The following is a 72,089-nucleotide window of genomic DNA, read 5'->3' as shown; positions in this document are numbered from 1 at the left end:
TATTTGATGATGATTAGGAAGTTGCTGACTATGTGACATTTCGGCCAAAAGCGTTGTTCCCATACCTACCCTTGTGTACCAAAAATCAGACTTCTTACTCTATTTGCAAGCCCATAATGAGATATGTGCAGATTGAAAGACCTTTCGGACGATGCTAAGGTCAAAGGTCAAGTACATCCCCAAAATTTTGGTGTGCAAATCGGTCCCCTACCGGTCATTGTTCAATAGATACAAGGCCTCTCTGACTCTTACATACATGCATAGGCCAGCCATTGCCATAGCTTAGTTGCAGGGAGGAGGGAGGAGGAGGTCAAAGGTCATTGAAAAATCGGGAAAATAATATTCTAACAATCTGTGGTCTCGAAACCGCAATTACATGCAACTGGCTGCCTGACCTAGCAGCTTGCTCAGAGCAGAGTAACTGCACATAATGAGCCCCAGCTTGCCCATTTTAAAATCGAGATTTTCGCATTGATCAAATGCATTTTATCACCCAAACATCATATGAGATTGAGTCTAGGGTGATCAGTTTTCATAATCAAGCCTTATGAGAAAATATTTATTGTTTTTTATTTAAAAACACGCAAAAAAGTACGAATTTTATCCCCATTTCCATCATTCTTGGCCTGTTTTTAGGTTAAACCCCTCCAAATATAGCTTACCTACCCGTCGTTATTTTCCGTAATGGTACAGCCAAAAAAGTGACGTGACAAGGCAGAAAACGGTCGACAAAATACACCAAAAATTATTTAAAAATCTATAATTCCGCTTAGATACATCAGATCAACTTGATTTGAACAAATCCCTGTCTTCATACTTCGAGCCAAACCATCTACCTATGCCTACTCTACAGACATGACACGACGCCAATTATGCACTTGCCTGAGGCAGTCATGGTAAAAACTAATGAAACACTATCCGATCAATTCGAGTTTGCAAAGGAACACCATTATAACTCTACAATTCTACAACACTTGAGTCAACGTCTTATCGTATTATTAGAATGTCTTAGACAATACTATAAAACACTAAAAATTGCATTGTGAAGTATATTTCGTACAATTTAAAAATAAATCCAAATCGGTTTAAATAGAAGCGGCGATTATTCTTCCCGACTTAAGAGGAAAACATAACGTCTTTACCGTATTGTTAGATTGTCTTAGACTATACTATCAGGTTTTGTTACTTATCGTTTTGGAATTTTTACTCATGTATCGCAATTTTCAACTGATATGCAAGTCTGTTTGAAGATAAATTCACATCGCAAAATGTAAAATATCTGATAGTGATAACTACACAAATGCAGCCACTGACTTTGTAGTTTTGGACATCTACGTACTTCTACCTTTGTGAAACCCCTGACTGAGCGACCGTTTCCTCGGCTGTTTTTCAGCCATTGCGCTTGTATTACGTGTATTACGCACGTTTTCACTGGCGGATAAAGAGGTCGTCACATACGAGCCGACAATTGCGCAATCCATCACTATTATCTTTATTCGGGCAAAACAAACTGGACTATTGTAGGCGGCCGTTCATAGAAAACCAATAGAATACTTTGGTTGCCCAATTTGTAAACATATTTCCACAACTTTCAAGAAGGTAACAAAACATTTAGGCTATCGAAAAGTCGCGTGAGATACCGGTCATTTTCGTCGGCTGCCAGCTACGATGGTAGTGACCCTCAAACAGTGACTTTAAAATTAATTATGCATATAGCATCAGCTGCATAACACTTTTGAGTTTGTGAATAAGAAGGAGTTCAACACGCGTTGAGCGGAAATTTGGATTTAACATCCTTTCTCGTACTTTATGTTGGCGTATCTGTTAAAATCATCAAAATTCTTGTCTCCATGTCTGGTTTTTATCGGACATTGATCAGAATTGGACCAATTTTTATCTTTTAAATTTATATGCAAGTACGAGGAGTAAAAGTTTGGTTATTTTTGTATATTGGCAATTTCACAACCTAAGTCCCCCATTTTACGATGACCTCTGATGACCTTTGGCTGGCTTTGATGTATCTAGGCAAATGCATTCGCTAGATGTTTGTTTTCGTTAGATATTGAGCATTATAGGACCAAATTTGGACCTACCTTGGGACGTTGACTTTCTATCGTGATTCTCAACAACTATAGGGGATAGAATTTTGGTTTTTCTATGATAATGATCAGCATGATAGTATCCAATTTTTCAAGGAAAATTCGAGATACCATCTGATCTACCTTCATGTATCTCAGCAGCTATGAAGACGTAAAGTTTGGTTGTCTTTGTGTACTGACCAGTATGCGTTAAACTATAGCTATTTTTCAATTGTTTGACCTCAGATTACCTTTCACCTACTTTTACATATCTCGAGCTGGCCTTCGCAGCTATGGCAGCGACTTGGGTCCCGGCAACACCGCTTCCAGCGTTAATTGCATCACTCTTTTCTGTTTACCACAATTTAGTCCGAACGCGTGATTGTTACAAATATGCAAAATAAGCATTTATCTACATTGCATATATGAATGTTCGTATTTTGCATGATAATTAAAAACTTTATCAATCTTAGGTCTTGGATGTAATTTTGCCTTAAAATGATTAATAAACATGTTATAAAGATATCTAAAAATTACGGTGGTCTGTTTGAAATCTTCTTATGACAGGGTCAGGTTGACGTCCGATGGAATGAACATTCTCAATGAAGGACGACATTGATTTAAAGGGTATGCATCCATGTCACACAACTTTTGTTCAGTACGATTGCGCATGCGCAAAATGGAGACTTTTTACCTGTCCTAGAAACCAGACAGCCAACGTGCTCCGACACCTACCAGAAACCAGACATTCAAATTTCTTTCATCAGACCCGATTGAAAATTCACAGGCATGTCTTCGTTGGCAAAAGACAGTGTGACAGTTTACATCAAATACGAGGAAGGACGGAATGAGAAACCAATACCATGCAACAGGGATGATACTGTGCATGAGCTTGCTGAAGCTGTGAAGAAAAATGCTGACACGTTCCTTGGTGCTTTTGACGGTGTGTGTGCCAAAAAGGTTGATCTTGAAATATATCGCCTGGAAAACGGGGAAAAAGTCGTCTTGAAGCCGAGAGAAAAGATAGAACAATACGTCGATACAGAGCTGCTCTTCAATATTGGTAGGTTTAGAGCAATTTGCGTGCAATTGCCAACTTGAAGTTATTCACAGTAATCATGATCAATAAGGAAGATTACAACATGGGCAAATTAAACATCATTTGAGTTAGTATAGATACATCGTCTCGTCTTTAAAATAAATGAAAAAGTAAGACCTTTATAAAGTATTATGTGAGAAGCCGAGGGCATTGCAATCAAGCTGGTCTTGCAATGATCGTCTGACTGTTAAACTTAAAAATAGACGTTCATGTAAGGAGGTTTCGATACGTGATGTTTGTCTTAAATTGCACTATGCGCGTTTGTTTTCTTTTTTACTTTCGTTTGTCTCATTGTTCTTCGTTGTAATTTTCTCACATATATTGTGAGTGAAATCAGCAAATGGAGATTGCAGTTCAGTTATTTTACGATAGGCTTTGAACTAAAAAACTACGGTGCCTGAATCAATCAAGTCAAACTTTACAACTGACACCGTGGGCTGTGATAACTACCTGTATTTACTTTAGCTTCATATGACTAAGTTCTGCTTGACCCTGTTTGATCTTTAAAAAGCGGTCATATGGCCTTCTCTTACCATAACTGCTTTTCAACTGTTTATGGGAGTTTACAGATTCTACTACTGATAACATTGTAGGGCTTTTTATTTCAGTCAGTTTGCTGCAGGACTTGGTAAGCTCATGGTGCAATCGCACTGTGTATGGTTTTGCCCGACTGGGTATACCGTCCGCATCTTCCAACGTCATGAAATTTTTACAAATTTTTCAGTAGCTTTAAAGTTATTTTACTTTTTACCCATACCTGTTTGTGTCATGAAGAGTTGAGGTAACCATTTTTACGCGTTTTGTGTTATACCACAGACAAAAATAGAGACAGACTAGCAATGGGTATTGTTCAAGGTGGGAAGCGCTTACGTGAGCCCTCCATGTTCGCCTCGCCTCGATAGCTCTCGCCTCTCTTTTACGAAGAGTGCCGACCATGCATCCTTCGGTAATTTCCGGATTTTCGCCAATTTTTAAGCGAAAGTGTGTTCGGCAAAGTTTGTACTGTTGTTGTCGTGTGGTGCTGAGCGGAATTGGCGTGCTGGCGAAAACGGGAAAGTTTTGAGCTTCGGGAAAGAGAGTTTTACCATTCTAAAAATTCCTCTCATATTTTTATGAATATATAATGAGTGTGTTTGAACCAAATTTGAAAGTCTTTTATCAATACTGTCTGGTTTTACTCAATGGTTTACGGTCAGTCATATCGTCTTTTAAAAGTTGGTCATGGAAGGACGTGTTTATGAAACTGCTGGCGTGTTATGTTTTGATTAGCGTGAAGCAGAGCTCACAAAGTAAGTATGGTTGCTACGAGACTAGCAGCACGATGCCATCTTGTCGTACCTTTTCGCATAATCTCGTGCAATTATCAACCACGAACAAACTCTTCAAAAATCGAACACCTTTGAAGCTCATTTTAATATGAAAAGGCCATAGTCTACCGAGACGACCATGAAACAAAAGGCATGCCGCGTTGCTAGTCTATCTTTCTATTTGTCTGTGGTTATAGTGTGTAATTACTTCGACTTGCAGGACACTGTATCTATCTGGAACGTTTGGATAAACAGATAACAGCAAAATTAGTTAAACTGGATTATCACATGAAAACACTTGACCTTGTCAATCGAATATCCCATGGAGATCCGGAGTTTGGTTTGTCGAGCACGGAAAAGGAATCTGTAAGGAATAATGAAAAACTAATTAAAGTATATGAGAAAGCACAACAACCTGGTGACTTAAACATTCCACTGGAGAACAACAAAAAACTAATGGACTTCCATGGAAGAACACTTGCGTATGAGTTGACTGATCCTAGTAAGTAATTGTTTAATATTCCACCATTCATAGAAGGCACGGTCTTGAACTAGGTGAAGAACTTGTGGTAAAACACTTGTGAAGTCGAAAAAGTGATATTGCTATCGTAACTTTTGTATTCTGATGCGTTGTTACTTGCAGGTAAACTCTGTTGATTTGCAAGACTTGTAAGAAACATTTTGTCGATAAGTCATACAGATTTATATTGATAAGACATGGTTGATTTGCTAGTGACGTAGTTTCAGTTGTGCTCTCTCCTTAATGTTGCTCTCTTTCTCAATATATAGGCATAAGTAAAATACTTCAGACATGTGGATAACTACTGTTAACATAGGATTAATATTTTGATTCAATCTCTTCTCAGAGGACCGCATGCCTTTAAGTTCAATAAGTGAATTTATTGAAGTGTGCAATGGACAGAATATCGCGTTGTTTGGTGAACCTGGGCATGGGAAATCGGCTACTATAAACTCGCTTGTTAGGGTATGTACTTGACTTGTTTAACTCTGACAAATACATTAGAATTTTTAAAACGGGATAATCTTTTCCTCAAACAATACAATTTATCTTTATTTTTATCTTTTTCTTTTTGCCTTTTGTTTTTTGAGGGGGGGATTTGATTGCAATTCAATTTCAAAAGTATTATTCCTCAAATTTGCTTAATGTTCAGCAGATGTAGACGAATGAGCCTATATGACCCGCACAGTTCATTACAAACACAACTGAGTTATGAATTTTGATACAGGTTTGAGTTGGTATAGCTAGAACGCTGTCCTTGGCTACACATGTTCGTCGTATGAGATAACTGACCCATTTCCGGTCTGTTTTGCAAGCTACACATGTGCCCTCCTTTTGTTTCTGGCTATGCCACATGAGAAGGGTGGTCACACTTCAAAATGAATATTCATGTCTCGCTAAAATATAAATCATCTGTCACTTAGCCTTTTCAATGTTCAATATTCCTTTCGGGGTTCAGTAAAAATAGGACTTGCATTGGCCTTTTCACAAAGCAAAACGTCGTCAGTTGTGACCGTGGGGCTTACTCTCAAACTCTGTATTTGGCAAATCGTAAATCGAATGCTGTGGTTTGCGTTACCTCGTAAGTTTTCTTGAACTTTTGTGAGGATTTGTAATATCCTTCTGTTTTTCCAATGACCTTCATTTTGACATGATTTTTTACCAAAATTGAACTCCTGTAAACGCTAATGCTAAAGAAAATCTATAACCAGTTGCGGCAGCTGCATGTTTAAAAGTCCTATTTAAAGATGGGTTTTTCTAGGTTTCAAATCTGTATTGTTGAGACGCTATAGCAAAGATTTTAGGGTCTTCCTAGGATGACAGGTAAACTCAGCTACACAGGGTAAAGACATGAAGTGACAAAGACAGAGAAAGTCGAGCCCACAGGATACGGAACCAGCTTTGAGAAGACGAAAACAGATTATTCGAGCCAAGATGATCATATGTAACGTACTCCCTTGCGGAGATTTTATCTCGAAGCGTCCCTCAAGTGGCCAAGGCGTGTGAAGGTTGGTTCAAGATCGTACGAGAAGGAGATAGGTGATAACGTCAGATTTCAATGAGAACAATCGAGAACAGTATATTTCATTGTGTGATCTTGTTTAATCTTAAGGAACAATAAAAAATTCCTCGCGATGAACATTGTATAATGTTGGTTATTTTGTAGTTATGTAAGTTTCGAAAAGTATGTCACCACAGGCGGCCCTGACACTATTAATAAGCTTATTATTGAGTTTTTCTCAATTTTCTCTATCAGTTCCTCTCCTTTTCTTCATTCGCTGACTGATCATAGTAAATAAAACAAATGACTATTAACCTAACCTAGCCTCTTGAATCTTTATTTATTTTACGCCTCATTACTAGGAAGTTTATCTCTCATATACACACACATCTTGTAATTAATTAGTCAACACAACTACTTATGCTAACCCGTGGACTTATCAGGGATTTTACAGCTTGGTCAATATCGCGAAAGATAGGAAAGGTTACTAAACCTCTCTATCTTTCCAATGTTGACCAACCCTTGATAAGTCCACAGATTAGCATAATTGGTTGTGTTGACTAATTAATTACAAGACGTGTATATGAGAGATAAACGTCCTTGTAATGAGGTGTAAAATGAATAAAGAATCGAGAGGCTAGGTTAGGTTATATAACAATTTAGTTTATTTACTCCGATCAGTCAGAGCATGAAGACACAGTCACTCAATCTATAGAGGGACTGTGATGAAGAAAGGAGAAGAAATGATAGAGAAAACAGTGAGAAAAACTCAATAATAAGCTTGTTAATAGTTTCTTGGCCGCCTGTGATGTAACTTTGCAGTAAATGCAGCTACAGTCACCCTATATGGGGTCCGTATACATCAAGTTTACTTTTTTAACGTCGCTCACAAGTTTTGTAGATAACATTTGTAGATAAAAAGAACGGACTCATTTGAGTGTTCGGATAAAACACACAACAGAGGTGCTGAAATACTTATCATGTTGACGATATCTAATCAGTCTGCTATCCGTTAATATGTCAACACACGGGTTAGACTTCCAGGTAGACGAAACATGATACAACGAATGTAGACACATACTGATCAATTTTTTTTGGCGAGGCACATGGTTATACAGTGAGTGGAATGAATAAAGCAGCTACTAGCACATTTGTGCCAGACAGAAGTGTCTATCGAATACTAGTTTTTATTCAGTCCTAAGCAAGTTTTAATGAAAACGTCGAGCCATGGATACAACGCAACTTATTCGCAACGCTTCGAGATAAAGTCTAGACTTGAGACGTGGAATGTCAATTTGCCATCTTTTAATCAAGATCTAATGCGGTCCATACAATCAACATCTTGGTGTGTCAGCTTGAGTTTTACGATCATTACGATCCAGACTGGTACCTCAACTCGTACTCCCCTTACTAAGAGCGCAACACACAAGCATACAATGATAAGAAGCTGTGGAGTTATGTAAGGACAGATCGACTCTGCGAGCACGGAGGGAGACAGACAGGTTAGACTTGAGCTCACGGATCAAAAATATTATGATGCGATCCAGCGGTAGGGCTTCTAGGAGACTGTCGCAGACCAAAGAATGACAACTGAATAAATGAGAAATTGCAGAACAAAGGCTGACTGAGGTTGTGTCTTGTGTTCTGTGTGCGAAAGCAGGAGCTGATAGGCAGAGAATAAACTGTTAGGAGCAATGTTTACAACTGCTACTCACATGTAGAAGCAGGACGGAAGAGATGTAAAGAGTACACAAAACACATTTATGCCCAAGTCCCAGATTAAACGTAGTTTAAAATACACTAGTCATATGCAGCTCCTTTTTATATTGAATATCGAAAGTTGCAAGGAAATTAATTTACACAAGGAAAGGAAGTGTAGGTTCTAAACAATTTGATATACAATTCAAAGTAATATGTAAATATTATGGGGATGGCATGGATATAAAAATTGTTTATGTGACATTCTTGTAATAGCTATATCATATAATTCAAATGGCGGTATCTTCATTATATTATACATTCTCTTACGATTTAAAAGAGCAGGACGTTGTGTTGTGTCGACAGTGGTAATTTTACTACATATTCAGAACAATTTATTTAAAGTCTTAACAGAAAAAATCGTTGGGAATTTTAGAGCTTTTGTGCGTGCATTAAGTCATGAATATTTTAGGAAAATGATATGGTCTAATGAAACCATCGGGTAGTCATAAGGTGTCGTTGGTCATTATTTTTAGCACTTTTTAAGCATCGTTACATCACCTGTGTTGTTAATACCAATATTCCTTAGTGGTTATAATAAATGTAATAATAATTGACGAAGACATCGACAGTAACTTACAAATATTAGGGATTTTAAACTGATTATTTCTTTCAATTCAGGTGACACAGGGTGTCAGTCTACAAATATCACAGACAGCCGGCGGCTCAGCGAAGGGAACAGTGGCTTGTACATCAAAAAGGTTTGAGGTAACTACAGGCTAACATTGTGTTTGAATGTTTATAAAACGTTATGATACATATCTGTATCATATTCCATCACATTGCTGAAAACGTAGATTTTTGTTTGAAAGCCTACGTGCATTGCTCTGTCACTCATTAGCTCTGTTCATCGACTCTTTTTGACTGTTTGTCACATAACAGTGCTACTGGAAGAATTGTATCATAGTCTCTTCTAAGACGAAGAGATATTTGTAGAGCAGAGATTTTTATATCGCAAGGTTCAGCAAACGGTTTCAGCTCGTACGTGTGCGATTAATTTGTCCGTATATGCTAAACAATCATCGAATTGAGAATACAGTCTGTTGCTTACATTTAAATGGTTCACAAAATCTCGTTTATAAATGCTGGATCGTCAACTTCCTTTCGATGGCAAATTGCCGACTTAAACAAATCACAAAATTCACAGATTCGGTCTTCAATATCAAGTCCTTCGTAACGGACTGTTTCGATACGGAACAGGACAGAGCGATACGGAACAGGAGAGAGCCCGATTTAATTTAGCAAGAAAAGATAATTGACTACGACTGAAATTAACTTTCAAATACTGTTCAACCCCATAACTCTACTTGAATGTGTGAAGCTCAACCTTGTTTTGAATAATGTTTTCCAATCATTTTTGATGGAGTTATGCAATAGATCCTTTGCTACAGATAAATTGCGCTGTGAAACTGAATAGAAATAATTTGTCCATCCTACTTCCTCGAAAATTTGATATATTTCAATTACCAGTTATTACTTTTTAACCCTATGCACCCTGACCCCCATTCGATTTGAAACCTAGGAAACCCCATCTTTAAATAGGACTCCCATTCGAATCGTTTGTCATCCTGTCGCTTGACATTAGAACTAACCTACCACAATCAGATCACACGAGGTTTCCGCCTTTCTCTTTTTGAGGCCCACCCTATATCTCCATGAGTTGAAGCGAACTTGAGTAGAGCTGTGAATAAAGCAAGTCAACGATGTCAATATACCATAGAAAGTGTTGGGCATACAGGAAACAGCAACAAATTCTCTATCATGTTGAAGTTAGGGTTCAAGAGGCTACTCGTCTATATTATGCAAAGGAGATAAACGGGCTCCACATATTTATAACTCTATAATATCACCCTTGGCGGTAGAGTTATCCGTTAGTAACCTCTTTATGATATGAAACCATGGCTGTAAATACCGGTATCCTATGTGCCTGTCAAACAGGAAAAGTTGTAAAGGAAAAGTCTACAATAAAGTACCGATGCTTTAGATGTACACACCACATACATGGACAGCCATCAATATGTTTGATAATGTCGCTCTGAATACACAACATCACATCTCGAAAGACGCGACACTGCTAAAGCAATGCCAAATAATACATTAAGTATGTTTGCTCCACGTGATTGAAGTCATTCTGAACGTGAAATCGACAAGGTCGGTATCCCTACTAATAATCTTAATATCGAAGAACTAAATAATGCTCGAATGGCTAATACTGAACAATAACCATTTCTACAGAACTCAAAATAAACAAAACGAAATATTCTACCACATCCACAGTACATTGGATTAAAAACAATCCAATTTTATATATCAGTAGCAGGTGGAATTGTGTAGGTAAATCTCTCCTATTCACAAGACAAGGTAATTTTTTAAAGACATCTTTCAAGACCCCGGGTGATATTTCCTTAGAATATAGGCTTAATACAACACTAGAACAAGCTCAAAGCCCCAAGCTCTCGCAGGATGTAATTTCAATAAAGTGATAGTTCGCTATTCGTATAGTAGATGGATTTTGGATGAAGATATTTTAGGACACAATTCCTTTTTGTCATAAGTGTTGACAGCCTCACCTGCTGCGCATGCGACAGCTCGCCAAACCAGACCGCTCATGCAGCGTACTTTGTGCCACATCGGTGATCGCACAATGACCCTTGACACAAAACGGTTGCTGGGTGATGCACGAGCATGGGCCGGCTAAATGGTGTGTGGCAAATGTCCGGGGACTAAATGTCTGAGGGGTAACTGTCCTGTTACCCCGACTGGATGCTATCGAACAGTGTGATATGTTATATCCTAAACGAAATATGTCGATATTTTAATTTAAATATAATTGATTATGTTAATTTAGTGATTTTAAAACTTTATTGCCGGAAATTTTGCTCTAAGCAAAACGTAATGAAGCTTGGCTGTGACGTAAGATGATGCAATCAGAAGAGTCATGGGATAGCAATGGCGGCGAACATACCCTAAGAATTGTTTTCATACGTCAGTGCAATTGTATCAGTGAACTGCTTTTTGCCGCCTTCGGTAGCCCCGCTCGCGACTATTAGACAAGGTGCTCATAATATAAAGTGGCACTCCCACTTGGTAATATTTTAAAACACATTGTTAATGCCAACGGTCGATATTTGACGTGGCGACTGCGCGCGGATCGCGAGATATCGATAAAAAGATTTCATTTCCCGAGCGTATTTTTCACATCCCGAAGTTTTACGATCGTTTCTAATTATAACCCAAAATCCCACGAAGGTTTGTTGTTGTGCTGATTGACGATATTCTAGGGACTCCATAATAATTCGAACGACGCAATTAATGTACCTCCCACTGCAAAGACTTTTTATACAGCATTATGCCTTTATCTCAGGTAATTTATTTTTAAACTTCTCCTTAGTTTTTGTCGTTTTCATTATTCTCAATCAGTTGTATTACTATATTTTTAACCAACGCCACATAGATATCAGTTTTTTTAAGTATAAAATATTAGCCGCCTTTGATGAGTACATTTTGTCGTCTGCCAGTGCTGAGACAGCCTGGTGACAAATTATTATCATGTTCAAACATTCCTTTCAGATATCCCCCAAAATTTTCATCAAAAAGTGCTGCCTATGAAAAATGTTTACTGTTTTGAGCCAAAACTATTGAAAGAATTACAAAATCATAAGAACATGTTGCACACAATTCGGTAAGAGTAATTACAGCACCCAAATGGTTAAAGCGAGAGTCCTGTTTTTAGGACCGTCAGAGGGAAAAAAAACCAGCCTGAGGGATGACATCCCGACCTCCACCTAAGTTAGTCTGGTACAGACAACGATTGCAGTCAGATAAAATTACTTACTCGTAACCTCTTCTAACAGAGATGTGTACGTTGCTATTCATGATTATTTGTGTTGCCAAAGTTTTCATTACAATTCACAAACACTGAAAGAGTCAGCCATATTCTGGATATATATGTCAACTTTGCTTTTATGTCTATAACTTCAATGCATAATGAAACTAGGGAGTATTTTCAGTTTGAATCTGATACGTTTGAAATTCCTTTCACATGCTGGTACGTGGTTTTGCTCTTTTTTCCATACAGTTCTCGTCAAGTAATACCGGTAACTCGTATTTCACCGTATGGGACGTTCCCGGCTTAACTAAAAAACAAGGTGGGGGTGATAGTAATTTAAATGACAACATCATCAACATCCTGAATGGTAATTTTACAGAAGAGAAATGGCCAGACGACATGAAGGTACCAGTACCGGAATCACCAAAGCATAATGAAAAAAGGAGATCCACGCTGTTATTTGCGTTGTAAACGGAATAGCCCCAGACACATTACAATTGTCGACCGCTGTCCGTCATGTTTGTACTCATGAAGGTAAAACATTCATTTTTATTGGTCGGAATTCATTCATTTTTCTTTAAAATGATAGGGGCAGCACGTCAATCAACTCTGCGCGAGGAAACACCAGCTATACTTTCCAAATACTGCCTTCGGATGAGTAGTTTGACTTCCGCACCATCATCTAATGTTAACATGCTGGGCTATCAGCTGTTACAGCGTTTTTGTCCACTGTGAGGTGAAAGTACCGACATTTCGGGCTCTTCTCAATATGTGATAAAAGAGTCAAAGCCCTCTGTGTTTTTAGAAAAGACATAGATTAAAAACTCGCTGTTTGTAAGTCCATTTCTTTGTTCTGTACAATTATTAACGCTCTGGTGCAGAGCTCTCAAAAACGGCCTTCAGCGCTTTGAAAACGGCCTTCTTAGGTCCGAGAGCCTTATAATTTTTCGTGTGTCATACCCTATAAGCTTTACTTTAAGGGAGTCATTATAGTGGACATTGTATGTATGTATGGATGCAAGTTACTTTCCAATTTTCCTTTCAAAGGCCACAACACTCCATTCTTTGTGGTGGTAACTCATGAAGACAAGTTCGCGGCAGAGAAAAAGAACAAAGAGGACATCATAGAAAACATCTCTACATGCACAGGCACTGACAAGAGCTGCATATTCACCATTGCAAATCGGGATCACCTGTCCAGTGATCAAAAAATTGAGAATGATGCCGATATAACTCGAGAACGTGAAATACTTCGCATGCTAAAGATGGTCTTAGGAGCTGCTTATAACGAGAAGGAAAAGAAAAAACCTGCTTATAACGAAATGGACGAGAGAAAAAGGGTAGGGCCTAAGTCTCCAGCTGCAGTTCAAACGAAAGAGGGTCGCGGATGTTCCGTGCTATAAACCCAAAGAAAAGACGACACTGCCATTATCAACATGTCTCCATATGTTTGAAATTACTTTACATTTTTCTTAGTCAAAACTTGATATGTAAAATTTGCTTCGTCAAAAAGTTTGATAAATGAGTAAATGTTCCGACACACACACAAACACCAGGAGAATTTGCAATCATATGAAGTGCCTAATGGTACATGTAGGTATGAGAAATGATACAATGAACTCTAAACTGGATAGCATATTAACGTACTGGTCTATTATCTTTTAATGAAGGAAATCAGTGATGATGCTTTTGACAAACTTATTCACTTAGTTACCAATAGGCTCTCTTTCTCTCTCATTTTTTATTATAGTTACAGCATATGATAATGTTATATAAGGCCTGCCGTATGGATGATGATTTTCGCTCTTAGGTTCAACTTGATTATACTCTTAACTTAAAAAAGAATATCAGCATACAAATAATTGCTGCAACTAAAGATGAAGAATACTTTCAGAGGCAATTTACAATGTAATCGACGGTGTGGTATATTCAACAAGGTCAAGTTTCTCGGTTTGAATGTGTCATGATGTATAAGATTTGTATTTTTCAATGGTCTGAAGTATCAAGGCTATTTTACCATACTAAGAAGACAAATATTGATTGTTAAGATTAAACATCAGCTTTTATGTAAAATGCATCTGCAATCATCTACTTTTAGTTTTTATGGTGGCATTTGACATTGTAAAAGCTACTCATCTTTTTTGTTTGTTTGTGTGTGTGTTTTAAAAAACTTGATTGCAGATCGTCTCAAAATTTTAAAATTGAACTTAGGCTTTTGCTCAAACTTTCCGCAAGGAAACTTTAAACCATTCCTTTCAAATTCAAAAATAAAATCAGGGGTCAACATGCGGAATTTGAAACTGGAGAAACACGTTACTCAATATATTTACTGAAATTTGTAACTCAAAATTGCCGTGATACTTGTGGTGGCTCAGATGGAAAAATTATTCTTTTTTTCCGAAAATAAACCAATGAAAATTGTATTCACTCGATCAGCTTCACAAATGAGCCCCAGCAAATAGTAGACCAAAAAAGCAGACGATATCACTCATTTTACCGAACATTAATTGATTAGGATCATCGCTAGAAGACGAGCGACTTGGAATCGTGAGATAGCGGTCAGTGTAGATGGACGACAGACAGTGAAAGGGGTTTGAGTGATTTGGAATGACTCCCTCTGAATGATTTTTACGACTATCATGCATTTTTGTTAAATTTGTTTAATTGCTTTAGTTTTGATGTCATATGTTCGTTTTGTGGCTCGCATGAATTAACTTTCGGGATTATTTTTCTGTATTTTCTACCAACGAGGCTGCCATGCAGTTAATCATTTTTGTCAGATATTCGCATCATACAAACTTACTATCAGAGGTATATATCAAATATACCAGGATCACGAGGTTCCTGCTGGAAGCTAATCTGACATTCAAGGTTTATTGTGGGACTTTGAGTTTTAGGACCTGTGAAATTACCTGAATTTGTAAACGATGTGTTACCAGAATACGTTTTTGGACCATCATGAATTGCTCGCGGAAATACATATATCAGCCAAAATGTCACAGAGGGCGCTATATGTCACTCTCGAGCAAAAGATAAAAGCCTCTTGAGATATTAATGTCGCGAAACTCTGAACATCACAGAATTTCCCTTGTTCTGACGTCATTCAATGACATTACTAACGCCGCTTGTCAAGGTACTATGGTCATTGCAGAGCCAGCGTAACAAAAGTCGAATTATCTAAAGACCTTCAAATAATACAACTGCAAACGTTCGTATATGTTCAGTCCACTCGAAGCCTAAGTGAATATGGTTGAACACTTGATCACAATATATACTTGCCCCGATATTGTTAGTGTTTTCAACTCGGAAGACGTCAGGGGATCCGTGTTGGGTTTTTGCTGTGATTGTTTTCCAACTATAAGAAATATACATATCGACTTGTCATGTCTGAGGATAACGCGTAACAAAGGCTACTACGTTGTCCTTTACAGTGAATTTCAATTTCAAGCGTAATTAATTAAATATTGCATTTTGTAGCCAATTTTGTAATTGTCCTTTGATTAATAACAATGTATTTGTGCTTGTGAAGCAACAGTCAACAGGCAGGCTGTGTTGTTGGTAATATAGTATTTGGCCGTTAAGTAGGAAATACTGACGGGCTGGGACAATAGAAACTAAACGGCAGTGGACCACAGAAATAGACGGGTGGGAACAATAGGAAAGAAAATCAAACAAACAAACTCAACGGCAACAATCCCTATATTTTTGTAGATAGCATATTATAGATGAGCATTACTTTGATCAATTGAAAATATTTTTTCGTCTGTCATATGTCAAATTTAAATGTAGTTAAACCTTCGGGGTGCTCAACAGAAAGGTATACGGGATGGTTCAATTGTTGAACGAAAAACTTCCCAAACATGGCTTCAGAACAAAAAATGTCCACTTGCTTGAGGCAAGCCTTCGCATTCAATACAAGATCGAAAAGGAAATTCGCCCAATTTGTGAACAAAATCCCCATAAGTAGACCATACTTTTTTGAAAATATACGCGGGTGGAGGTTTTCAATCCGCGACGCTTATCTCCGTCTGAAAATAGTTTGAGAACCCTCAACAGTAAAACCACTAAAGGAAAACTGGTGAACGAAGGACTTACAAATTTTCTTCAACAATTTAGAATCGCTATTACATAATTAAATCACTTTATCCATATAGCGTTCATGTGTTTTCTTATTTCCTATTTTTTTTTTCATTTGTTGCGTTCATTTGATCGCTATCATTCTCTTTATTTCGACACAAATTTCCATTCTACGTCAGATTAAAAAGTGTCATCTTCCATTGGTTTCCATTTCTTCATTAGTTGCATCCTGAAGAACACATTAAAAACATGATTGGAACTAATTTGGGATAATTGGATGGTGAAGTAATGCCGATTGAATCTACAAATTTAATCTCAGCTGCTTTTCTTTTTACATTACACACTTGTTTTAATGAGTAATTTGTATGATTGCTACATTCAACTATCTGGCACCTTACACTTTTGAGAAATTTAAAAAATATGAAAATCCAATTATCCCAAAATAGTTCCAATCGTGTTTGAAGTAAGGCATTTACACTTACCGCATAATAAAATGTTCATACTTTTCAAAATTTATTTCCACCTTCTTTTCACGCGTGAGAGGAAATGAGATTGATGCTGAAACTAAACTGGCAATCTCAGAAAACCATAGATTTTGTCTCAGAAATATGATGTTGCAATGCAACAACCTCAGTAACGTGAACTTTCGGACACGCGGCACCTAAATTGAGTCATATTACTTGATGATTGGTAAACCAGGATTTTCGACACCTTTTTTCTAAATATCTAGGATCAACATCAGGAATTTGTACATTTTTAGGAAATCGTGTGGCCATTTGACTCGATGTATACATGGCTTCAGTGTCGTAGAAGCGGGACGTCTGTGTTCAAAAATTTATTCCCAGTTTTTAATGCCCTCTCTGTTTCTCCGATGCAGATTTCCGAGCAGGGGCCCTGACTAGTCTGGCCCTGAATTTGAATCAGATAAATAGGAAAGGTGATATCTTTCTTGACACATTTTTCTTCGATGAAACCTGTCAGCGTAGTGTCCGTTTGGGTTTTAAACAAACCTTTATGTCTCGCCTGACTGTATCAACAAGTGGGTGAAAAACTGTTCGAGGAAATTAGATTGATATCAATGCAAACATAACCATTAACGTTCTTCTAGCTTATTCTTGTATGTTTAATTGATTATTAACGCATCCTTGAAGTTGGCAATATTTATGTTCATTCCAAAATCTAACACTAAATCATCTCTGTACTGATGAAGATTAATGAAAGTCAGCAACATTTGCTCACCAAAATCGATATCACAAAAATCACAGCAAACGACTTGAAAGTTACAGAGTGATCACGGATATAATGTTTAGGTTTACCTTGCTTAGAGTTTAGACATTTGACAGGCGACATGTTCTTTAATCAAATACAATAGATATAAGGAGATGCTGCTGAAGGTCGCTTCCATTTTTGAATGGTAGCTGTTCTACCTTCAAAATTTAAGAACAGAGTATCCTGGGGAATTATGTGACTATTACACATGTTCACTACAGGATAGAGGATCACTACATGATAAAAGGAAACAATTATAATTAATAATCAAAATGCTAAATAATTTGGTAGCAACAAAATTATTAATATAAGTCACATGTGTTGTAAATATCCGTAGGCCGGCATACTTTTCATAAATCAAGTAGATTAGACTAACTTGTGGAAAACATATCGAGCTGTTATATAACTATATTGTTGCCAGGCAGAAAGCTTTGCGGTGTTTATTCGTCACATTACGGAATTTTGACAGCAACCTACGTTTGGTACATAACTAACCAGCATCGACCAGATACTATACTAACCTACTAAATGTGTTACGACAATTTATTCCAGGGGAAGATAGCTTTCCAGGTATCAGTCTTCACTATAAACAACATCAGTCTTTTATTGAACGCAAGCTCCGACAGCACAGCAGCCATACGGTTTCCTTATTAAAGGTATACTGTCATCTGTTCCAATTTTGCCTCAGATACCATGGAAAGAGTAAATCTAAACAATTACAGAGTTTAAGTGGGTGGCCGCTTTTTAAAAATAGCGCCCTCATATGGTCATTTTGAATAACAAGAAACGCCCCTTTGACCCTTTGTGCATATTTAGATTACAGGTGACTGTATACCTTTAATGGTATTTTGTCAATAATTTTTTATATTATATCTATGAGATCTACCTGTACCATCATATGCACAGAAATATACCCTTACCTTACCAACAGTAATGTGATGGTTTATATTATAGATGAAAAAAATACTGCAATCCGCAGCCCTGCAGGGATACGTGTAGCAAAAAACAGTACTGGCGATACTATTAAGATTGAAATTATTTTGACAGGAATAGATATATACCGTCATAACGACTTGGCCTTATAAAATACATCAGTGAGCTGCAGTGATGTGTCAAAAAAGACAAAAAACAACAAAACAAAACAGAGTTCCAATCAAAAAACGGTCTTCAGCAAAAGAGCGAAATCCCGGAACTCTTGACGACATAACGTCCCTTACATAATTTGCTATCGCTAGGAGACACAAATGAAACTTACAAATCAGGTTGAAAGGAAAAAATCTAGGCGTTATTGACGAATCATAATCTCGATGACTTTGATTTGATTGAAGTCCATGGTATTGTATGTAAGGTAAACGTGAAGCAGAAAACAGTTGCACCACTCAAACTTAACTTGTTGACAGTGATGTTGATTGAGTAGGTGACACGAGTGATTCGTGGGTTAAAGTATAATCTTTCTATTTTCAATTAATATATACTAATCCATGTAATTGATTAAACAACAGAAAAATGATATGGTGTATTCTCTACAAACATCGCATTATCTTGTTTATAAAAAGTGAAGATCACATGATTGCTTAAAATACGGATGGCCCTTTTCAAAAGCTTTTCGAAGGCGAGATTACGGACGTTATAATTTCATAACACATCTGTCTTAAAAGGGAATGTAGTCTCTTGTTACACTATATCGTGCATCGTCATTGTAATTTTTCTATGCATCAATTCCACCTATGCGGTCCTGAGTAAAATGTCATATCTAGTTTCAACAAGTTTGAACGTGGAATAATAATGCGGCAAACGTGTTACAAGGTCTATTGAACCGTTATTGTGATTTTCAAGAAGAAATCAGTAATTTTTCTTGCGAATTTCCATCATGTGAAGGACCTTGGAAAATGTATTGTACAGTACTGTTACAGTAGTTAATACGTCCCTTCAAGGCATTTGTTCTTCGAGACAACATTCGCGATTTCGTCGCCACTATCATTTCACGACTCGCGCATTCTCTCCTTTCCGACATAACTGCTGACGTACGTCTTCGCTACGTCATTTTCCATTTCAACAAATATTCCCATCAGTCTTTGGAGGGACGTGTCCAGTTTGTTTCCCCTGATTAGCTCCATGGTAAAAAAGAAGGCTAAAAGTCGAGAAGTTGGACTTTCCTTCAAATTTAGAGTCTTTATTTGAGTTGCTTCTAGACCGAGTTTTTCTGCGAAGCCCTTCCAATCCTTGGTACCATCACGGGGGACATCGAGAACTTGACACAAACTTCGCCACAGATCTTCGCCAACTCGGTTGTCCTTAGGATTCCAATCTTCATTCAGCTTCCGGTACAACTCGTCATTCGTCATTTCCACCCAATTTGAGTCACTTTCAGAGGATGGCGTCTGTATGTGTTGACAGTAATACAATTCTAATTACTTTCATCGATAACACCAAGTTCAAATGACAAAAGTTGCATATTTAAACATACACTAAAGATTGATAGTTTGTAAATGAAATATTGACTCTGTTTTATGCATTTGTGTCTACTGTATTTCAGACTAGAATCTATTCTCTTAGGTTATTCCCGAAAACTTGGACAGGAATATCAAACCAACAAGTGCACGTCTCCGATATACAGTCATGTATGAGGCACACATCCCAACAAGAATTCGTGCAAGTCTCTTTGCTACTTCTGTTGATAGTTTGCGTTCAAATTTAATTGAATAATAACAAAAGGGCTACTTTGGGAGACACTCCCATAGACTTGGTGCAAGTCTGTGAATAAAATCTAATTGAGCTTATGTGATACAGTATTGGCGACTTTTTTGTCTGACCTCGATGTACTGGAGTCATTGCTATATTCTGGGAGAAAGTTACTGCCGATCACGTTCACTCCACGCACGCGCAAATCCAAATTACAAATCCACTAGTTCGCCTCTCACGAGCAGGAAGACTACGCAAGATCATACTGCGGAGTCCAAGTCAACAAATATTTAAAAATAATATTAATGCGTTAAAGCTTGCTAAAAATGATATGACTTTATACAATCACTGACTTGAACAAAGTCTACGACAAGTCCTAAAACAACTCACGACTACAAGAAAAGAATAATGAGTAAATTACGCAACCTCGGCATTTCAGATAAGCAACTCCAGTTTAGTACTTTCTTGTCCTTCTGACTTCACACACACAGTACAAAAGAAATCTTCAGGCTTTTCCTTGTCTGATAAAATGTGTCGAAAGGTAAATTGACAATTAGTGACGTCGGGGTCCTTGTCGGTTCCAACATCAGCTAAGCGAATCATCTGTAAGATTTAGAAACGAATTAACCAAATTACTGCCAGAGCTATATAATTTGCCACCCAAAGACATTTGTATCAGTTAAAAGTAAATACAAGAAAACAAAGTCATTGACAGCCTTGTCAGCTAAAACGTAATTATACTTTACCTTGGTTTTTCTGCTACCTCTTTGCCGCCACCCTTCTTCAACGTCTTCTATTTTGGTGATCAAAAACGTGTCTTGATCACTGACACACAATGCGGTACGCTGCCTCCATGACGCTGAGATACCTGGAATCTGTTGAGAAATTCGGGAACGTGAGAATAGAACTTTTGACGTGAGCGATAAAATATACATGACAGCATATGCATACACGAGTGATTAAATTATGAAAAGTACTATAAATAGTAGTACCTTTCTGTCCTCGGAACGTGAGCCGATGTCACACCAGGCGCCAACCTGCACTTGGCAGCATGTTCCTCGCGAGAAATATCCTCTTGCACCGATAGTAATACGACGTCGTGCGGTTTTACCTTCCTTGGCCTCGCCTTCGGCAGTAAAACCAGTGAAATGGTCGAGAAAAACATACACGAACTCATCCTTCACTATAGTAGAGTCTTCTGGTATCTTATTCCAGGAGCCTTCTTTAGCCCTCGTCAATGCAGTGAACTTCCAGTTGTTTGGGTTGACTGCACAATGTGGAAAGGTTAAAACGACGTCCCGTTTGAATTCTGCACCGTCTGGGCCGCAATGCACAATGGGAGAGAGGGCGATTTTACCTGCGTTAATGCCACCATAGATGTATTCATTGCCATGGCAATAGACAGGTTGCCTCTTTCCTTCTTCAATTGCACCCGGTGGGACATAGAGAACCACTTCTTGGGATGGCAGCATCAAATAGCCACCCTTGCTGTCAAAGACACTTCCAACAAAGTTCTCTGCGAAGTATTTGTGTCCCACTTCGCATTCGGCAACAAATGTATTGAAATCTGCCATGAAAAGATCATCGTCCGTTGAGAGATTAGGAATCTGCAATTGGTAAGAAATATCAACGATTACGGACTAGAGGAAGCGACCATTGTAATATTCAGTGAACTGGCATATTGGACCCTCAGATATACTCAGTATTCTATTGGTCTGCTAAGCGGGAGTGGTGTACACGTTACCAAACATAAGTGTTTTATATAGAAACCATTCACGTCCATGTTGTGCCAATTAGGTTCTCATTGTAGATAATCGATCCCAAAATGAGTTGGGCAAATTGCTTCAATTGATGCTCGTTGTTGCAGCTACGTGGCATTACCTCTAATCTTACAGGCGACTTACCAGGCACAGATTTACTCTCGGTATCCTTTGCCGAATAGTCCTCATCATTTCCAAGATCTGACCTTGTCCGGAGTTTGCAATGTGAACTTTGCTCTGTGGTGAAATCGGCCAGTTATTCAAACCAGCCTTGCCATCAACGTAGATACCAATGAATGGGGTGTCCGTCCTGCGTGCATGGTTAACGGCTGACGAAAAGAAAAGAATCGCGTTCAACAGAGTTTTAACAAGATGATGGTGTACTGTTAAAGTGAGGAACAATCAATGATACCATGAAAATTAGTGGCTCCAAAACTCAACAAGTTTCATTTAACGATAGCATACCTGTATGGCACATTGCAGAGTATTCTCTTTCTTGATTGAAGAGATAAATGACAAACTGTGAGATGTGTATCACGTCTATGATGCTTTGTCCCGCTTGACTGAACGTTGCCTTGACAACTCGATATCCGTCAACTTCCAGGGCTTCGTCGGTACCAGATGATAACGTTTCTGGTGGCTATTGACCAATAACTGCTGCGTCATACTTCTCTACGAAGAAAAGAAAAGAACAAGTAAGTCTAAGGAATATTGATATAAACAAGGTGTCAGTGTTTGACAAGATGGGTTTACAAGAAAAATTGCCTGTGTTTTCTATCTTTATGGTGCGTTGTAGACTTGCAGTATTTTAATTGAGTAAATTATTTTCGTCTGTTCAGAAAACATACCTTTCACAGCGACTTTATGTTCGGGGACCTCTCCAGTAATTTCAAAAAGACAGCAGAAAGCTCCGTTTGCCACAGCACCGTTTTCTTCGTCTGCAACTTTCTTCAGAGCGCCGACCAACGCTGGATCCCCCGATAGCCTGTTGATATTGAGTTGGTTTAACGAAAGCACCCAGACGAGGGACACTGCATAATTTAGAGCACTGTCATTTTTTTAGTCATTTTTTGTTTGTTTGTTTGTGTTAAAATATAATATGTTTGTGTGAAAATAAGAAACATGAAATTAAATTGTTTGTTTGTGTTTTAACTTGATTGCGGATTCCATGTCTCAGGTCAAAATTGAAAAACTTAAACTTTAGTCCAAAATCTCCGAAAGGAAACTTAAAACATTCCTTTCGAAATCGAAAAATCGAAAAAAAATCAGGGGTCATTGTGCGAATTTTGAAAGTGGAGAAACAAGCTACCCAATATTTACTGACATCCAAAATTCAAAATTGCCGTTATGCCTGTGTTAGCTCAGGGGGAGGGGGAAATTTTTCATTGTCACCGAAAAAAACAACCATGAAAACTTTATTCCCTTGATCAGCTTCACAATGAGCCCCAACAAATAGAAGACCAAAAAATTAAAAGTTTGAGAATCCGAATATCTGTCCCTGAGACGCATTATACCGAAATAATGAACGATTTACTTTTTCACACTTTTATTCGTCAAGCTCCGTTATGTTCAAATTTGAAATGTCATTTCATTCAATGAATATGCTGTGCAGCACATATAAAGTATGTCCTTCAATCGGACTAGAATATATACAATATCTCGTTAGAGACATGAGACTTCGTGTACAACGTTTACCGTCTCTCATCCAATGAGATTGTGTGTCGCACATCCATCTCTAAATGAGACCAGTGTACAGAAGATATCATAGCGACCGCAACAAAATTTAAGTCGCAGAAGATTCTCCATTTGAGAAAAATTAATCGCCATTATCAAGCAGACGATATCACTCATTATACCCAAGACCAATTTACTAAGACTATCGTTAGAAGACGGGCAGGTGGGAAGCGGCGCTCATCTGTTGCCAGTGTAGATGGATGGCAGACAGTGACGGGGTTTTGAGTTATTTGGGGCAATCGCTTCCTCTAAAGTTTAAATGACATTTGACGACTATTATGCAATTTTTGTGAAATTTGTTGAATTTACGGGTGCTCTAGTTTGGGTAGTATGTGTTCGTTTTTGCATGAATTGTTTTTCGGGATTATTTTTCTGTATTTTCTACCATTTTTGTCAGATGCATTATAAACTTACAATTTGAGATATATACATCAAATATAATAGAATCACGAGGTGTCCTTCCCGAAGCTCATCTGACATTCAGGGAAAACTATAAAACTTTGAGTTTTAGCTCCTGAATTTAGCCGAATTCGTGAAGGATGTGTTACCTGAATACGTCCTAGTGGACCATCATGAATTGCTCATCGAAAAATACATGTATCAGCCAAACTATCACAGAGGGCGCTATATACCACACTCAAGCAAAATTACAAACTCTGAGATATTAACGTCACGAATCTCTGAACACCGCACAACTTACCTTATTCTTATGTCATTCAATGGCATTACTAACGCTGCTTGTTAATTACTAACGCTGCTCGGGAAGGTGCTAGGTCCTTGTAAGAGCCAGCATAACAAAGGTCGAATTATCAAAAGGCCCTCAAAGAATATTACTGCACACGTCCGTCTTCAGTCCACTCGAAGCCTACCTAAATGTGTTTATGTACACTTGATCACATCATAGACTTGCCCCGATATTGTTAATCTCTTTTAACTCGGATGACATCAGGGAATACCGGTTGGCTACGATGTTGTATTTTCTACGTATAATAATTTTTCATATCGACCTTTCTCAGAGGCTTTCATATTGTCCTTTACAGTGAGTATTAATTTCAAACGTAATAAATCGAACAGGCAGACTGTGTTATCGGTAAGACGGTATTTGACCTGTTGTGTGAAATACTGTACTGACGAGCGGGGATAATAGAAATAAACGATTGGGAATAATAGGAAAGGAAAACGACAACAAAAACAACAATCACTATATTTTGGTAGGCATCCTAATAAGGATGAGCATTACTTCGATCATTTCTAAATACTTTTTTGTCTGTCATATCGCAAATTTAAATGTGCTTAAACCACGTGGTGCTCAACAGAAATGTGTACAGGTATATGCCTTCCAAATTGGTCAGATTGTGAACGAAAAACTCCCCGAACATGGCTCGACAATAAAATGCCCACTTGCTAAAAGCAAATCTTCACATTCAATAGAACTTCATAACCGAAAATAAATTAGCCCACTTTGACAAGAAAATCCCTACAAATAGGTCTATTTTGTATACATTTTCAGTCCGGGCAGCACACCCCTGCCTGATAATTTTAGAGAAACAAAAGAAAAAACTTGTGAGGAAAGGAGTTGGAAATTTTCTTCGACAACTGGGAATCCCAAGTACACAATTCAATCACTTTGTCCATGTAGCGTTCATGTGCTTTCTTTGGTTACCAGCACCATTTTTCAGTAGTAGCATTCAGTTTGATCGTCTTACTCTTTATTTCGACACAAATTCCATCCTACGTCAGAGTGCAAAGTGTTACCTTCTTTAGTTTGATTTTCTTTGCTACACTAGGTGCTGCATCCTGTTTCATTTTCATCTTTTAGCGTCTTGGTATTTCCAAAAATAAGCCTCTAGAGGAAGGACACATTGAAGTAGGTCATCGACACTTTCCACATACATTCAGTTTTCAAAACTTATTTCAAACTTCTTGCACGTGTAAGTCGTAATAAGATTAAATTGATACCAAAAACTAACTTTCAATCTTAGAACACTACTTTTTGTCTCTTATGTTTTCGGTTGCAACACTATAACCTCGATCAGCAGATTGACCCGATCTAAATATGTGACCTTTGGACACCTGACGTCAAAATTGGGTCACAGACTTTTGTAATTAATACAGGCTTATGTCTACACTACGTGATAATTGATAAACCAGGACTTTTATAGCCTCTTTGACACCTCTTTCGAAATATCTAGGAACAATTTCAAGAATATGTACATTTTAAAATTAGTAAACCGTATGGTCAGGTGCCTCGATGTGTATACGTGTTGAAACCGTCAATGTCGCAGAACTACACTGTAAAGTTAAGTGTTAAAGGATAGAACATCAATTAAACGCCTTTTTGTAACACTTTTTGAACGTGTCCAGACGTTCAGAAATTTAACACTACGTGTTCAACAAACGTTCAATTTTGAACACATGTATGCAGATTTTGAACACTACGTGTTCATCAGACATTATATTGAACACCATGGTGTTCCATATCTGAACACACGTTGCACGTGAAATGTGTTCAAGAAATTGAACGCATTTACGCGTTCAAAGGACTGTAACACTTTTTGAACGCATGGACGCCGTTCAACGATAAGTGTGTTAAAGGCTAGAACACATGAAGCGCCCTTGTTGAACACCTTTAATTTGGGGCGTCCAGGGGGTGTTCAGCCTTGAAATAACATTACGGACCACTGATATTCAGTACTAGTAAAATTATTTTATTCTAAAAATACACAAGACATTTCTTAGTAAAATACAATAATTTACTGTAAAATGGGCAAATAAACATTGCCACTTTGTATGTAAAATTTGTCAGAGGAAAATACCAACGGTGTTAACACCCTCCTATCAAAAACATAAGCATAAAAAATCGCTATAAACACTGTAGATCGTTTTTAAAATATCAACAAAGTAATGACAAAACAGGTTTTACATAAATATTGTGGATTACGTTTTATGTTCATACTTGCTTAAAACGTACAAAAAAATCTGAAAAAGCTCAAAATTTGGCATACTTATATTGAGTTGAAAACATGTATACGTATGACATGCATACTCCATTTTTGTAAGATGGTTTCTTAAAGACATTTCCTCTTGTAAAGACCATCGTAAATTTTGAAGGAAAAAAGTTAGTCAAGGCTTCTCTAGTGCACATGGTATGTAGTTGTCCACACTAAAGTAAACACAAGATGTCAAGTTGTCAAAGTGTCACAGTAAGGCACAACATGCAGAAAGTGGGGAAAGTGGGTCCTTGGCAGGGTAAAACCTATTTCCTTGTCCAACAAAGTCCTTCATAAACAAAAAGGTTTGTTTGTTTGTAATATCTTTAAATAAACCCTGAAATAAATCTGTGACATTTCAAAATCTACTTCTCAGAAATTAAAAACATATTCGTACAGACCTTTCAAATTGTTGTACCCTGCTATTAATTTTTATACAAATTTGTTCACCAAAAATGATAAAAATCACCCTTAAAATAAAAAAATGTAGATTTCATCATGACCTGAATATTATGGTAATCCCTAATGCCCTGAAAATATCTGAAATGTCTTTAATGTCTTAAAAATACAAAGTTGTAGATTTTTGCAGAATTTGAACAATGTGAAAAAGGCTATCAGTAGAGGCCTATGTCCCAAATATCAAAGGGGTTCAATTAGCAGTTTTGAAGAAGATTTTTTAAAGATTTTTTGACCAAAAATGAAAAAAATTGCCATGAAATATAAAAATTTGAATATTTCATCACAACTAGCACAAATTTGGCTAAGGTCATTCTTAGGGATATGTTTACCAAATATTGAAGACATCAGTAAAAGAGAAGAAGATTTTTGCCAAAAAATAGCAAAATTAGCCTCAAAAATATAAATTTGCATATTTCAATATAATTTGAACATATCTGATTAGGGTAATCCGTGGGAACCTGTAATCCAAATATTAAAGGATCCGTACAGGCTGTTTTGAAGAAAAACCTGTGGATGTACAATTTTAAGGACGATGCTACACATCCACTTATTTAGCTGACAGCAAAGCTAAAAACTAGTTGCTAAGAACAAGAGACATGTTGAGCTACAATACAAAATAATCTTAGGTTTGGTAGTTGGCTATGATCAACTAAATGTTCCAGGCGCATAAGCTTTCAAAGACGTAAAGTCTCCTTTATTAGATGCGAGGGGGACTGAAAAATTGAAGAAGAAAGTGACAGAAAATTCAGAGTGAAAATTTCAGAAAATTCAGTAATTCAGAGTGGACATTTTTACTCTGAATGTTCTGTCGCTTTCAGCTTCAATTTTTTATTCCATCCTTGCATCTGATAAGGGAGACTATACTACACATCTGTGAAAGCTTATTCTCCGGCAACATTTAGTTGATCATAGCATGCTACCAAAGCTTAGATTAATTTAGAACAAAAGTACAGAAACTTATCAAAATTCAGTTACTGACCCTTGGAAGTTTAAATGTACATTATAGATGAACTGAGGTTCTCAAGCTTGTTTCCAGACAGCTACCTGTACACTCATCTTCTTCATTATCTGTACCACCAGCGTCTGTAACAACTCTTCGATTTTCAGTTAAATCCAACTTTTTACATCCTGAAATAATGCAACGATAGGTAAAGGCGAGATGAGCCTTTAAATGAAAAACAAAGGGCTGATTAGGTTAAGGAACAGGGTGAAACTTTCATATACAGTGACTCTCTTCAATACTGTTACAAAATATTTGCTGCTTCTTGTCATCAACTGATTAAAATAAAAAGCCAAACTCTCATATGCTGAAACAATACATTGTATACTCTACGATGTTTAATGATGTTTTACATGCGATTGTGTCTACTAAAAGACATGTGTTAGCTGTGATTACGCAGCGGTACTATGCAAGGCGTATCGATCGCGCTCAGGTCAAGCGTTATTAGTCTGGTTCCCTGACCCATTTCCCCGGTAGAGGGCGTGGGGAAATATAGGGTCAGGTACCGGGTAGCCATCTTGAACAGAATTTTGTTCGAGATGGCGGAGGTTAGTCACCTGACAGAACATGCTACAACAAATATGGCTGCTACCATGAAAACGCCGGTCAAATTCGACTGGATCAGAATTATGTTGGAACACTGGTATCCGAACCAAAAAACATTGGCACACGACACGGGAAACATAAACTGAAAGGATTAATCCTGAAGTACGGGGAAATAGAGGTGATTGAAGGCTGGCTGTGATATCGCAGCAGTACTTGTTGCGTGTATCGAACGCGCTTGGGTCATTGAGGTCATCGCCGACTGTGGCGCGACCCCAATGACCCGAGCACGTTCGATACACGCCACAAGTACTGCTGCGATATCACAGCTAATTGAAAGCAAACTTTGTTGGAACTGTGAACGACGATTGATTTCGATGGATAGAATGGTGTCCGAATTTCGTGAAAAATGCCATGCATCATGTCGAAGTTCTAAAAGTATTAAGAGGTGTGCTAAATCACAGTAGCTAAATCATGGAGGTAGAAAGTCTTTCTTTCTACCTCCACGGCTTTGTGGTACAAACAAGAAGTTGGTGTCAAGTGAGCTTGAAAGATGAGAAAAAGTTACAAGTGTTACTTTCATCCAATCACAGCTTGTTTTATTTTAACCCAATAGCGTCCATGTTTACATTAGCCGGTACCTGACCCTATATTTCCCCACGCCCTCTACCGGGGAAATGGGTCAGGGAACCAGACTAGCGTTATCGCTACAGTAGTGTTGAGTTGACCCTTGACCCGAGTGAGATCGATCGATAGACCATGGCCAAAAGTACCACTGCGTATTCACAGATATAGCTAGTTGTTGGTATACCAGCCACTGAAAGAAAACAGGTTTCTTCACGTAGTTAAGCTATTTCAAGGTACAATACAATTAATTTCAAAGGATAATAATACAGATGCTTCAAAATCTAATACCTTTTACTATTTTGGAGAGGAAACTTACCCTTTCTGGTCTTGCTTCCGCACGATCACGACTTCAGGGTGCGCTTACAAGAAAAATGTCGCAACTTCCGTTTTGATGCATCATGGGATAGGAAAAGGCACCAAACTTGAACACCAAGTGTTTAGAAGTAGAACGCCTCTTGAACGCCGATGTTAAAATCAAAACGTTCATGATGGTTTTCTGATTTTCTTTTCAATTTTGAAAATTTCAACCCGTAATAAACGTGTAAAATTATTTTGTATACTTCCTTTTTTAGAAAAAAACATGCTTTCAGCAATTGTAGACCGGAAATATTTTTCACTTAGTGTGAAATTCGTTACACCAAAATCCGTGTACGTTTGCCGGACAGCAAGGCAGTAGTAAATTTAATATAGCCATTGTAAAGTAAAAAACACAAAAGATTGTTAATTGTTTCACAGTATTGTAAAATTTCAGTGATGCTTAATTTTTGAACACTTGAAGGAGATGGTTGTTAACACATCGTGTTCAGGTTTAGAACATCATTGTTAATAATATGAACACTAGTGTTAACAATATGAACACTAGCCGTTCAAATTTGAACACCGACATGTACATTTTGAACGCGTAAAGACGCGTCTAGCGTCCGCTATTTTTACAGTGTAAGACGTCGGTGTCAATGACCTCACTGTTTCTCCAAAGCAGAATTCCGGGCATGGAGGCCCTGACTGGTCTGACCTGAATTCGAATCAGATAAATAGAACGGTGGTGTCTTTCTAGGCAATTTTATTCTTCGGAGAAACCAGTTACTAGCGTAGTGTCCGTTTGGGTTTTAAACAAACCATTATGCCTCGTCTGACTATATCAATAAGTAGGTGGAAATCCCTTCGAGCAAATAAAATTGACATCAATGCAAACAACCATTACCGTTCTTCAATCTTATTGTATGTTTATTTGATCATCCTTGGCAAAAATTGTGTTCAGTTCACAATTTAACTCTATTACCTTTGTACTGATGAACACTGAAGATAAATAAAAAAATGAGAAATGAAAGTCAGCAACATTTGCTGATCGAAATTGATTTCGAAAAAGCGATAGCAGAACAACTTTAAAGTGATAGAGTGGTCACGGATACAATATTTGTGAGGTTAACCTAGATTATTGTTTAGATTTCGATAGCTGATATGTTCTTCAATGAAATACAATAGACATACGGAGACGAAGCAGGAGGTGGCTTACTCTTGATTTGAGAAAAGAGCATAATGAAAATTATGTGGCAATTACACATTTTTACTAAAGGAAAACAATTACAATGAATAATCAAAATGCTAAATAATTGTGTCAATATTAATCGCATCTGTTTATAAAAAAAGAACCAAACGCCTGCAATTCTTTGATAAATCAAATCAGATTTGACTAATAGCTTGTATAAAACTTATCACACTACAGTGGTGCCTGGCAGAACTCTATGCGGTGTCTTTTCGTCAGAGTATGGAATCTTGACAGCAGAGTACGTTGGGTACACATAACTAATCAGCATCAAAGGGATGCTACTCAGTGTATTAAGGCACTTTATCCCAGAGAAAGGTAGCTTTCAGGTCACCATGTCTTTTCTATAAACAGGATCTAGGACCAGTCAGTAATTGAACACATATTTCGACTGCACGACCGCTATACGATATCCATACATTGGGATCTTCCTGCACCATCCAATGCACAGAAATATACCATACCTAGTGTAAGGTGATGCTTTATATCACAGAATGATGAAAAATACTATGATCCGCAGCCCTGCATGGATACGGATCGCCAAAAAAACAACAAAAAAGCACACAAAACCGATTATACTACCGATACTATTAGGATTGAGATTACCGTATATTTTCATGACCGTACTTGCACTTGACCACAACTCGAGACCTCATATCATACACCAAGCACTTCGAATAGTTCAATGTAACGTGATTCCTTAATGGTAATGGATATTTTGATGTTCAAACTTTGATATCAAAAATGGGCGACTTTCGTCCATTGCTCTAGCGAGTACCAACGCATGGTATTTCAACGATTTTTTTCTCGACCTCAAATCAAGTGCATGGGTGTCTTTGAGAGCGTATTAGCGATTTCCTGTCACAAATGTGGTGTCTTCTATCATTGCTAAAGATTGCTGAAACACAAACTTTGCAATAGAAGTTGATTTCACTGTCACTCTAAACACATGTTTGTATAGGTTGACACACTTGGTGCGATAAGATAGTGAGTAGCAGTCGACATACCGTTTTAAGTGGATCAGTTGTGATGTGTCAAAAAGAACAAAACAATACAAAACAAGCTGCACTCAAAAAATCGGTCTTCAGCAAAACAATGAAACTCCTTGAACTTTAAAACTTGATGATATAACTTCCCTATATAATTAGCTACACAAAATAAACTTATAAATCAGGTTGAAAGGAAAAAAACGTAAGTATTATTGACTTATCATCGTCTAGCTTACTTGACTTGATGGAAGTCCATGGTATTGTAAATAAGGTAAACAAGAAGCGAAAAGCATGGTGGCGCCACTCAAATTTAAACTCTTGAATTCCAGTGTTGTTGATTGAATAGGTGATACGAGTGACTTCTGGGTTAAAGTGTGATCTCACTGCTTCCAAAATATACAATCCATGTTATTGATTAAACAACATAAAAATGATGGTGTATTCTCTAAAACATCGCATTTTCTTGTATATAAAAAGTAACATCACTTAGAATACGGATGGCTTGTTTAAAAGCTTTTCGAAAGCAAGATTACGGGCTAACGTTATGATTTTATAACACATTTATCTTAAAATTAAAAGGGAATGTAGTCTCTTTTATAATTTATCATGCATCGTCATTTTCATTTTTATGCATCAATGCCACCTATGCGGTCTAGAGTAAAACGTCACATCTAAATTTAACAAGGTTGAAACTGAAAAAAATGCGGCAAACATATTGCAAGGTCTATTGAACAGTTATTATTGACTTAGATATCCATGAAAGATCTTAATCAGTTATTTTTCTGACCTATTTGACGTCATTAAGTACCTTGGAAACTATATTGTACTGTTCTTAATGTGTCCCTACGAGGTATTGGTTTTTGAGGCAACATCGCCTATTTTGTCGCCACTATCACTTCACGGATCGCGCATTCTTTCCTTTTCGACATAATTGCTGACATACGTCTTCGCTACATCATTTTCCATTTCACCGAATATCGCCATCAGTCTTCGGAGAGACGTATCCAGTTTGTTTCCCCTTTTTAACTCCGTGGTGAAAAAGAAGGCTAAAAGTCTAGACGTTGGACTTTCCTTCAATTGTAGGGTATTTATTTGAGCTGCTTCTAGTTCGAGTTTTTCTGCGAAACCCTTCCAGTCCTTGGTACCACCACGGGGTGCATCGAGAACTTGACACAAACTTCGCCACAGATCTTCGCCGACACGGTTGTCCTTAGGATTCCAATCTTCATTCAGCTTCCGGTACAACTCGGCATTCGTCATTTCCGCCCAATTTGGGTCGTTCTCAGAGGAGGACGTCTGCGTCTGTCAACATTAACACAACTCCGGTTATTTTCATCGATTACACCGATTTCAAATGACAAAAGTTGCATATTTAAACATACGATAACAGTCAACAGTTTTGAATGAAACATTGACTCTAATTTATGCCTTGGTGTATATTGTATTTCAGACTAAGATCTATTCCCATAGGTTATTCCCGGGAACTTGGGAGGGGGAAATATCCAAACCAACGAGTCTACTTCTCCGATATACAGTGTTTAATGAACAGGAACACAGTTACAATACCAGTACCTAAACAAAGAATGGATTTGATTCTGTTTACTACTGCTGTTGATAGTTTGCATTCTAATTTATTTAAAAAAAATCATAGAGCTCCTTTGGGATACACACACATAGACTTTGTCGAGGTCTGTGAATAAAATATAATTAAGTTAATGAGATGTAGTAGAGTTATCGAGACTTTTTTGCCTAACCGCGATGAAGTAGAGTTTATTGCTAGATTCTGGGAGAAAGTTTCTGCCGATCGCGTTCACTTCACGCATGCGCAAATCCACTGCCCATGCTCTTCTCACAGGCGTAAGGACTACGCGATATCAGACAACGGAATTTAAGTAAAATAATTAAAAAGTAAAATTAAAGTAACATTAAAGTTTGCTAAAATGGCTTTATTTTACACAATCACCGACTTGAACCAGTCTAAGACACACCCTCAAACATCTTACGAGTACAAAAAAGGGATAATGAGTAAATTACGCACCTCTGTATTGTCGATAAGCAACTCCAGCTTGGTATTTTCTTTTCCTTCTGACGTCACAGACACAGTACAAAAGAAATCGTCAGGCTTCTCCTTGTCCGATAAATTGTGCCGAAAGGTAAATTGACAATTCGTGACGTCGGGGTCCTTGTCAGTTCCAACATCAGCTAAGCGAATTATCTGTAGGATTGATCGTATAGAAACAGATAAACTAATTTTCTGCCGGTGCCTATGCGAATTATCACCTACAGACACTTATATCAATAAGATTAAAAGGGAGAAACCCTCAAAATCATTTGCAGCCGGGTAAAATTTAATCATACCGTACCTTGGTTTTGCAGCTACCTCTTTGCTGCCATCCTTCCTCGACGTCTTGTACTTCGGTCATCAAGTACGTGTCTTGATCGCCGACACACAATGCTGTACGATGCCCCCATGACGCTGAGATACCTGAAATCTGTATGGAAAACGTGTTGGCGTAAGGATAGTGCTTTCAATGTGAACTATAATAGCATCTGCGTACATGAGTGATTGGATAATGAAAAGTGTAGTAATACCTTTCTGTCATCGGAACGTGAGCCGGTGTCACACCAGGCGCCAACTTGCACTTGGCAGCTTGTCCCTCGCGAAAAATATCCTCTTGCACCGATAGTAATACGACGTCGTGCGGTTTTACCTTCCTTGGCCTCGCCTTCGGCAGTAAAACCAGTGAAATGGTCGAGAAAAACATACACGAACTCATCCTTCACTATAGTAGAGTCCTCTGGTATCTTATTCCAGGAGCCTTCTTTAGCCCTCGTCAATGCAGTGAACTTCCAGTTGTTTGGGTTGACTGCACAATGTGGAAATGTTAAAACGACGTCCCGTTTGAATTCAGCCCCATCAGGACCGCAGTGTACAATGGGAGAGAGGGCAACTTTGCCAGCGTTAATGCCCCCATACATGTATTCATTACCATGGCAATAGACAGGTTGCCTCTTTCCGTCTGCAATTGCACCCGGTGGGACATAGAGAACCACTTCTTGGGATGGCAGCATCAAATAGCCACCATTGCTGTCAAAGACGCTTCCAACAAAGTTTCCTGAGATGAATTTGTCTCCGACTCGGCATTCGGCGACAAACTTGTTGAAATCTGTCATGAAAATATCATCCGCTGGGAGATGAGGATTCTGAATGGGTAAGAATTATCAACAATTACGGACTACAGCAGCTACTATTATTATATTCAGTGAATTAATAAGTAGAAAACTCAAATTCACTGACTTCCATCAGAGTGTTTAGCCGGGTATACGTGTCGACATTACCAGTCATAAGTGTTTCAAATAAAAACCATTCAGGTTCATGTCGTTCCCAGTTGCTTCTATATTGGGATAAATCTCAAAGTGAGTGGAGATAACAATGGTAATTAACACATTTCTTTGGAGATCGTTGTTGCAGTCACGTGGCATTTATACCTCCCGTCTGTCAGTCAACTTACCAGGCAGAGGTTTACCCTTGGTATCCTTTGCCGAATAGTCCTCAACATTTCCAAGACCTGGTCATGTCCAGTGTTTGCCATGTAAACTTTGTTCTGTGGTGAAATTGGCCAGTTACCCCAACCAGCCTTGTCACCAACATAGACACCTATGAATGGGGTGTCTGTCCTGTGTGCATGGCTAACAGCTGATAGAAAAGAGAAGACTTGCGTTTAGAGTTTTAACAGGTGAAAATTACCGTAAAATGAAGAACATTCAACGTTATAAAGTTAATGGTTCCAAAAACTCAACAAGTTTCAATTTTCGATAGCATACCTGTATGGCACATTGCAGAGTATTTGTTTCTTGATTGAAAAGATAAATGACAAACTGTGAACTGTGAATCGTGTCTATGATCCTATGCCCGGCTTGACTGAATGTTGCCTGGACAACTCGATATCCGTCAGCTTTCAGGGATTCGTCAATACCAGATGATAACGTTTCAAGTGCCTCTGGGCCGATAACTGCAGCGTCATACTTCTCTGTAAAGAAAAAGAAAATACACTTGATTCTAATGAGTGTTAATGTGAGCAAGGCGTCACTTTTTTACTCAATGGGTTTGAAGAAACTGTCTGTGTTGTCTACCTTTGTGGTGCGACTTTAAGCTTTCTAAGCTTTCCTGCAAAACTGTAAGAAAATGTTTTAAAGTATTTTAAAGTCTAGAGAGCTCAACGCACTAGACTGTGAAATTCTACAAAAAGAATTTGTAGTGGTATTTCTGGGTAATTATTATTAATTATTATTACTGCTCAGAGAACGTACCTTTCAGAGTAAATTTATGTTCAGGAGCCTCTCCAGTAATTTCAAGAAGGCAGCAGAAAGCTGCATTTCCCACAGCACCAAAGTCTCCATATACAACTCTCTTTAGGGCGCTGACCAACGCTGGATCCTCCAGCAACCTTTTGATATTGAGTCGATTTATCGTCAGCAACCAGACGAGTGACACTGCATATTTCAGAGCATCACGCTGCCACTGTGAGATGCATTTGTTGTCTACAATATTTTCAATAAGATCTCCTATGATTGGCCTATTGAACCAACTCAGGAGTTCAACACTTCTATATTTGTCATGGGCGAGTAGGAACATTATTCGAAGAGGCATATCGATATCTACTGACTGGATATCAACCCTGGCCGATGTACTCGTGAAAACATATTTCTTAAGTATAAGCATCAGATCATTTGTACAGACTATAGTGGTCATTTGATCGATGCCGTTTTGTTTTTGTTGTTCAAATGGCAACAGACTTATTGCACTCAGTGCGAGCATCTGGATAAAAGATGCAGGACATTTGACCCATTTGTTAATGAGATCAAAGTGGCGTTGATCGATCGCTATGTTATCGTTGACATTGTACTTGACTGTCAGCAATATCAACCTAAGGCACCGTTTGCAATATTCAAAACCAACCTGAGAGAGAGAGAGAGAGAGAGAGAGAGAGAGAGAGAGAGAGAGAGAGAGAGAGAGAGAGAGAGAGAGACTCATTAGTAATGCAAAACCCAAATCAAATCAATAATATCAATGTTTGTCGATTTTATTTATCGTGTCGCTGATATCAAAATTATTGCTCCATTTTTATCAGATAATGTTTTGTTTTCGTTATAATTTCTTTCAGTTGTATTTGTTTTTCCATAATATAATGATTCATTACCAATCTGCCTACCTCGTCAACCTCAATCACTAGAGGATCTGTATTACCACCAAGCACTTTGTCAATCAACACTGTATACTCAGGTAGCTTTCCAACACTCTTGCTGAAACATGGGCTTATAAGGCCGAAAACATATAGGCAATCTAGGAGGAGGATGAGATGCTCGTCAACTTCGTCATCCAAGTGCATTTTGATCTTTGAAGCCAGCGGTCCGATCGCTTTGCACATATTGACTGCAAGGGCTGCCTTGTCAACCATGTCAAGAACTGCAGTTTTCACTTTTTCTTCGATTGAATCGTCTAGCATAACCGTAATTATGATCTGCAGGGTGTCTGGACAAATGATGCAATCAGTAAGCCTTCTCGGAGATATTCTGCAACTGTTCGGCCATTGGAGCCGTAGGCCAACCAAACCTTGGCAAGGATCTTCCACACGTGTCCCACTGTTTCAGAATCTTCTCTACTAACCATTGTTCCACTCGCAAAGAAAATCATTTCGGGTACTACGTTCGGTTTTGCAAGTAGGGCAACGTTTTCTTCTGTCTTCAGCAACACTAACAGGATCTTCATGTTGACATCAAGGAACATGGTATGGATCTTTTGCTGTGTTATATCCTAGGTGAAAACAAGGGTATGAAGTGTTATAATTTTGTACGGCTGCAGGACCACATGCATTCGTGATACACAATACACGCACTCATACATACAAACACACACACACACACACACACAAACATTATAAGATACTATTAGATATATAGCTAGCTACATACATACATACATACATACATACATACATACATACATACATACATACATACATACATACATACTACATACATACATACATACATACAAATAAACAAACAAAATTCTCCAGGCCAAATTTACGAATGTACAATGTTTTGAACCTCACCTCTGATGTATATGTCTGTCTTATATCACCATCCGACAACAATCGTTGAACCAGTTTCATGTAACCGGACTGAGAAAGCTCTTGAGAAAAACAGACATTGCTTCCAGCACATTCTGCGAGTTTGTACAGTAATACAAACTTTTGTTTTGTTTCAATTATAAGCGCAGTAAAGAAGCCTGATTCGCGTTGATCATACTCAAGACTGTACTTGCTACAAAATCAAGGACACCTTTTTTACACACGCAGTTATTTAAACGTGTCAAACCTTGGCGCCTTCCATAAGTCTGCATGAAGAAATCAATAAATCTTATCGATCCTAGTAGGTCTCTTTTATCGATGAATGTTGGCATTCTTTCAGGTTTCGATTCACTCATCAACACGAAGTAGCTCTTCGAAAGCAGCGAAGGAGTTCTGCATGCGTGTCTTGTGCCTGTGACGATGCTACGCTGTACAATCGATCAAAGACTGCTTTGTCGAATATCTTTTCCTCAAACCCATAAAACGCGAAAGCATTCGATATCAGCATAACATTTCTGATCAGTTGCTTTGTATCCTGTTAGAAAAATATCCATAAGATAAGTACTTGCAAACATTCATCATCATCATCATCATCATCATCATCATCATCTTGCCATCATCATATCGTACGGACAAGTTCTGAACAGAATATGTGAGATGTGCATAGTTTGCTGTGTCTTGCCAAGATTTCAACTTTGTAGTAAAACCAATAAATCGTTTTCCTTGTTGGAGGAAACTTACCTTATTAGTTTTCTGCCTCTTGAAGAGCGTCTCGGAGCATAGCACAGATTTTAATACATCATCGATGCTTGCTTTCACCATTCTATCAAGCCATTCTTTGCTGTTAATCGACCTTTGTGCGAATGCTCTGATGTACTTGCAGAATAATTCAAAGTTGGCGTCGTTTGGTTCTGGGAGTCTGATGCGACCGTCTATATTTACCATATCATACAGCTCTGTACACAATTTAGTTGTAAATCCTGAACCAAGAAGAAAGTTGCTAATTTTCGATTCTAGCTCAACGGTGAAGAATTCTGGCGCGAAAGCAAAGCAAGCGACCGCCTCAATCATTTCTGGTTTAGTATCGATACTAGGTAAACTTTGCCCTGACTTTGATTTATCATATAAAATAGAGGCCAGTGCGATTGCGAGACTTTGAACCTGGCTGTTTACTTTGAGTTCAACAATTTTGACGCTGTAGTATAGGCATCGTGATGTAGCAACTGTCTTTTACCATCAGCAGACATTGTCATATGCAACAAAACAGCAAAAGATTAACGATCACGAAATTCACTCTCTGCAAAAGAAAATAATAACTTGTGTAAACTACTGACTTAATACTCCACTATTCTCCTTCAAATTTCATCATTTTCTGCATATAGGAAACATGCAGTGAAGTTGATGAGATACAATCACAGAAAATAAGTTAGAACGTCTGGTAAATTTACTCTTACATGGCTGTTGCGCCGTGGCAAGTGGGATATAAAAATCGTATTGTTACTGTCGAATTATCTGAATGTTCAGAATAAGTTGTCCAATCTTTAGAGTAAAAATGCTACATATACTGGCGAACATTAAGCCAACGGTCTGTACCGACATTCGTGTTGCCATTGGTATCAGCTATCGTAAACAGTAAAGTTATTGAGCAAGAACTTCGGTCAGAGTGTTTCATGTTTGCAAACAATCTACAAGGTTTACTTTCATTGCTAAGTGGTTATGTACGAACCTGGAATTTTTCAGCATTTGCGATGATCTCCGAATTATTCAATATGTTGCATATCGTTCCGATAACACCCTTATTGCAGATATCTTCAATGAAATCCACGCTGTTCTTACTGAATACATTAGAGACAGCACCGACGAGCTTAATTCTTTCCACTCTTCTTCATTGTTTCCACTTAGTAGCAACGACGTAAAGTTTTCACGCTTAGATCTGATGGTAAGAAATTTACAGAGAACTAAATATTCAACTAAATAGAAACGGTAAACTCCTAAGAGAATTTTGTATAGCGCCTTTTAATATGAAAAACTATTGTTTTTAAATTAACAATACCGGTAATAAGTAATTAATCGTACGAGCCGTTTGGAAAAGTTACATAAAAATTACAGGTGACCGATCAATGTCAATATTTTGACATATGCTTCATATCCCTTTCGTCAATAATGTGCGATCCTTGGCGCTTTCTCTTTTTTGGAGGCTAGAAGTGTTTCCACGCACGTGCTCCATATCCCTTTGGTTAAGAATGCGCGGTCCAAAGGGCTTTCTTATCTTTTGGATGCTAAAACTACCAAATAATCACTGCAACTTTCAATGCCAGACAAAGTTTGATATAGCACTCGCTTAGTGTCTGGTGCGCCTTGCTTCCGCATGTTGTGTGTATCCGCCTGCGCAGTAGGGGATTTTAGCTCGATTGAGAGTGATCCCCAAAAGGGATTTTGCAATGTTTACTCAAAACGATACAAACGATGGTCATTACAGAAACTTGAATGTGTAAAATATGTTAACGATTTACAACCTTATACAGCAAAAACAAGTTATATGGAATATCTTTGATATGTGAGAAAATCTCCAGCTAACGTAGAAATTGTTGAAGACTGTGGGGTCACAAATTATATATTTCAGACCTGTTTCATGTTGGTGACTAGTTTGTAAAATATAGTCATTTTGTGCAACTTATTTAACAACTTTTTGCGCATTTAAATGGACAGGTTTTTTTTCACTTGAAACTCGTTGATATGGATAATAGCTATACGATCGTACGCTTTCTTCACCAATGCTAACATTTCTTGAATTTATAGCTAGTCTTTGAAAAACTATCACAGAAATAAGAAATCACTTTGAAATATTTAATGTTGCAGACTTAATCACAAACGAAAAAACCATTAAGACCTTCAAAAAGAACTATGTCTCAAAACACCTTTTTGAGGGAACGAATCACATGGTTCTTGAACAAAACATTATCGTCCATAATTTTAAAAGCACATTTAAACTAATTATTTCGCCACCGCCACTAATTTTAATATAATTCTCCTCTCTCTCTCTCTCTCTCTCTCTCTCTCTCTCTCTCTCTCTCTCTCCCCCCCTGAGAGTATCACAAGGATTTGCTAGCCAACTTCTGTATTCTAAGAAAAGATATTGTAAAGCGCAAAAATGCAGAAAATTAAAATAGAAATGAAGAAAACACCTGGTTATTCTATTCTCGAAATACAGTTAATATCATACTTACAAAAGTAATAAGTTTTGTGAAAGTCCAGAATGATTCTGAAGGTTTATAACCATCACCACCTTCTTGTTGTTCAACTACACTTCTCAACAAGATCATACTCAGTGCAAACGCACTCTTTTGTGCTAGCATACGCACATCGTCGTTGCTAGATTGTAAATACTCGCCATAGGTGTCATTGAGTTCTTGGGCGTCGATTGAGGGTGAATACAGGAACATGGGTACCAGTACACCTAATGCAGACACCACTGTTCGAGTGAGTACCTAGTGATTAAACGTACATCAAAATGTGAGTGGTTGTAGAATTTCCAACAAACTGAGTTATTTTGATACTCGTGATCTTTACAAACAATTCACAAAAGCACCAGCAGCATCATCCTATATAGACTTTTTTGTGTCTGTCTGCATTTGAGAAAGCATGTTCCATTTTGATCGCTACGAAACATTCATGCTCATCAAATTCCAGTCATGAGACATTACGTTAAGTCACACTGACCAAGTCATTTCTTTCACCTTTCGATAGACCGAGGGACTTACAGACCACATAAAACACATGAATCTGGGATAAAACATTTAAAATCATCTGCAAAATTATCTGACTACTTACAGGATCCTTTTGATATTGGTTCAAAACAGTCGGATGTCTGAGGAACTGAATAGTTAACTCTGTGAAATCTTCGTCAATCATGCTTTTAATGAAAGCTTCCTTGTGGTCGTCATTTACAAGTGTATTGACGACGTTAAAAATTTCGGACAAATAGGACCAGCTTAAATCATCGCCATACTTTCCAGAGAGGGCATCTCGCACTTTAGTGGTCAAGGTCTCTGGAAATTTGTTTTTGTCCAGGAAGGACGAGATCTCTGCATGTAAGTCTTCATTATCAGACAAGATGGAGGACAGAGATTGTAGAGCAGATATGGAAGCTTTTACGTTGTCACGCTTTAGATCTGGCATGAGTTTTGAAATAGGGGTTTGCAGCAATTCTTTGAACTTTTTATCAGCATCAAAGAATCTCTTTCGATGTAAGGTTTCCACCTCCTTTTCACTTGATTGAAGCAGCTGCCCCTTTCCTTTGGCAACGTCTAAAAAATCAGTTGAAATATTACACATCAACATCTAACAATATACTTCTTATATACGAATAAATGTATCACATAAAGTAAGATTGGACGAACGAACAGACCAAAATACAAAGAAAAATCAGAAACGGACAAAAGGTGACAGATAGGCATAAAAATCAGCCACAAATAGATAGACCATAAGAAAACCATATGTGAACTGAATGTGCTGTGTGGTTTACAACAGGTTCAACACATAGTAATATGCTTTAGAGCACAATCAGACATCTGTCAGATCATTGTCTGTAGCAGGTTTCATCAACTTTAGCACAGTTAAATCACTAATTACACAACTTCATTTAATATGCAGTGAGCTGTTTATCAACTTGACACGGCTCAATGCTTCATGGGACAATTAGATATCTATCAGATTGACATCTGTACTACATTCTTTCATCAAATTTCATGCTGTAATTTCAGAGTAATATCACTATTTACAAAGTTTATTAAATATACAAATTAACCCTTAATTAGCTTCACACTACTAAATGGTTCACAACACAGTCAGATATCTGTCGGATCAGTATCTGCAGCAGATTTCATCAAATTTGGTGCAGTTATTTTGTAGTTATATGATTAATTACAAATCTTCATTAAATATGCAAATGAGCTATTTATTAACTTGACACTACTAAGAGCTTCATGCGACAATGAGGTATTTATTACAGCTCAATATCTGTAGTAGGTATCACCAAATTAGGTGCCTTGATTTTAGAGTTATATTACTAATTACAAAGTTAAGTAAATATGCATATAAACCCTTAATTAACTTCACACTACTAAATGCTTCTCAGGATAGTCAGATATCTGTCTGACCAGTGTCTGCAGCAGATTTCATCAAATTTGGTGAAGCTATTTTGGAGTTATATGACTAAGTACAAAACTTCTTTAAATTTGCAAATGAGCAGATTATTGACACGACACTCATGGTATCATCATGATGTTCTGAGATTGTCATCTGTAAAAAGTTTCATGAAATTTTGTGCAGTATTTTTGATATATGTCGACACTGCCATCACTGTCTCCATAGGAAACCGTTATATAAAAAAGAGTGATATTTCATAACTTCAATGATATGCAAGCCACACTAACCAAAATCTAACCAGTCTTTGCCATTAGCATATGGAGCCTGTCTGTCAAATTTGACTTGAATCCATAAAGGTGTTTTTGAGTTATCATGTAAACAGACAGACAGACAGACACTCACACACACTCACACACACACGGACAGACACAGACAGACATCGATACGACATTGGCTCACGTATGTGAACACGTGAGCTAAAAAGATATAAATTGACCATGATAAAAGGTGAATATGAACGAAAGGAAAGAAAGGGCGCTTTAGTTTAGAATGGTTCTATTATTAATCAATTGTGGTCACATTCAATGCGGAAGTTTCTGCTGCAGGATTTCATGATGTTTGGCAAGTACAGATAAACACGTTTTGAATAATGTAAATTTTAGCTAATCAATGGAAGTCTCTACTAAATGTAAATACTCACCAGCATGCTTGATAGTTGATGACGCGCTTTTCAGGAGAGGCAACCCCTCTGCATTGAGTTGCAGACGCCTTTTAAACTCGGCTTCTGTAAAAAATGGCCGATAAAAAAGTGATTTTACCGAAGAAATGACTTCGATGGATATGTATATTTAAAATTTTTGACAGAAATTGTACTTGAGCTGCAAAATTAAATAACGCATAATTAAAGGTAAACCATTTTTCAGGATGAGCTGAAGACGCAAGCTTAAGATGGATTGAAATCCACTCGCCTATTTAGCATTGCTGGGTTCAAACCTTTAACATATTATGTCGTTAATAATTATAGATACCTGGTTTACCATTAACTATTTCCCATCATACCTTTTGTGTGATACGCTTGCAGATTTTACCGCCTACTTCAAGCTTTTACGTCGTAAAAATTGCGAGGTTTCATGATCCAGACTATTTTTATAGGACCCAAACTTTAATTGCAAGCATTAAAATGTTCAATACCTAAGACAATGTTTAATATAGGAATCTTTAACAAACTGAGTCTGACGGACGTGTGCAAAAGCAAACCAGATCTGAACTAAGTGTGCTCATTTGGTTTACAACAGGTTCATTATATAGTAGTGCGCTTCACAGAACAGTCAGATATCTGTCAGATCATTATGTGCAGCAGGTTTAATAAACTTTAGCAGAGTGACTTTGGGAGTTAAATCATGGGCTGTTAATTAGCTTAGCAGAGCTCAAAGCTTCACTGGACAATTACATATCTATCAGATCAACATCTTAGGCGGTTTCATCAAATTTAATGCTGTAATTTCGGAGTAATATGACTAAGTACAAAGTTAATTACATATGCAAATGAACCTTAATTAACTTGACACTGCCGAGTGCTTTACGCAATAACTAGATATTTATCAGATCAATATCTGTAGCAGGTATCACCAAATCTTGTGCCACAATTTCAAAATTTCATCACTTATTACAAAGTTCATTAAATATGCAACTGAACCCTTAATTAACTTCACACTACTAAGTGCTTTACAATACAGTTTGATACCTGTCGGATAAGTATCTGCAGCAGATTTCATCAAATTCTGTGCAGTCATTTCGGAGTTAGATGACTAATTACAGATCTTAATTGAATGTGCAAATGAGCTATTTATTAACTTGACACTGCTCAGTGCTTCATGTGACGATTAGATATTTATCATATCAATATCTGTAGCAGGTTTCACCAAATTTAGTGCCATAATTTCACAGTTGTATCACTAATTACAAAGTTTATTAAATATGCAAAGGAGCAGATAATTGATATGGCACTCACAGTATGATCATAATGTTCCGAGATTTTCATCAGTGAAAAGTTTCATAAGATTTTGTGCAGTATTTTTGGATATATGTCGACACAGTTATTACTGTCTCCTTAGGAAACCATTACATGAAAAAAATTGATATTCATAACTTCATTAATATGCAAGTCATACTAACCAATATCTAATCAGTTCTTGCAAGTAGCATATGGAGCCTGTCTACCAAATCTGACTAGAATACGTAAAAACGTTTTGAGTTATTGTGTAAACAGACAGACAGACACACATACACACAAACCCACACACATAAACACGGACGGACAGACAGACACTGCTACGACATTAGCTCACGTGTGTGAACACGTGAGCTAAAAAGGGAATCAGTCTTGGGAAATAGAATAATCACGAAGAACGATAATGTTTGAAAGGGTGTATTTACAATTTGGTAACGCAGTATGAGGAAGGTCAGCCCTTTCTGCCCAACTCTATACTCAACCATAAAGAGATATGTCAAATATTTGATTACATGCTATTGTCCGACTTCGTAGAAATTGGATGATTTCCAAGAAATCAACGGTATGTATCCAAGGCTACCAAACAAAGTGTTCTTTCACTTTGTATCGGGATACACGTCTCGCCAGATCTACGCTTACGCGTCTGAAAGGGTATATTTACAATTTCGTGATGCAGTATGAGGAAGGTCGGCCCTTTCTGCCCAACGCTATACTCAACCATAAAGAGATATGTCAAATATTTGATTACAGGCTATTGTGAGAGTTCGTAGAAATTGGATGATTTCCACGTAATCGACGGTGTGTATCCTAGGCTACGAAACACAGTGTTCTTTCGCTTTGTATCGGGATACACGTCTCGCCAGATCTACGCTTACGCGTCTGAAAGGGTACATTTACAATTTCGTGATGCAGTATGAGGAAGGTCGGCCCTTTCTGACCCAACGCTATACTCAACTGTAAAGAGATATGTCAAAGACTTGAATAGAGGCTATTGTGCGAGTTCGTATAAATAGGATGATTTCAATGGATAAGCGGTGTGTATCCTAGGCTACGAAACGCAGTGTTCTTTCGCTTTACATTGAAATACATGTCACGCTAGATATACACTTATGCGTATTTATTCGCCGTAGCAAGTCAAAATCTGCGAGTACATTGGTGCACAGAATACTTTTCAAGTTTTTCTGTGTTTTTGTCATTACTTTTTCCTCTCTTTGTTTCTGAATATCAATCATTCGAAACGATTTTGTATATATTCTCCTTCAAGTAGTTTTCTTCCGGAATGGCCATGGCAATAGTTTACATCAGCTACTCAAATTTTGAGAATAGCAAATTTGAAATATCTATAATTTTCGCGTATTGATATGTGTTACTTACTTTAGAAGATTTGAAGTGTTACGTTGGTATTGTACAAATGTTACATCAAGCCTAAACACAGTCTACCTTATCGTAACATAGCTTGAGCTTACAAACTCCTGAAACCATGGTGATGGGAAACATACACATGCCTTCGTTACAGATGGAATGGCGGAAAAACGCAGTTTGAATGAGCGACTTAACCGAACACGGATGGCTGAGGACGAAGCCTATCCTGCATGACTTGGGTCACCAGGGTAGGTAATTTTTGTAATTTTGTAATTTTATTACTTCAAGTCAATGCATCCATAAATGGATTTTCATGCATTGAATAAAATACATGGACATATACAGAATAAAAATAAATAAATAAATAACTCAATAAAAAACCAGTAGTTAAAAGTTAAAAAACTACACATCAAAAGATAAGCATAAAAAGTTAGTGAGCACCGTGTATTCAATTAAAACAAGCAGGAAGTTGACATGCCAAGAAATGGCTCTGAAAAGAATAGACAGGCACAGAAAAGTAGTTTAAATTATAGTATTGATGGATGAACGATATTTGAATGAGCGACTGTGGGCTTTAGAAACATGATATTTACTTCTGGTGTTATACTGGTGAATTGTTGAATTTTTTGTGAGAAGGTCAGACAAGTAGACAGGAACTTTTTTGATGATACATCTGTGAACTAGATTTTTTAAGTGTTGGTCGTGTCTTTCCTGGATAGTTGGCCAGTTGAGTGAATTTCTGTAAGATGTAACATGGTCTGACTTTTTGAGTCCACACTGAATGCGAACTGCAAAATTAATTATGCGTTGTAGATTGCTTTTGAGAGTAATATTACAGTTGGAAAAGACAGTGTCACAGTAGTCTAAAAGGGAGAAAACTGTAGCTGAGATAACATTTTTGCGAACCTTTTCTGGATTACATCGTCTGATAAGGGCCAATTTCGTCAGACGATAGCCACACAGCTGAGTTCTTGGTCAAGTCTTAAACCTAAACAGGTAGCAGAAGGAGATGCTTTGATTGTAGTACTTTGATTGGAAAGAACTTTTATGTGATTTGGTATTTTCTTGAGTTGTTGCCTAGTACCGAAGAGCATGTATTGATATTTCGAAATGTTGGGTTTCAGAGAATTGGAATGGAACCAAGTAGTTAAATGATGAATTTCATGTTCAAGATCATCGTGAAGGTTGTCAATATCAGAAATTGTGGACGCTTTTAGGATGTTTATGTCATCAGCAAAACCATAAATTGGTGTTGTGGAATGAAGCCATGTGGGGAGATCGTTAATGTAAAGTGAGAATAAAATCGGTCCACAGACACTACCTTGAGGTACACCCGTTTTGACTTGAATAAACTTGGATGAAATGTTACCAATTTTAACACACTGAGTACGGCCTGTTAGGTAGCTACTAAACCATTGAATTGTAGACGGGTGAAAATTGTAGCGTTTCAATTTACTGAGCATAATGTTATGGTTAACTGAATCAAATGCCTTGGAAAGGTCTAACATGAGAAGAGAGGAAATTTTCTTATTGTACATGTTATCAAGGATGTCATCGGTTAAACGCTGTAGTAAAGTAGCTGTAGAGTGTTTGGGACGAAAACCGGAAAATGTTGGAAAGAGAATATTATTTGATTCTAAAAATAAGTTGAGCTGGTTGCAGACTAAACGTTCAAGAACTTTTGACAGGGTAGGGAGTAGCGAGATCGGACGGTAATTTGTAACATCTTGCTTATCTTGTTTCCCTTTTTTAAAAATGGGAATAATTGTAGCTTTCTTCCAGTCAGTTGGCACTATTCCCTGAGATATAGACATATTGAATACATACGTCAGTGAAGGAACAATGGCTGGTATGGACAGTTTGATTAAGTGAGAGTCAAGGTCGTTCTCTGACGAGGACTTGTTTGATGGCAGTGAAGACAAAACAGAGGTGACTTGTTCTTCTGTAACACTAGTAAGTTTGAAACTGTTCGAAGGCAATTTTATGTGATCCAGTAGTGGTTTTGCAGAATTGAGCTCTTCTTGGACAAGCGTACCAACGTTGGAAAAGTAATGGTTGAAGTTATTGGCAAGGGGAAGCGGATCATCATGAGCAGGTAGAACATAGCAGGAAGGATTTAATAAATTATTAATCCTTTTCCAGACTTTGTAGGTGTTGTCGATGTTTTCATTGATTATGTTTTCGTAAAAACGAGATTTAGCAGTTACTATCTCACTTTTTATCAAGTTTCGATATTTCACAAACTCAAACCAGTAGACATGAAGGCCAGTGCGATGATGCATTTTCCGAAGCCAGTCACGAAGCTGCATTTTCTTCTGACAATATCCAGACCAAAATGGAAACGTAGAGTGAAGGCAAGCATTCTGTGTGAGCATAGCAAAAATATTGACCGAAAAGCGGGAGATAAAACTCTAGTGAAAAGGTAGAGGATAAAAACGGCAACAAGTGAAATTGATTCAGTAAAATACTGACCGACCAGCAGGAAATAAACACTTGCAAAATCGCAGAGAATAAAAACATAGACGTTTCCCTAAGTGTTGTACCCGAAACGTCCGTGTTTTTATTCTATGCGATTTTGCAAGTGTTTTATCTCCCGCTGGTCGGTCAGTATTTTACTGTATCGATTTTCACTTGCTGCAGTTTTATCCCTTTTTTTAGGTCGTTTGTAATCTGTGTGACCATAGACGGAGTATAACTTACTTACACGTATCCTGAGCGACCACGATTGTACGTATGTAGGTGCCGTAGACAAACTCGGAAACAAAATGAAAGCAGTTGCAGATGGAAGATCAAAAGACCTCAGTGAGAACAAACTGCCTGTCGTGACCAAAACCAAGCGATTTAGCCTTAACTAATAGAGATGTAAACGGGTTCTACAGTTTTTCATAGATTTCATAAAATCTTCGAAAGAAAAGACAGTATATTGAAGGTTTTCTGGACAAAATACTTTCGCTGTATGTTTTTAGTGGAGTGGTGACTCTGATATGTTTTGGTACATAGCAAACAAGGAAGCAAAATTGAGTGCGATAATTTAAGTGAAGTTTTGGATAGATATTATAAAGTATGTTTGAGTAAATGTGGTGGCAACAGTTTGTGACAAAGCGAGTTTTAACACAAAGAAAACGGATTTTACAAAAAGAAAAGAGGTTTTTATGCAAAGAAAATAAATTTTTATGCAAAGAAAATTGATTTTTACAAAACGAAAATAGGTTTTTGAACAAAGAACGTAAGAAAAGAAAATAGTTTTTCTAGAATATTGCAATGTAGATCGATAGTGTTTGAAAGGGCTCAGTTACAATTTGGTGACGCGTGCAGTATGAGGAAGGTCGGCCTTTCTGACCCAACACTATACTCAACTATAAAGAGACAATATGTCACACGCTTGCTTTGACTACATACTATTGTGTGAGTTCGTAGAAATTGAATGATTTACATGTAATTGATGGTGTGTACCCCAGGCTACCGAACGAAGTGTTCTTTCACTTTGCATTGTAATATATATCATGCCAGTTCTACGCTTGCGCGTATTCATTCGCCGTAGCAAGTCAAAATCAGCGACTAAATTGATGAACAGTACACTTTCAAGCTTTCTGTGATATTTTTTTTCATAACGTTTCCCTCTCTTTGTTTTCTGTATATCAATCATTCGACACGATTAATGTATATTCTCCTTCAAGCTGTTTTCTTCCTGAGTGACAACGACAATGGTTTACGTCGGCTACTCAAACGTTAAGAATAGCAGATTTTGAAATATCTATAATTTTCGCGTAATGATATGTGTTCCTGTTAGAGCTGGGAATGTTGCGTTGATATTGTACCAGTGTTACATCAAGTCTGAACACAGTCTAGCTTTTCGTCTCATAATACCACGCGCTTACTTCTTAGACAGCATAATGGGAAACGTATGCATGCCTTCGTTACAGCCGGGAGTAAGCGGCTTAACCGGACGCAGATGGCTGACGACGAACTGCTAGAACAGACTGCCAGTCGTGGCCCAAACCAAGGGCCTTAGTCTTAATCAACATGGGTGTAAATGGATTCGACAGTTTTTTCATAGATTTCATAAAATCTCTGAAGAAAATTCAGTATTAACGGGCTTTCCAGACAAAACACAATTTCGCTGTGTGTCATCAGTGGAATGGTGATTCTGATATGTTCGAACAAACCACTGCTTTTGGTGCATAGCAAACCAGGAATAAAATTGAGTGCGATAATTTAAATGTAGTTTTGGATAGATATTATAAAGCAGAAAAACATATTAAGTACTGACTTGTTTTCATAGTACCATGTTTGCGTAAATAGCCATATTTAAAACTTACTGATGACAGTATAATGTTGAAAGTGTAGAATGTATTGTCAGTAACATTGGTTCAAATATAGTGAAAACGATTATAAGCAAATTTTATACACTGCTCTGCTTACAATATAGCCAAATGTATAAAATTAAATTGCATTGGTAGCAAGTTTTTAACAATTAAATTATTTAAATTTCCATGGACGGTGTTCATCTAGGCTACCGAGCAAATGTTGTGTCGCTTTCCATTGTAATACTTGTCAAACCAGTTCTACGCTTGCGCGTATTTATTCGTCATAGTAAATTACTGCTGAGTACATTTTTCAAGTTTTACTTTGAATTGTTCATCACAATTTGTTTTACGAATACTTGTCATTCGACATGAATTTTTGTATATATAAACCTAAAAATGTCTTTTATTGAGTGACCGTGACAACGGTTTTTCATTAAGGTACACAAATGTGACAGATAATCGAGTTGGAAAATATCTGTAATATTCGCGTACACTTATGTGTTTCTATAAGAGTTGTTTAGTATAATGTCAATACTCCATCAGTGTTAAATCATGCCTCGTCACTGTTTGCCTTATCGTCACATAATGAGCATGTACAGAATGCATGCGAGTTCGTAGAAATTGGATGATTTCCATGTAATAGACGGTGTGTATCATAGTTTAAAAAAACACAGTGCTCTTTCACTTTGCTTTGTACCACAAACTAGTTCTCTACACTTGCGTGTACTCATGCGCCAGAGTCTAGTATATACAATGAACATAAATTGTTGCGTAGTAGACTGTTCATGGTTTCCAATAAATGCATTCATCGCAATCTGTTTTACGAATAATGGTCATTCGACATGAATTTTAAATTTAAACATGCGTTAGTATTTTTTGGAGTGACCGTTCCAACGGTTTATGTTAATAGTACGCAAATGTTGAAGATAGTCGAATTGGAAAATATATTTAATTTTCATGCAAACCTCTAATAATTTTGAAGTTTTGTGTCAATATTGCAACAGTGTCAAATGAAGCTAAAACATGCGCCGTCTGCCCCATCATAATGTAACAATAATGACACGCGATTACTGCTGAAGACCCGATGGTACGAAACGTACACATGCCAACATGACAGTCCGGAGGCTGACACTTAGTCTAAATATGCGACCAGTAATGAACTTGCCGAGCAAAATCATGCACTTCATATCACTAAGATGACTCCTTCATGGCCCAGGTCATACTTGCGTGTGGAGTAGAGTAGACCGAAAACAAATGTTTATTGCAACTTGAATGTAGATGTATGGTGCCAGCTCAGTATATATATCCCAAATGGATATAATGTTGACATTTTACAGTAACACAAGGCAAAAAACCAATTAATTTCGGCAATATGAACAACCAAATTACCAGCCTGAATTTTCGATTGATAATACGTGCATTCATGTTTTGCATTTATTTTCATTTGCATATGAATGTTTATCCCCTGCAAAATCCATGAAGCTTTGATAGGAGAGAGAGCACCAAAAGTTACGGTCTTGCTTGAAAGACCGTTTGTGTAAAAGAAGAAAGGTCTCAAGTAAGTAAGACCTCTTGACCTTCATCAGAAATGGCGCCGTATAGAAAACGTTTGCAGGTCGATAAATTACTTTGTAATTTCTTACACTAATGTTAAGGCGATCATACATGTAACCAAATGCTGTGTGACGACGACTTCCTTTTTTCTATGTTGAGTCTTAATTATGTCTGAATCGGCAATCACCCGTGTATAGAACAAAGTTTTCTCTATACGAACATGAACCGAAGATTTTTCATCGTTTTTCTGAACATGCATCGTTTAGCTTTCGTCACATTTGTATGTCGCGTCTCAAACCCAGCAGAGTGATAAGAGAGTTGCGCAAGTCATTTGTCGGTTGTCCTCGTCGGCGGCATTCGGGTTCAGACTAATATGAAGGACTGCAAATGACTGCGAAGGACGGCAAACTAGTTTTGAATACAGCAAGAATGAGAAAATTATTTTTAAGTGCAGAATTGAGTGAAGGACAGTGTAGTCTCTCCAGAGCAGGATGATGGACTGTGTTAACGTTATCAGTACATACGGGTCGAAGACCAGCATTTTCACTACACAATAAGGCGAAGGATGGTATTTTCCTGCATAACAGGCTATCGAAGGACAACGTTATTAATGCAAAATATGGTGAATAGCACTATTTTCACCACGGAGTAGATAGTATTTTCACAAAAGAATGTAAAATTCGGCTAAGGACAATGCTATCGGGGGCAGAAGATGGTGAAGGACAGTAATACCACCGCTAAATGGGGCGAAGGACTATGTTATTTTTTGCAGAATACGGTTATAGACAATATTTTTATAACAGAATCAGATGATAATACTGATCTATATGATATTCTGCCCTGAAAATATTCTCCTCCGCCTAATTACGCACAGAAATTACTGAAAGAGGCGCTGCACCAAACACAGCGTATTTTGCCTAAAAAATCACTTTTTTTGCAAATATTCATTCAATTTTAATTAATTTGTTGACCTAAGATTAAAATATTGGTTGGGTTCACCTTTTAGCCTGTAAATCAGTCGTAAGTTGCGTGATAAAGATGAGTTTATTTAAGCAAATGTATGTCAATCACCCGATTTCCCAGCTTCACTTTTTTCCAAAATATCACGATTTCCAAAGAATTTAACTCAACTCTGGTTTGGCTAAATTTTCTGAAATTTTCACATTATGTTCTTGAAATGCTAAATAACAAACATTATTTTGTTTGGCAATAACGTTCTTACATTTGAATAAGAGACATTTTAATTTTGCTAATCATGTTTTTAATCTCTTTTTTTGAGTGTCAGTCTTTCAACCTATGCCATTTTAGAATGATGGAATAAAATAGTCGTGTTTCCTACATATGCTCTTCTTTCACGTAAAATATTACATTTCAGAAAGTAGTGCCAACATCTGTACTTAAGGTAGTATGCACCTCGAAAGTGAAAGACTTAAACTTTTGCTCTAACTTTCCTCGAGGAATCTTTTATACATTCTCTTTCAAAATCAAGAATAAAAATAGGGGGTCACCGTGCAAATTTTGGTACTAGAGAAACAAATTACCCAAGATTTACCGATATTAGAAATTCAAAATGGCCGCCATCCCTGTGTTAACTCCATGGAGAAAAATAAAAATTTTCGAATTTCGAAAAACTAAGCCGGTGAAAAGTTTTCTTTCACCAAGAGCTTTAAAATAAACCCCACGTGTAGTATATCAGAAGAGAATTGTAAAAGTTTGAGAGTCCGAATGTATGTCCCCGAGGTGCGTTCTACCTTAAGTTAATTTTTATCGTAATACAAACATATATTTTCCCCGAATATAAAACCTTCCATCTTTCGAGAAAACTATTGCTTCCACGCTAAACTTTAGAATCTCTGCATTTTTGATAATATATGGTATGAGGGGGTTTCCTTGTCATCTTAGATGATAAATATTCCTTTGAAAGAAACTGTGTTGGAAACATGCGGCACCTTAATTTGGTTTTCTGTTCGTCCTTCACTGTCCCTTGCTTTCCTTCCCCGTCCTTCCTTTCAGCGTTTGCTGTCGTTCGTATCATTCTAATATTCGGGTACTGCTTTGTGTTATAGCATGGCAACGATCGTATCAGTACTATCTAACCACCGCAGAGGAGGCTTCCAGTCTAACAGATTACTATTAGGAAAGCGGAAGTCGATTAACGATATGCGGAAGCCAAATTACATCACATTGCAGAGACTTATGAACATATTAAACGTTTTAGGCCTGTTCCTTTGTTTGACATAAAATTAAATTTTCTCAAGAGGAGGGCTGCATATAATATTCGATCATTCTGTCTGATTGTATGTGCTGTAAAAAGTTTAACTCATTCACTTTTTACCTGTTTGTCTGATGAAAATCAGAGGATTACGCTTGGAGGAACACATTTTTATTTGTAGCGTATTTGTTTTCGCTTTCGATGGTTCATAGAACACATAGCCAATTGAACCGATTCATTTTAAAATGATTGTCCCAAATACTGTTAAGAGTAGAACAATTTTGTTCGCACTACAATAAGTTTTTGTTTTGGATGGTTTATATAAAACATAGCCAATTTTACTGATTCATATTACGATAGTTTTCCAAGTAAGTTTTAGTACACGGGAAATTTTGTTCGGTATTTTCCCCTCCTTTTTGAAACATCTCGTGTTTAATCAGACTGATTTCCAATGATTCATGATTCACATAAACTGAAATATGACAAAAATATGTTGGTATCTTCGCCATATACACACCTTTTTTGTTTGACTATTATAAACTGAAAGGTCCATCGTGGCAGATTCAGGGCAGGGATATATTTACCGCTAGATCAATCGTCTGTACTAAGGCCAATTTTGATATACAGTCAGCCGTTGGGTGAAAAATGTACACAAGGAAAATGGACAATCTGGAACAAATTCCTTGCCACATTTCTTATCAACAGTGTCCGTATGATTTACTTATCTATGATGCATGTAACAGCATGTATGGATATGGCTGTACTGCTTGACGTATTATTCAAATGGCGGTTTCAGGGCGTTAACATAATTCTACTTCTTGGTCTGTTGTCTGTACGCGAAAACTCACCTGTGGAGGCCATTTTAACCGCTTTCGTCGTTAAGTAAACGTCGGATGACCGATGAACGAAGAATCTTCAAGCGATTCAGCTACATAGTGCCCGAAGCAAATTAAACAGCGCTGTATTCCCAGTTGAAATTTCCGAGTGACTAACTCTGTGATGTAGCATAGCAGCATATTTACCACGTAGACATCCGGGCGTTCAAAGCGGTCACGTGATTGTTGCTATGGTCTACGTGATATCATGCGTAAGTTTCTTAGTTTTAGTGTTATAATGGTAAAAGCTATACAGACGAAGGTGAGAGGAGTTGTTAAAATATAACGAATGGAATAAAGCATAACGACATGACAACAGCAACAACAACAACAATAACAATAACAACAAAAATTAAATATATCTGTAATATTTTTCACCTTCTTCGAAGGCAACTCAATTACACTAGAAACTTCATGATGCGCTAATTAACAACATATGAAACTATACTATTTGATAATGCCAAATGCAACCTTGCCAGACACCGAATATTTGAAGAAATATATAAGACAGTTATACATTCGATCGTATGTCTCAGGATCAATACTAGTTAATAAAAAGGATAATGTTACTGAAGTTAATTCTTTTTCTTTTTTGACCACGAAAACGCAGAAATTGAGGGACACAACTTGAAAATGAAGTCATAGTTTTTCTCGCTCTATTCAAATGGCCATGTTTAAGCAAGCGACATGTAACGTCGACCATTCACATTAGATGCATCGTATATATATATATATATATATATATATATATATATATATATATATATATATATATATATATATATATAATATATATATATAATATATATATAAGGGATGCTGGAGAATTGATTTTACAATGTCATCTCTACAACGTTGTTTCGTGAGTCGCGAAACTCACTCATCAGGAGACTAGACTGGAGTGAATCTACATGGGCTAAACATCGCTGGTTACACAGGTGGTGGAATTTGGTTGAGATTGACAGTTGTTGCATAACAATATATTGCTGCTGCTATGAATATTCATGTTTACGGAGAGGACTGATTTACTCTCTCTCTCTCTCTCTCTCTCTCTCTCTCTCTCTCTCTCTCTCTCTCTCTTCTCTCTCTCTCTCCTCTCTCTCTCTCTCTCTATATATATATATATAGAGAGAGAGAGAGAGAGAGAGAGAGAGGAGAGAGAGAGAGAGAGAGAGAGAGTTAGAGTTATATATAATACGCTATATTGACTATATCAATCCAATGTTTAATTTTTATGGGGAATGGGGAGTAAATAGTCTATATTATCTATTTGCAATTTTAATGACCTTTCTGGTACGAGTTTGAATTTCATATTCCACAAAGATGTGTCCATTTATTGCAAACCAATTAGTGGCAGCACAGCCGTCTTCCATTTCAGTGCCACAAGCAAAGAGTTGGGAATGTAAAGTTACATGAACGAATGTCCTTAATTTGTATGAGCTCAGAGATATACAATATCATATGAATTAATTTGTTGTGAGATAGAAAAAAATCGCACAATATTGAATTACTCATAGGGTACTCGGTGCGATGTTTTCTTCTGGGAAAGAAAAGTATTAAGGGTGGAGACAGCGCTGACAGATATATTCTCACGTGTTTATAAAAAACAAACAAACCAACACTACAAAACAATTTCTTTCTGATACTTTCAAATGCACTCCATTTGGAGTTTCACTTCGTTTCAAGTAGTAGTAAGATCATAATTTTAACGACACAAAGAGAGAAAACTACCATCAATAAGATTAATTCATCGTCACTATCAGTGTGGTTGTGTTGGCTTTTTAATTTCATGTTGTCGTCGTCGTTCGTTTTGAAATGACTTCGTATTGGAATGCACTAATTTATGTAGATATTAGGTTGAGTGTCAATAACAACGTGACGCCTTCTGCCTCCTACCCATGCCAATATCCCTACTTCTCTCTGAAGTTCCGAAATCGTTGCAAAAGGAACTAGTTTACTGGAATATGATTTTTACTTTGTCTCCTGCATTGACGTAATGCCCCTGAATTTACGTAATCACTAAATAACATGTTTAATCTGATAAAATTAGTGGAATCGAGCTGATCAGTCGTCAGTGAATTGTGCTCTAAACTCAGGATGATTTTTTCATGTGTGAGGAGCTGTTTTACACCTGCAGCTAGTTGGTGTAATAGATTAATACTTAGGGGTTATTACACGAAGTTTCGGCGATACCGCGTCGTATTCGAATGATGTGTCCGTATTTTGACGAATTACCAAGCAACGAGTCAAAATGTAATAAACCCCTTTATCATACCACAGGCTACCCAGACAGTATTAATAAGCTTATTATTGAGTTTTTCTCACTGTTTTCTCTATCAGTTCCTCTCCTTTTCTTCATCACAGTCCCTCTATGGATATAGGGACTGTGTCTTCATGCTCTGACTGATCGGAGTAAATAAAATAAACGGTTATATAATCTAACCCAGCTTCTTAACTCTTTATTCATTTTACACCCATTACAAGGACGTTTATCTCTCATATACACATCTTGTAATTAATTAGTCAACACAACTAATTATGCTAATCCGTGGACTTATCAAGGGTTGGTCAACATTGGAAAGATAGAGATGTAAATGAAAAATTAGTAACCTTTCCTATCTTTCGCGATGTTGACCCACCCGTAAAATCCCTGATAAGTCCACGGATTAGCATAATTAGTTGTGTCGACTAATTAATTACAACATGTGTGTATGAGAGATATACGTCCTTGCAATGGGATGTAAAATAAATAAAGAGTCACAGAGGCTACGTTTGGTTATATAACCATTTATTTTATTTACTCCGATCAGTCAGAGGATAAAGAAAAAGGAGAGTAAATGATAGAGAAAACGGTGAGAAAAACTCAATAATAAGCTTATTAATACTGTCTGGGTAGCCTGTGGTGATACATGCATGATTTGGTTATGACTGTTTTCCTACCGACATTCCGAAATTGGCGACGAAATCAACTGAAATCGATCTTGCTTGCTCCTTGCTGTACCAATAAAAAGTTGGTTGCTAAGGAGTGATGACAACCGTATCACTTCTTGATATTATTCCGCTGTTGGGCCATTCCACTTCAATGGAGGGTTTATGGTACACTTTTAAAGCGAACATTTAAATATTAAGATGTCGACACAGGTTTTCACACTTTGAAGAAGATTTATTTTTAGCTTGAAATGGCGGTGGATGTAAAAAATAGGCTGGAGTGTGTAAAATGAGTGTGTTTTCGTGTTTTGAAACATACACTCATCCCTTTGCGAAAGTTATGAGGCCGGCCAAAATCGGGTCAAAATACTCGCGCCGCGCCAACGTTCAATTTCAAACTCGATCGAGCAGCTGAGAGCATAAAGCAAGCAGCTCTGCGACATCTAAGCTTATGAATGCACAGTGGATATAATAGCCGTACCAGTCAGTTTATGTCCAAGAATTATACATGTCCTCAGTCGTCAAATATGCCGAATTTACCATCTTAGAAAGGAATTTGTGAGCGGATTAGGGAAAACGTGAAGTGAGTACACTGTAAGCTGTAGCGTCGTAACTCGTTCGTGATTATGGTTATGTTGCTGTACGAATAAAATATTTCAAAGGTATTTACATCGTCTGCTCGTATATTCTCGTTACTTGCTTGCCTAAGGGACTGGACATAAATTACAGGGGGGGGGGCGGTGTTTTTCGAAAAACCGCTGCGTAAAAAATAGTGACCCTTCAAAAGTTCATGCACAAAAATTAGTGACCCTCCCCCTTATCCGTGCATGAAAATAAGTGACCCTCCCCTGTTACTCAATACCCCCCCCCAAAAAAACCCGCAATGTGTTAAAGACCCCCTTCTGACTTGCTATACTTTTTAAGTCGCCCTCCCGAAAGGAAGGCAAAATGTGGCCGATATAACGTGTTGTCCAAGAAATATCAAATCATATGTGTGTGATAATTCATGTAAATGTACTTTGCTTGAAGTGGCAGGTAAAAAGTGCATGCCTGTACAAAAAATGTAATTTTTAGATTTTATCGATAATGTTGATTCACTATACATGTAGTCGACTATAAGAAAACTACGAACGTGTATTTTCCAGTATAAAACTAGCTATATCTGTTCATATACAGATGTTTAATAACTGATATAGATATACTTGATTAGCATGGGTTGTTTACAAGTGCACATGTGAACAAGATATTTGATTTTAGAATTTCTGTCAAAATGTTGATCCACTATACATAGGAGTCTATGACAAAACTATACATGGGAGTCTATGACAACACTGTCAAAAAATTTTCAGAATTAAAAATTTGCACTATTTGTGCATATATGGACCTCAATAATTGACATAATTGTGCTTGATTAGAAGAGGGTGGTAAAATGTGCATCTGTGTACAATAACTTTGTTTTTGGAATTTGCATAAAATGTTGATCCACTTTACATGGGAGTCTCTGTCAAAACTGTAAAACAAAATTTTCAGAATTAAAAATTTGCACTATTTGTGTATATATGACCTGAATAATTGACATAATTGTGCTTGATTAGAAGAGGGTGGTAACACGTGCATCTGTGTACAATAACTTTGTTTTTGGAATTCGCATGAAATGTGGATCCATTATACATTGTAGTCTATGAAGAAACTATGAATAATTTTTTTTAAATACAAAATTTGGATCTGTGTATTTATGTATGCTTGATTATTGATATTTATGTTCTTGATTAGACTAGAGTGGTTACAAGTCCATGTGTGTGTAAGAAATTTGATTTTGGAATTTCACCGAAATGTTGATTCACTATACATGGCAGTCTATGGTGAAACCCTATGAATAATTTTTTTCCAATACAAAAATAGGTAAATCTGTGCATTTATGTACACTGAATTATTGGTACTAATGTTCATGATAGACTAGAGTGGTTTCAAGTCAATGGTTGTGCAAGAAATTTGATTTTGGCATATCACTTAAATGTCGATTCACTATACATGGCAGTCTATGATGAACTATGAATAATTTTTTTCCAATAAAAAATAGGAAAATCTGTGCATTTATGTACACTTGATTATTGGTATTAATGTTCATGATTAGACTAGAGTAGTTTCAAGTCAATGGGTGTGCAAGAAATTTGATTTTGGAATTTCACTGAAATGTCCATTCACTATACATGGCAGTCTATGATGAAACTATGAATAATTTTTTTCCAATACAAAACTTGGTAAACCTGTGCATTTATGTACACCTAATTATTAGTATTAATATTCATGATTAGACTAGAGTGGTTTCAAGTCAATGGTTGTGCAAGAAATTTGATTTTGGAATTTCACCAAAATGTTGATTCACTATACATTGTAGGCTATGAGGAAACTACAAATAACTCATAGGTTATCTGATCCTAAATTGTTATTCAAAAGTTGTTCGACCTGAAGCTTCCAGTTGTTATTGATGACACTATGCACTATTCTGAACAGTTTGTATTCTGTCAATGTCCTCAAGAAAATAAAAAAATGTACATACAGCACATGAACGTTTGACACCGACCTATACCCAATGTATTGTCAAGGGAGAATGATGTCAAATAAGTAATCTCCCAAATTGTTATTGAAAGAGTATTATAGGGGACAGTTATGCACAATAGTGTTGAATAAGTAGAAATCATGACAACTTAAATCAATGTGGCTGCTTGGATCATCAATACATTGTTTATTATACCTGAAATTTGCGCCCGAAGGGCGCTGCGAAAATGGTAATGGCAGAAAATGAAAGTGCCAGGAGTATTTTTTCTTTTTTCAGTATTCCATAACGTGCACATGCAATTTCAGCTTTGAAGCATGAAAAAAGGTGACCCTCCCCCATAGGCTTGCACAAAATTTTATGACCCTTCAAAAATGCTTGCGCGAAAAATGGCGACCCACCCCCCAAAAACACCGACCCACCCCCCTGTAATTTGTGTCCAGTCCCTAAATAGAACTAGATTTCTTTCACAACAACCTGAACGAAAGTTTTACTTTCCCTAGTATCTTACATTGTCTCCAAAACCCGCACCGGTGCCACCGGACAACTATCATGACCTGTGAATCTCACTGACAGGTACAAATCGGAAATATAATATGTGCACCGTACCTTGTCTGTCTCGAGTATTTTCAGTGCGGTTGGATTTTTGAGGCTCATTTATGGCTGTAAACGATGTAATTCACCACTCAGATACTTAAACTCGTCAACAGGAAACTTTTCATATAGCGGTTCTGTCAACCGAAATCGTAATCTTCGGCAGCGCAGAGCAGACGACATGAAAACACCACCGTATGGGACTGGCAAAATATACATATTTTCATTGCGTTCGTTTGTATGTTGTTGGTACAAATGTACTTGTATCTAAGTGCAATGCCCATGAACTGACTGCAAACAACAAAATTTTGACCATAATCACATTCACAATGACGTTTCGGAGTGTCACAAGTCTAATTCGCTCAGCAGTTTTACGTGTATGTGAACATCCCACCGAAGGTCACGCGTACGCGTAGCTGTAAGTAGTTCCGTTACATTGAAAATATAATTCGTTTTTTCACTAGTTAAAATACGGGTATATATTAGTACCGTCTAAACGGTAGGAGAATGGCAATACAGTCATAGCATGTGTGATAAGATGGAAAATGTTCAGGGGATTTGTAAGCACGCAAATTAAGTTATCTAATCGGAAAGCTGACCCCAATGCCTTTAAAAGACTGAAAATCGACATTCCCATACTGTCAGTGGTAGAAGTTGGATATTTTTATATTGGAAAATGCAATGTGGGCATACAAAAATAATGGAATTCAACTAAGGTCTTATTGTTATCACGATACTCAGAGTGACATAAGGGTCAGCGATCTCATGACCTGCAGTCTCATGTTACTGAACCACATGCAATAGTTTAAAATGAATTCAAAGCACTGTCCCGTTGTGCGGGTTCGTAGAAACATGGTATTTCCACGTAATTGATTCACTGTGTAGTAGAGTACATCACTGTTCTTTCGCTTTGCTTAAAATAAATCACTTTGGAAATTACGTGTGTCTATTTCCCACAACACGTTTGTATAAGATTTAATTCATAGAAAATCGAAATATTTTGTAGTTCGTGGTCACCATTATTTTTTCTCTGTCAAAATATCTGTTTATGCAGACTATCATCAAACATCGGAGAAGCATATTTGAAAAGAGTTGTGTGAGTTGCCCATATTCGGGTACACGTAAATGAAGTCGTTCGAAGAAGCCTGAGATTTTCACGATCAGTTGAGAAAATATCTTGTGGTCTATATTTCTGTAGGTTTTTTAGAGGATTATTTGTGCGTGATTATAACACTGAACCGATCTTGATGTATTTAAATGATGAAAATAGATGCAATCAAACGCCTCCAGAAGCAGCAGTGGTACCTTTCAAGATGACAACAAAGGCTAATTAACTTTAGGATATGATTACATGATTTAATATACTTTCTAAAGATGTCAAATATAATTTTAATCTCGGGTGATTTGAGAAAGTGAATCTTCTATGAAGCCGTAGTTGACATGTTTTTAAATTGTCAAGTTTTTGTTTGTGCGCTATTACTTTTTTTTCGTTAACTTAATGTTTTTATTGTCTAGAGAAAGTCCTCGAAATACATTGAATAAAATATTTTTCTTACATGTTTTCTTACATCACAGTTAAGAGACATTGTCAAATATCAATCATTAGTCCCCTGACAATGAGTAGATATTTATGCGCGTAAAGCCTTCTAGAGGACCACAAAATCCATCTTTGGTAATAATAATGATGATAAGTTTTGTTTGGGGTCTTGATCATACTTACATCTACATCAACTTATGTTGCAAACATGTATGGCAGTAAGTTATATTGATTAAGCTACGTTCAGGTATGAGTTTCTCATTGTTGCATGATTGTACATTTGTTCTAGCTCTAGCAAGTGAACCTTTCTTGTGTAACGGATATTGCCGTTAAAAGGCTCTAAATCACACATTTTTCAGTATGGCTCTTTTTTACAGCTATTTATAATTTAGCAAAGCTCACTTAATTGACGCACACTAGACAATAACTTTTCTTCCTTCTTTAATATTCTCGTGATAACCTTTCTTTTATATTTGCTGCCAGCTGAAATGTTCCGTATTGACGATTATATCATACCAATATTTAAATGACTCATATACAGCGATCTGATTGGTAGAGACGCGAAAGGAACCGTGATATATTGGCGATATACCACGGCTGGCATACGTGCAAGCTCTCAGCTTGAGCAAAAATCCAATTTTGACGCCCCACACCAGAATTTAAATTTACCGTTACAAGTGGTATGATATAATAGCAATAAATCCCATCTAGTGACGGTATCCCCTCGATTTTGACCAGTTCACTTCATATATGCACAAGCGATAGCGAGTGCATATGCTATCGCTCGTGCGTATATGTCGTGAACTGGTCAAAATCTCGTGGCATACCGTCGCTGGGTGTGCTTTATGACTGAATTACCGCATGCCTTTTTGTTATGAATTTTGGCGTAACATGATTTAAATAATGTGAACCGATGTCCTCAAAGGGTCAGTAGCTGTAACTTTTGGCGACGTTTTTCACTGTTTTTGTTTTATATGCCAACTGCTGTTTCTTGTTCTACTCCCATAAACATATTGGGATGCACAGAATTTTGTCAACTCTGTCTATAGACTGCTTTGTTATTATCGAGGAGTGAATTCTAGTCCGGGCTACAATTATAATGTCAACATGGTCGTAGCCTGCGGGGGCAGGGGGCGCAACAACGCCCCCCTCCCCGAATTTTCCACCCTGTCAATGAGTAATTTATGTAAATTATCCTCATCCTAGCTAAGCTAGGTTCTGTATCCTATGTACTTTTGGTCAGGCTACGGCCCTGGTCAAGAATTATAGACCACACACTCTATATACACACCCTGTCGAAAAGCTGAACAGTAGGCGTTTCAAAATGCTTTCGGAAGTACTGAAATAATTTTTCTTTGATTTGCAAAACAAAAATAGTAATAAAATATCAAAAGTTCATGCTGGTTGTTGTTTGATGTCTGTCTTTTCGTTATTGTTAATGATACGTTTGACACTCTGTGTTTTAGTATTAACAGCATAATAATGCAGGCAGATGTAAAACCGCGCATTATTCATAACGGTAGTCTGGGTGGGGAGGGATTCCGTTTGATCATTCTTCTTCGCTCTCCGACTTAAATTTGCACTCACCTGTGGACTGCATTCTACCGTGTTCGTCAACTTGGTACATGCGTTATGAGCGTTGTCAATGAACGGGGGACTCAGACCTACATGTTATTAATATAATCCTTCACTGATTCTGACTGTACTCTGCTTCCGCGTTAAAGTCTGGATTACGAAAGACTTTGCAATGTCGCATACAGCATATGACTCAGTTGACATCCGGGTTCTGAATCAGATCACGTGACTCCCCAACTAGTCTACGTGATATAGTATGTGGTAGCGCCTCCTTTTATAATTCTTACAATACGCACGAGTGCGAGTATGATTACTGAGGTTTGCGTATCGCGATACGTCAAAAATCTTGAACTTGAAACTGGAAGGTACTGAGTGATACAAGAATTAAGAGCACAACAACTGAATCATAATGGTACATTTGGTTTTTATTTATTAATTGCGATCATACAAATTCGATTGCTTAACACCTTTGGACTTCATCCACGTGATCTATATTTTGTTCGAATGCTTAATTAAAGGGATTTTTATAACCACGGATCATTGAAACAAGGTAAAGACGGATAGCAGTTAAAAGTTTGAAACAATCACTACTTTACTTTTCAATTAATGAAACAAAATCATTAGCTGTGGTCATTTATGACGTGACTAGGAAACGTAAGCAAACCTGATGAAGTTGCAACCACCAAAGAAAGATAACACGTATTTGGCTGGTTAATCCTGTTGGCTGTACAAGTACCGCGGGTCTGAGATTTGCGTGGGGCCAGCAGCAAGGTAAATTTGACAACTTCCAAAGCAGAATGCCCGCGGTAGCATTTCACGTTTTGGGGAAATTTACCGTCGTATTCAGAAAGCTTATGATACCGGTATAAAAGCTCAAAATTCATGCATCAAACGCCAAGAGTCTAATTATTTTAGGAGGAGCTTCATGTTTGTTCCTTAATTTTCGTTGAAATATCAGCCGTGAGTAGACTGGCTATCGTTCTGCTCGGTTGTACACAGCTGTTTAGGGAGCCATCATAACTAATGTCTGAGGGTCGCAGAAATTTTAATAGAAACTCCGAAATTGTGAGTAACACCCCCAGCCAACCATGATAAATTTGAGTTACCCCCTACCTCGAAAAATTAAATATCAATACATGTATTTGTAACTACAAAATGCAGCAATAGTAAAGATCTTTCTAATCCCAGTTTCAAGCTAGATTATCAGCAGTTGCCTCATTAAGATTGAAAAAAGATGGACACAATAAAATAGAATTCAATTTACAAAATGTAAATATAAAATTTCACCCAATAACCAGTATCCAACCATACAGTATTGTTTAATGTGGATAGATATCATGTCATTATGGTATCCAAATGGCTACTGAACTGAAGTCATTTAAAATACACATTTCTGCGATAATATAAAGCAAGAATTGACAACAGTTCAGTTTTGTCGCATATCCTGTGCACTAATAATGGTATCTGTGGAAAATATTTCTCCATGGCACACCTCTCCTTCCACCCCTGGTCACAACTGTTGAAAACTACTGTATGACATCATCACCACAGTCGATCCTCATCTTCACTACCCCTGGTCGTATCGAGTACATGGACACCAATATCACTCTCATCATCACTCCTAGTATCTCCTGTTTCATGATCAGTGTTGCTGTTAGTGGCACCATCTTGCAGTTTTTGCCTGGTTTCATGTAATTAATATTTATTGTTCTGTTAAAATGTATTTATTTGCTTTATATTTAACATATAGTATATAAGAGTAAATATACATTTTCAAATAACCATGTCAAAGAGAACAAAGAGTGATAACACAAAGAAAACAACAATTTAATGTAGAGATTAAATTTACATTTGGTTTAAAGATACAAGGAATCTCTATTGCTCAATTGTTTTTGGACTATGGCAAATTCTTTTCTTGCAATGAAAGATGGATTTGTTATTGAGGAAGTTCACAGTTTCGTATACTTTGTGGAATAAGCTTTCTTTGCACATTCTCCCCAATACTCAGCACCTTAGAATAGAGAGTACATGTTTTTCATGCTTGATAACAATTTTTTTCGAGAAATACCGAAAAATTATTCACTTGGCCATGATACTCAATATATATGGAATGCATATACGATCAAATTTTACTGTTTTTATAAAATTGTACATTTTTAATCCGTTGTTTTCCATTTTTCTATTATTTTATATCAATTCATAACTTCACTAAATGCTTCAGTACATTTGTAAAAAATTTACTATGCCACAATCTCCATTAAGCCAAAAAATAAATTGTGCTGTTCCGAGAACATGGTTTTCAACAATAGGGTAGGTAGGTCGACAAGGATTTTTAAAAAAAATATTTTTATTTATAACATGCACTTTTCAAACACTCAGTGGCAACAACATTTCCAAAAACATATCATACATATACAAGGAATAAAAACATAAGAGACATCCTCGTAAAAGCAAAAATCAAATGCCAATAAGCATCAAACCAGGTCCAATAATCATAATCATTGCCAGGTCCAAGGAATATGTCGAAAATGACAAAGGCAATGGGGTCATCTTGAACCACGAAATAGTGGTGGTACCAGGTGTCCGTAATGTGTTTTACGGTCTTCTTTCTTTTTTTTTACTTCCGTATTTACGTAGCCTTAAAAAATGTAGGGTGGGCAGGCAAAAAATAGGGTAGGTCTGGTATCGGAACAGCACAATTTTTCTCTTTGGCCTATAGCCTGTCAAAATATGTTCGATTTCGCAATCACCTAACCTCAGGAAATCAGCGACAGTCAGATCACGAAGAAGTTTATTACTTCAAATTACTCAGTTTTAGATGACGGGCAAGTGAATGCCGTGTCGTCTTGTCTTACACATTAATTTACGCAGGTACCGGGATTTCCTGAACTGCGCACCGCCCACTGCCGACTAAGCTTACACTTCGTAATCCATTGCAACGCACACACTGTACCAGAATAGAATATGAGCCTCCTCTACCAAAGTTTTGTATCCTCTGATACATAGCAGCAGCACGTATTTAAACAGAGAAGAACAAAATAAATGTATTCGCAGGTCATTCAGCCAGCGGCCGCGGTGGACGATCGCCCGGCGGTGTGGTGCGGCCTCAGAGATGTTGTAAGCTCGATGATGTCATCAGTATCAGCGTTCTCAGTCACGTGCACAAAATAGAATCTGGCCCGCGCTGCATTTCAACCCAATTGGGCAATATTTAGCGTTTATATGTCACTACAGTAGCACAAATTTGGCTTATTTCTTCACTGAACAACATTTCTCGTTGAATGTGGGGAATAACATGTACTTTCACAGTTAGCTTTACTCTGGCTTTAAATGATGAATCCACATTCGAATTGCAGCGTCTCCATTTGCTGAAGACGTTTTTACCTTGTTCAATGGTGGCCGTCACTCATTATCACCAACATATTGTGTAATAAAATTATAATGATTTACCTAATTTTGATGAAATTGAAAGACGGAGATAACGTCGAAGGAACATTTGTTATAATCAGTACAGATCATCATCATAAATAAAAAACCATCGGTGCAATCACTCATGTAGCTGATTTTAAATTTCATTAATTCTACGTACAATGTTGTTAGTTATTTTTAGAAATTGACAGTTTCATTTCATAGTAGGGTTAGAAACCACATGATAACGTTTCTCATAACGATGCAAACAAAAAAATATGTTCAAATTTTATCATAGATGCATTATCTTCGAAATGGTTTAAGGAAAAGAAACTTTTTATCCTTGTCGTGATCAATCTCAGTATGGTAACTAAAACAGTTATTAGTCTTCATGTGGTTAAAATAATTCCAATACGACTCAGATATCAAAAGATTCTGCAACGTCTGTTTTAAGACAATAACGTCCGGGATCCATGCGGGATCTTAATGTAGTCACATTTGAGTCACATTTACTAGGGTAAAGCTGTCTTACTAGCACTGGTATTCATTATTTTCTTCAGAGAAACATTGTTCTTTACTCTGACAGGATAAGTCAATTGATCTTCTGCGTCAGCGGTACCTGATTTCACACATGTAGCCTATGCAACACTAATGTTTTGTTGTTGTTTTTTTCTGAAAGAAAGACAGAAAATCAAAGAGATTAGCAAGAATATATGCCGCATTTATGTATATTATGAATTGAACCATTTTGTAGGAATCATCATTTGTTCTGACAGTAACACTTCTGAATGTCTTCAGAGTATGGCTTAATGCGCTTTCCCACTCTACCTGCTTTAAGGACTTGCATTGCAAGCTTTACTTGCATTGGCCTTTGCACAAAGCCAAGGGCAGTTTTCTGTCAGCTGTAACCTGCCAATAGTAATTACTTTGCTGTTGTTCACAATATCTCTCGGTTTTTATTAATATTTCATTTCTGAGACTTTTTTTTCCTTTATTGTCGCTTACTCAAAACCTTTAATAACTGAATATATAATACTAAATTAAATCAAGAAAATGCGTGAAATCACTCCAGTATTTGAGATGGATGTTAATTCCCATCACTCTTGCCTGATAAGCGTCTGCGTTTTGTACAATATTCAGAAAAGATATCAGTCCATTCATACTTGGCTTCACTTTTTTACAGCGGCAATTAAACAAAAACTTCTTGACCAGCAATAAGAAATAATTCATTGATTTCCGAGTTTTCTTGGACAAGTACAGATCAGAATCTTTTCTAATACCTAATAAAGCATCAAAAGGAGAAATCACAATCGTTATGTTGCACTTATTCTGTAATCTAATCTCTACATGTTTCCATAGATCTAGAACATATTCACACTCAAAAAAGATGGAGAATGCTTTCCTTGAAATTACCACAGAATGACCATTTGCCTTAATCGACCTTTCCTCTTATTTTCAAAAGTTTGTTAGTGGTCAGAATTCTACAGATAATTCTATATTGAAAATTGCGTAAAGTACAGTCACTTGTAATAGTAAATGGTAAAGAAAAAAATATATTAGAATCAAAGTGCCCAAATTGGCGTTCCCATTTCTGTTTGCATTTCACTGGTTTCAAGTGTTCCATTGAAAATATCTCAAATAGCATAGCATAACTTTTTTTACATGATCCCCTTGACAAAAATATATTGGGAAGTGAATCATTTACATAATTAAAACGTGACTGACGGAATTGCCTTAACCAACGTCTTGGAACTGCATTTATTAATCCCATGTATTTTAAAAAGTTCAGAGTTCATTTCTGAGACTTTGTTTTTTCTTTCTTTTATCTGATAATTATCCTTAATAATTTTCGATCAAGAATTGAATCCACGGAGAACTGTACCTAAAACTGCCATGACAACTGCTGCTGACATCGTTCTATATGTAATTCAGTTTTATGAATCATATGTTCCTGTTTCTGCTCTAGAAAATCTTTGTTATCTTCTTGTTCCAGTAACGGCCATTTTCCCCACACAGAAACTGGCCTGGTTGGCTTTATAGCACACCGTTAATACTACTGTTCTTGATGTTTATCTACAAATGTTAGATCAGGCCAATCTTTCGACACCTCGAAACATTTGTAATGACCCCTAGGCCTGTTGCCAATTTCAAACTAAGACAAAACTAAACAAAAAACGCTACTAGCACCATGCGGCTCGGTCGTCCAGACGAGTGTCTGAGAATCCCCATGCAGAGCAAATGTTTTGCGAGAAACGCTCGATACTTAATCTCCATCAGTTAATACCATACATAATAACTAGTCTGCATCAATTATAATTTCACAGACAAGCATTTTCCAGCATACAGATGGTTGCTTGCGAAAACAGTGCAATGTAGATCTAGACTTGGTCATTTCAGCAGTTTATGACGCATTGATGATACGTTTTACTTGAAATTCTTTTGAGTGATTTGACTACAGTAAATCAGAACTATGCTGCCTTTACATCTGATTTTGCGGTGAATTTGCACATGCGTGGAGTGAAGGCGATCGCACGAACTTTCTCCCGGAATCATCGGTACCTAATCAAGCGTTAACTCCACTACGTCTTGGTCAGAAAAAAATTTAGATTTCTCTCATACATCACATTTATCAAATCATTTTTATTCATACAGCCAATTTGATCAAGTCTAAGTCCAGTGGTACTGCTGGCCATTGCTAACCGCAAGAAATCTGGGTGCTTGTGGTTTCTTGCATCATTTTCTAGTGATATTGCAAAGTGTAAAAAATCACAATCCTAGAAAAAGGGTGAATAAAATGAACAAAGTTCAGATAACGTTTGCTGACATGTTTTATGCCTCGTGGTTTGTATAGCGGGCTCAGGAGGCAAATTAATTTGCCGGGTAAAGGAAAGTCCATTTTTAAATAATCATAAGAAGTGATTTCGCATAGTGAAAAAGTGAAAATGCTTTATTGCGAAATTTAAAATGCTTCTTTGAGGTAAACAAACTCAAGACTATCACGATTTACTTGGAAGAGGGCCTCTTTAGTGAAGCAGCCCAGTGTAGGGCAGTTTGTAACTTAGATCAATCTTCACAGAATTCCCTAGAGTGATGATCCATACTACGAGACCAACTCCGAGGAAGTAAAGCAGAATTCCCGAGGAAAGCGGTCAGGATGGAATCCAATACCCGAACGAAGGCAGAATAACTGAAGCGACTCCAGAGAGAGGGAATATGTAGCAATGGGTAGATAAAGATTGGGACTGACGAAACACGGGCTGGGAACGACGAAGAAGTGGCACACGTACAGAGGGGTAGATTTTCGGCCCTACGGATAATACGTGGATATGACTCGGCTTGGGACTTAGGTCCTAGAAGATAGGTTGACTGCCAGTATGTGAACCATTTGATGGTATGAAGTAGGGTAGAATTTGATGGAGACAGGGAAACTTGTGCCGAGGGGATCATAGTTATTGTGATTCGAGTTGGGGAGTATGGTACCGGGAGACTGTCGAAGGGCAAACAATGTGAACTAAGTGTACCCAATGTTAGGCTGCGTTCACAAAAAAACCGGTTAGGGGTCGGCTGGTGGAATTCAGGGGGGATTCGACAATTTTGGGGGTAGTAGAGGGGGAACTTGAAAATTTTGCTCTGCCTGTAGGGGGGACTTACAAACTGCTGATAATAGGCAGTGTTAAACACCTGCGAGCGGAACTGCGCAATAATTGTTTATCTTTTCTACGCGTACATCCTTACAAATATGCGGGCTTGTGATAGCTTTTGTTGGGGGACTTGAAAAATTTTGATCATATAGAGGGGGCATTTGAACATTTCTAAGGGTATTGAGGAGTGATTTCAATCGAGATTCCTCCAGGCCCCAATCGTTATTTGTGAACGCAGCCTTACAGAACAAAGGCTGACTGAGGCTGTGTCGTGTGCAAAGGCGGCTGATAGGCTAAGTTAACTGTAGGGTGTCATATCTACAACTGCTTCTAATGTCTAAAGGCAGAAAGGGAGTAGTGTAGTGAGTTCACAAATACATTCATACACACGTCGCATATTAAATGTATTTTGAAAATGCACCGGTCATATAAAGGTAATGTCCCTCAACATGAGCTTATATTGAAGATCTATGATTGCATA

General features: G+C 37.3%; 3 protein-coding genes across 3 annotated transcripts; all 3 read right to left on the bottom strand.

Annotated features, from left to right (window-relative positions):
• Nucleotides 1-19,322: 19,322 nt before the first annotated feature.
• Nucleotides 19,323-23,128, bottom strand: LOC139116524 (netrin receptor UNC5B-like). Its single transcript, XM_070679134.1, has 7 exons — nt 22,729-23,128; nt 22,346-22,552; nt 22,025-22,209; nt 21,113-21,727; nt 20,867-20,995; nt 20,547-20,723; nt 19,323-19,819 (listed from the first exon to the last, which is right to left on the bottom strand). The coding sequence occupies exons 2-6, from the start codon at nt 22,356-22,358 to the stop codon at nt 20,556-20,558; spliced, it is 1,110 nt and encodes a 369-aa protein (XP_070535235.1). The 5' UTR covers nt 22,359-22,552; nt 22,729-23,128; the 3' UTR covers nt 19,323-19,819; nt 20,547-20,555.
• A 7,308-nt stretch (nt 23,129-30,436) lies between these two features.
• On the bottom strand, nt 30,437-38,018 carry LOC139116021 (UNC5C-like protein). Its single transcript, XM_070678517.1, has 9 exons — nt 37,882-38,018; nt 36,979-37,580; nt 36,077-36,725; nt 35,591-35,796; nt 35,278-35,462; nt 34,358-34,969; nt 34,129-34,257; nt 33,804-33,980; nt 30,437-33,067 (listed from the first exon to the last, which is right to left on the bottom strand). Exons 4-9 carry the CDS (start codon nt 35,601-35,603, stop codon nt 32,663-32,665), a joined length of 1,521 nt encoding a protein of 506 aa, XP_070534618.1. The 5' UTR covers nt 35,604-35,796; nt 36,077-36,725; nt 36,979-37,580; nt 37,882-38,018; the 3' UTR covers nt 30,437-32,662.
• A 1,727-nt stretch (nt 38,019-39,745) lies between these two features.
• Nucleotides 39,746-64,661, bottom strand: LOC139116022 (uncharacterized). Its single transcript, XM_070678518.1, has 5 exons — nt 64,572-64,661; nt 43,748-43,831; nt 41,731-42,206; nt 41,127-41,387; nt 39,746-39,832 (listed from the first exon to the last, which is right to left on the bottom strand). Exons 1-5 carry the CDS (start codon nt 64,609-64,611, stop codon nt 39,827-39,829), a joined length of 867 nt encoding a protein of 288 aa, XP_070534619.1. The 5' UTR covers nt 64,612-64,661; the 3' UTR covers nt 39,746-39,826.
• Between the last annotated feature and the right edge of the window lie 7,428 nt (nt 64,662-72,089).

The sequence above is a fragment of the Ptychodera flava genome, chromosome 17 (assembly GCF_041260155.1).
Source record: "Ptychodera flava strain L36383 chromosome 17, AS_Pfla_20210202, whole genome shotgun sequence".
NCBI classification, from domain to species: domain Eukaryota; kingdom Metazoa; phylum Hemichordata; class Enteropneusta; family Ptychoderidae; genus Ptychodera; species Ptychodera flava.
This window is presented reverse-complemented; position numbering and strand designations above follow the sequence as displayed.

Bases quoted from the DNA above. Each gene is read 5' to 3' on its own strand.
- LOC139116524 (XM_070679134.1), bottom strand. The intron at 21,728-22,024 runs GTAAGTCGCCTG...TACCAATTGCAG, and splicing joins CGAGAGTAAATCTGTGCCTG to ATTCCTAATCTCTCAACGGA. The intron at 20,724-20,866 runs GTAAAGTATAAT...TAAATCTTACAG, and splicing joins GAGGTAGCAGAAAAACCAAG to ATGATTCGCTTAGCTGATGT.
- LOC139116022 (XM_070678518.1), bottom strand. From the start codon at position 64,611: ATGTACCAAGTTGACGAACACGGTAGAATGCAGTCCACAG. The intron at 43,832-64,571 runs GTGAGTGCAAAT...CATTTTTTACAG, and splicing joins CGGTAGAATGCAGTCCACAG to AAGCCGAGTTTAAAAGGCGT. The intron at 41,388-41,730 runs GTAAGTAGTCAG...TTTAATCACTAG, and splicing joins ACCAATATCAAAAGGATCCT to GTACTCACTCGAACAGTGGT.
- LOC139116021 (XM_070678517.1), bottom strand. The intron at 34,970-35,277 runs GTAAGTTGACTG...TTACCCATTCAG, and splicing joins CAAGGGTAAACCTCTGCCTG to AATCCTCATCTCCCAGCGGA. The intron at 33,981-34,128 runs GTACGGTATGAT...TCAATCCTACAG, and splicing joins GAGGTAGCTGCAAAACCAAG to ATAATTCGCTTAGCTGATGT.